This window comes from Microcaecilia unicolor, chromosome 3 (assembly GCF_901765095.1).
Source record: "Microcaecilia unicolor chromosome 3, aMicUni1.1, whole genome shotgun sequence".
Classification (NCBI taxonomy): Eukaryota; Metazoa; Chordata; class Amphibia; order Gymnophiona; family Siphonopidae; genus Microcaecilia; species Microcaecilia unicolor.
This window is the reverse complement of record NC_044033.1, coordinates 207,421,124-207,493,212: the sequence shown is the minus strand read 5'-3', so window position 1 is coordinate 207,493,212 and position 72,089 is coordinate 207,421,124. Positions and strand designations below refer to the sequence as shown.

Sequence of the window (72,089 nt, the reverse complement as noted above, 5' to 3'; positions counted from 1 at the left end):
GCATGGATAAAATGTAAACCCTTCCTCATTCTAAATGGATAAGGTTTGGACACAGAGTAAACCCCCTAGAAGCTTTTGCTGTTTTCTCAGCAACTGTTTGGAATTGCAACATGAAATTTTACAGCGTTATTTCTGGTTGCTATTTACATTTATGTACCAAGTACAATCAGATTATCTTTAAACGTAGCTAAGTCATAGACTCTTTAGTGTGACCACGCAGTGATTTTTGCATGTTCGCTCTGTAAAGCTACCTGTTAATGACATCATGACATCACTGTTGGATTATTTGTAGTAAATAACTAGCAGATTTTAGTACACACAGCTTCAGCTTTAGAAATGTTAATTTCTTTCTTCATCTCTCTCTCATTCACCCCTGAATAATTCACTGCTGAGTCACTTTAAAGTTGAAGTAACAAAACATCTGTTTACTCACAGTTTGTAGTTAGATTATAATCAGACAGGCTTATATATACATATTACTATACATTTGTATTATCAGCTCCTTCCATGTGCTTAGATGGTAATGGATGCTCACACCATAGTAGATCCTCTCAGGTTAGGAGAGAACATGAGCTCCATGTGCTCCATGTGCTGCATCTGCTGCATCTACCCCCACAGGAAGTTGCATAGCAGTGTGACCTCTCTAAGTAATTCACATCAGAGGTCACAGAGTAATCACAGAGAAATAATAGGTGACAGGCAATGCATGTAAAATACAATTACATTCCAACAAACCCCTTCTCATGCATAACTGTCATGCAATTATTTATTCATACAAAGTCCAAGCTTTATACGCAGATTCACAAAATGTTCTCTGGGTAACGGTTTGGTCATGATGTCAGCTGTCATCTCACTGGTGTGACAATAGTGTAGACTGATGACCCCTTCTTTCACCAACTCTCGCACGTTGTGGTATTTCGTTGCGATGTGCTTGGTGCGTGACTGAACCTTGTCATTCTGTGACAGTCGGATGCAGCTCTGATTATCTTCCATTATCTGGATTGGTCTCTTTTCAGCTATTCCAAAATCCAGCAAAAGTTTTTCAATCCACATCAGTTCTCTGCACGCTTCCGATACGGCCACATATTCAGCTTCTGTAGAAGACAAACTCACAATACTTTGTTTATGACTGGCCCATGAAATGTGTACATTTCCATACATAAACACATATCCACTTGTGGATTTATAATCAGAATGATCCCCTGCCCAATCTGAATCACAGTAACATATTAGTTTTGGATTACTATTGGCTGAAATCTTTAATTTACAATCAATGGTACCCTTTAAATACCTTACCATCCTTTTAACTGCAGTCCAATCTGATTTGGTAGGTGAGCTGACTCTTCTGCTCAAAATTCCTACTGCATTTGCTATATCAGCCCTGTATGTGGTAGCTAGATATAAAAGCTTACCTATGGCTGATCTATATTGGATGTTATCTGGTAAAGGTTCTCTTACTGTTTCATCCTTCAGAAAATCAGTGATCATGGGAGTGCTTACAACTTGGGCATCTTGCATACCTAAACTTTCAATAAGCTCATTTATTTTCTGCTTCTGGCTTAGAAGATAAGAACCATCATTTTGTTTCTCAATTTCTATACCAAGATAGTATGACACATTTCCAAGTTCTTTTATCTCAACATTGAGGTTTAAACACTTTACAATGTCCTTGTACTCTTGCTCACTTTTGCTTGCAATGAGCAGATCATCAACAAAAGCTAAAATGTATGCATATTGTCCATTTGTGCACCTAGTGTACAAACATTTATCTGCTTCACCTTGCTTAAATCCTAAATTTGTCAATATTTCATGCAATTTATCATTCCAACATTTTGCACTTTGCTTTAATCCATAAAGACCTTTGTTTAATTTACACACTAGCTGTCTTTGTTTTGTATTTATGAAACCTGTTGGCTGTTCCATGTACAAGTCTTCAGTTATATCTCCGTGAAGAAACGCTGTTTTCACATCAATGTGTTTGACTTGCATGCCTTTTGAGACTGCAATGCTCAGAAGTGTTCTGATTGTCGTGTGTTTCACTACAGGTGCAAACACTTCATCAAAATCTTCTCCATATTTTTGAAGATATCCCTTTGCCACTAATCTGGCTTTATACCTTTCCACTTTTCCTTGTGCATTCCTTTTTAACTTGAATACCCATTTGCATCCTATAGCTTTCTTGCCAGGAGGTAATTTTGTAAGAATCCAAGTATTATTTTTATCCAATGCATCAATTTCTTCCTGTGCAGCTTTATGCCATTCAGCAGCTTCTTCTGCTGGCATTTTCTCAATCTCATCCCATGTTAAGGGCTCTTGAGCTTCTGCTGACTTTGTTAGGTAAGACAGTCTTAGGGGTGGAACACCTTTGTTTTCCCTGGATGAGCGTCTGACAACAGGTTGGTCCGACCTTTCTGCATCCTCTAAATCTGAGAGTCCTTCTCCAATTGATTCCCCTTCTCCAACTGTACTGTCTTCTTCAATGATCCTTTCTGTGTCTGCTTCCTCTGCCTGTTCCTCGTTAGATACAGGTGAGTTGCTTTCAGACATCTGCCTTGGTATGGCATTTATATACACTGGCATGTCTATTATGGTTCTAGTTTCATATTCTGGATGATAAGGCTCATCTGGGATAATCCAGCCTTTATCAACCCTTTTGTTTTCATCAAAATATGTAACATGTCTTATGCCAACAATGCCAGTTTTCAGATTCAAAATTCTATATCCTTTGTGTCCTGGAGTATAGCCAACTAAAATGCCCCTTTCTGTTGTGGAATCCAGCTTATGCCTTCTTTGCTTTGGTACATGAGCATATGCTGTACTTCCAAATGTTCTTATGTGTGACAGGTTTGGCTTCCTACCATGCCATGTCTCATGTGGTGTGCGCTCAGCGCCTTTAGTTGGCATTCTGTTTTGTAGGTACACTGCTGTGAGAATGGCTTCCCCCCATAGTTTTTTAGGGAGATTGCTATCTGACAGCATACATCTGGTCATTTCCACAATTGACCTAAATTTTCTCTCTGCAACAGAATTTTGCTCTGGTGTATAAGCTACTGTTGTGATATGTTGAATGCCTTCTTGTTCTAGAAATGTGTGCATGCTTTGTGAAGTGAACTCACCACCATTGTCGGTCTGAAGAACCTTTGGTTTTCTTTCAAATTTATTGCTCACCATGGCTACGTATTTCTTCAGCATGTCTGTGACTTGACTTTTCTCTTTCAGCAAATAGGCCACACAATATCTAGAGAAATCATCCAAGAATATTAGCACAAATCTGTTATTTCCCAATGATGGGATATTAAACGGTCCACATAAGTCACTGTGTATTAAGTCCAGCACTTTATTACTCCTATTTCCTGTGTATGCAGGAAATGAGGGTCTCACACCTTTTTGAGTAACACAGTCTATGCATTTCTCCATTTTACCAGCATCTTCACTTATCTGAATGCCGGTGGCCAGTTGCTTACTGTAAAGATCCTGGATCACCTTAGAATCACGATGTCCCAGGCGGCGATGCCAGATTTCCAGACTACATTTACCATCATTCTTCCTTACTTGCGCCATATGTGAGGCTTCACCTGAAATGCTCAGTTTATAAACATCATTATGCATAAAAGCTTCAGCATACACTTCATCATTTTTAGAGATTGTGCACTTACTGTTTTCAAAATGAATCACAAATCCCTTCTTATCTAATGTAGATACACTAAGCATATTGCAAACTGCTTGGGGAATATACAAGACATCACTTACAGGAATTTCTTTAACTTCATTAGACACTTTGCATTTTAAGAATCCAATACCTTTTGCTTGGATCTTAGCAGTCCCTGCGTTTGCAGTTTTAAGAATACCTTCCTCTGGACACATTTCCTGAAAGAAATCCTTACAATTGGTTAAATGGCATGTGCTCCCCGAATCCAAAATCCAAGTACTTTCATTTGAATTATTATTTACCATAGTCAAAGATTTTTCTGCCATTAGAAAGCCCTTGTGTTTATCTTTGTCCTTCATACATTTCCTGGTTTGAAAATTCTTTAGTTCCATTGGCTTAGGTGAGCTAGAGGGAGTGTTTTGTGTTTCCTTACACCATTTAGATACATGTCCCTCCTTTCCACATGAGTAGCAAATCAGCTTGCCCTTGGGTGGAGTTTTCCCATAGCTCCGCCTTCCTCTGTTCTTTGCCAAGAAATTTGTTTCATTTCTCTCTGACTGACTTTGAGAACACATCTCCTCAGAATCATTTATTATGCATTCCTGCCTTAGTTTTGATGTTGCCTGTTCAAAAGATTGCCCTTCAATGGCCTCATTTACAGACCTAAAAACATCAAACTTCTTTGATAGTGAGGTAAAAAGAAATGCTCTTTTCAATGCATCACACATGGGAATTCCAGAAAGTTCTAGCTTTTGAAATGAAGACATAAGATGCATAATGTGATCATTACATTTACTTTTATCCCTTAATTTGGTTTCATTCAACTCTGCCAGCCAAATTGGTTGCTGCTTTGCATATGTAGTTGCATATATAGTTCTCAGTTTATATAAAATGTCCTTTGGTGTATCTTTTCCCTCCACTAATATGGCTTGTTTCTCTGAGAGAGCTTCCAAAAGCATGCACTTCACATAATAGTTTGCATTGTCCCATTCAGCCATATTTTCAGCTGTTCTGTCTTGGTCTAAGCATATATCTAATCTTTTTGCTCGAAGGAAACATATGAATCTTAATTCCCACTGCTGATAATTAAACTCAGTTAATTTAGGCACCTTGAGAGAATAGAACAATGGTGAATTTCTTCCCTCAGCCATTTTCTTAGCCTTCTGTCTGCTGTGTGGGGGGAGAGAGAGACAGACTGAATCTTTCCTTTAAAACTTAAGAGAAAAATGTGGCCTTTTTTTCTGCCTGGTAATATTTCTCTTCTTTTTCAATTCCTGGACCCTGGGCCCATAACCCTTTTGTTGGATTATTTGTAGTAAATAACTAGCAGATTTTAGTACACACAGCTTCAGCTTTAGAAATGTTAATTTCTTTCTTCATCTCTCTCTCATTCACCCCTGAATAATTCACTGCTGAGTCACTTTAAAGTTGAAGTAACAAAACATCTGTTTACTCACAGTTTGTAGTTAGATTATAATCAGACAGGCTTATATATACATATTACTATACATTTGTATTATCAGCTCCTTCCATGTGCTTAGATGGTAATGGATGCTCACACCATAGTAGATCCTCTCAGGTTAGGAGAGAACATGAGCTCCATGTGCTCCATGTGCTGCATCTGCTGCATCTACCCCCACAGGAAGTTGCATAGCAGTGTGACCTCTCTAAGTAATTCACATCAGAGGTCACAGAGTAATCACAGAGAAATAATAGGTGACAGGCAATGCATGTAAAATACAATTACATTCCAACAATCACAAGCTGTTCCTGAAATCACAAGTTATCGCCAAACTCAAGGAAGGGCTGCAGATGATCTGGGACAGCCTGCCACAGGCACCGGATCGACAAGGCTGTTAAGAATGTCCCAAAGTGACTGAAGCCCTGTGTTAAAGCTGGGGATGGATACTTTGAGCCTTCTCAGTGACTGTGAAATTCTGACACTTTGTTAATTGTTTCATTTTGAATTATATTATTTTACTGTGTTTTTAACACACAAAAATTGCAGGTAGTAACACCAACATAGCTTATGATAATTAAATGTTGTTTAATAGTATGATGACTACTTAAGTACATAAAGTTTCTTGTTGAAAAAATGGCAAAAAATTCTAGGGGTTACTTTTTTTTTTTTTTGCCTCTAGAGATGGACAGGGATTTTTAAGGGATCTTTTACTAAGCAGCTGTAGCATTTTCAGTGTGTGCTGATTATATTTATTTATTATTTACTGCCTTTCTGAAGGAATTCACTCAAGGCGGTATACAGTAAGAATAGATCAAACATGAGCAATAGACAATCACAGCAGTAAAAATATTCAAATAGTACAAAGTATGGCATGGTATACTACTTACAATATCAACACAATACATAATAGAATGTTTTAAGAGACAGTGTAGGGTGTAAGCAAAGATGGAACAAATAGATAGGTAAGAGATTAAGAGAAAGTAAGAATATTACCTCAGCTAGGGTAGGAATGGATATTCCTATGGGCGTCTCTAGCATTTAGCATGCACCAATCAGTGTATGCTAAAAACAGTATCACAGCTTAGTGAAAGACCCCGTTAGCTACCATCAGGTTTCTGTACCACAACCCATTCTTGGCACAAGGTGTAGTTATTTCGATGTCTGCCACAGGATGCCACTTTCAGCATGGGAAAGTCACGTCGATTCAGACTCTTTTGGGTCATTGGTCTGTGCTTTTGAAGTCCTGCCAGATGTGATAAATGCATCTTTGTGCCCTTCATAGTTCATCTACACCTTTTCTTTCTTGTTTTCTGGGATATCACTTCGCTTTTACCCTTGTTTCTCTTCCCCACTTGCCTCTGTTTACCTCCCCAATCCATCCTATGCACACTCTCATTCCACACCCCGACCCCACCCTCTGCCTGCCCATCTTGGCCCTACTTCATGTTTCACATTTCAGACACACTGCAGAGGGAAAAGTTCAGCTAAAGAAGGGACGTCCATCTTATATAAAAAATAAGTCTATTATCTTTGATTTCTTACAATGAGTTAAGGATAGGGCAGAGTAGCCTAGAGGTGAAAGCAGCAAGTCAGAAGCAGGAAATCTAGGCTTCAACTCCCACTTATCTTGCTGACATTCCCTATGACCTTGGGAAGTTACTTAAACCCTCAATTACTTGAGATACCAACTCTCTGCCAAGTACTTTGTAGTGAACCAGATTGGCCAATACTGCTCTTGGTCAGCATGGCACAGGTTTTGTTCATACATACTGTACCTGAATTGTGACTTGTCTTGGGGCTGCATTTGGAAAGGCAAATAGTTCCAAATCTATATGTGTGAGAACCCTAAATTCTGATGGGTGCAGGAGCCCACGAGAGATTTTCAGATGTGGTCTTGGAGTGCTGGTCCCTAATGTCTTCATGACAGTGAACGATGACAGGCCATAGTAACATAATAAATGACAGCAGATAAAGACCTGAACAGTCCACCTGGTCTGCCCAACAAGATAAACTCATTTTACATGGTATGTGATACTTTATACCCGAGTTTGGTTTGATTTGTCTTTGCCATTCTCAGGGCACAGACTGTAGAAGTCTGCCCAGTACTGTTCTTGTACTAAAAGTTCTGATGATTCTGGAATCCTAAAGAGTTACAAGATTCCGGAATCCCAATTAGTAGCAACATTCCATGTAGAATCCCAAAGTGTAATATAGTAAATGACGGCAGATAAAGACCTTACGGTCCCTTCCTTGTCATCAGCAGCAGATGAATCCATTACGAATGGGTTGTGTCCACCTACCAGGAGGGGGAGATAGAGATGGATTCATCTGCTGTGACTAAAGGAAAGAAAATTACCAAGGTGAGAACCTAATTTTCCCATTCAGTCTGCCCAACAAGATAAACTCATTTTACATGGTATGTGATACTTTATACCAAAGTTTGATTTGTCTTTGCCATTCTCAGGGCACAGACCATTGTTCTTGAACTAAGAGTTCTGAAGATTCTAGAATCCTAAAGAGTTACAAGATTTCAGAATCCCAATTAGTAGCAACATTCCATATAGAACCCCAAAGAGTAACATAGTAAATCCAGTCTGCCCAACAAAATAAACTCATTTTACTTGCTATGCAATATATATATATATATATATACACACACACACACACACACCTGAGTTTGATTTGTCCTTGTCATTCTCAGGGCACAGACCGTAGAAGTCTGCCCAGCACGGTTCCTGTACTAAAAGTTCTGAAGCGAACGTCGAACTGGCTTTGCTTCTCAATTACCGATGTCGCCACCCAATCTCCACTAAGATTCGGTGGATCCATTCCTTCTAAATAGGATTCCTTTGTGTTTCTCCCATGCATGCTTGTTGTACTAAAAGTTCTCAAGCTAACATCGAAGCCCCTTACAATTTACACTCCAGCCCATCTATATCTATTCAGGTCATGATCAGGGCATAGGCCGTAGAAGTCTGCCCAGCACTGGTTTTGCTTTCCAATTTCCGGTGTTGTCACCCAATCTCCGCTAAGATTCCGTGGATCCATTCCTTCTAAATAGGATTCCTTTATGTTTATCCCACACATTTTTGAATTCCGTTACCGTTTTCATCTCCACCACCTCCCATGAGGTGCAGATCTGCCCTGCACCCTATTCTATAAAATGCTTGCATGGGTGGATGAGGGGCATTCCCAGAAACTAGGCATGATGTCATAGAAGTTTTGGGTATCATTTACTGAATTCTGCCCATATGTACAGTGCTGTGTACATCTAGTAGCACTATAGAAATAAGCAGTAGTGGTTTACTTATGCACACCTCAGAGAAGAGCGTTACTACATTTTAAACAGTCCCCTGTGCTGTGTTCAAATTCAACAGTACTAATTGTTACCGTGAAGGTGAGAGGAACAGCGCAATAAATACTATTCAAATCACAACAGTAATATACTCGTATCAGGAAAAGAATGAAGAGTAAAATCTTATATTTAAAAGAATAGAGAAGAATAAAGTCTTGTTTATTTTCTTCCAGATATGTAGCAACGAAGACAGTAGAATATTAAAGCCTGCAAGAAATCAGATAAGCATTTGTTTCCTTTAGCCTTGCTACTTTGTAGTGAAGATCCAAGAACTTGACACTTTGTAATCATTTTTTTTTTTTTACTCTGTAACAACTGGCAGCAGTTATGCTTACAGATGGACCAACTTTCAACTAAGGTATCATTTTTCTTTCTTTTTTGGGGGTCACAGATGTTAAGTAATAAAACAATATTCTGGATGTGGCAGACACTTTTTGTAATGAAGCACACGTTAATATTTTATATCTTGTACTTTTCTGTAACATTCAATAAAGTTTTAATAATTGTAAAAAATGTTCTCTTTGTATTAGTCAGAAAATATTACAGCATGAGCTCAGCTTAAAACAAAATTATGCTGCTTTGTCACCTGTTCACCCATCCACCTCTCCCTGTTTCCCCCTCCCCCCCCCTTTCCCTGTGAGACTTTCACTGGAACGCTGTTATGTTTCATATTCAATTTTGACCATATTTTCTGGAGCTGTGGAAAATTGTTCTGATCTTCAAAACTAGTGAAAAAAAGTTAGTCCCATAAAAAAGGTTCTTATTTTCATTTTGTATTTTATCTTATTTCTATGTATTATCTTATGTTTAATGGTGGTATAATTAATCACTATCATTTGCAAAGCATCAAAATGGTTCACAACAATAATTAAAATGAAAACAATGTAAACCAGGCAAGGTCTGTCAGAGACAAGCCCTTCAAATCTTTGAGCAGGGAAAGTGTATTTCCTTTGGAACATGAGAACATATGTAACACATTAGCCCCCACCCGACCCACACCCCCTCAATGGTGTGGACTGACCTGAAAATATCAGCTTTCTGAAATTAGTATTTGCACATATATGCAGTACATAGGACCTGAACTTCCAGGTTCATGGCCTATTACCAAAACGCAACAACGCCTTGACCTACCCCATTTCCAAACAGCAATGCCCCCCCCCACACACACACACACACAATTGGGCCTATTACATCGCTGCTCAATAGCATTTTTACTGCTACGTTTGTGGCTGGCTAGAGCCTTAGCTTGGGGATCCCAGCAGCGCACTATCACCACCAGAGAGCGTCTAGTTATATAATAAATCTTGAACCCCTGCACGTAGTCTAAATCCATAAATTAACAGTACTTGTTATGTTTTAGTTTTCTGTTCTTATTATTATGTATATTCCTTTCTAACCTGCCTCATTTTAGGTGGGTTAAACATTTTAAAATACATAAATAAATTTTCCTCATTAAAACTTTCCCTCCCCAATCAATGTTTCAATACTAGAGCTTAAGAAGTATTTTTAACCAAGAATTGAAAGGCAGACAACAGACTGGAGTAAAAACACTTTATTCTCTGTGTCCCGAGTAATACAGAGCTGAATCAAAACATAGAAAATGTCCCAAATAAGAGATTTACTTCAGACGCTGCAAGATGTTTAACAGTGTCGGTTTAGGACCAAGCCCTGACCCAGCATAGCGATACATGTCACATGTCATGTTGGCATGGGTCTGAGACAGTGAAATATCTATATACCTGATTAAGATAAATGGATTTCTTAAAATCACTTAAGGATATTCATTAAAGATTGTTGATTGAGAAATAATTTTCTGCAACATGTGCGACCAATATCAGCGAGTTGTCGGGCAGTGAGCATGGAATGAAATGAGTCACTGCCAAGGTCTATTCACTTTATTGCTATTGCGTTTGGATTTTTTTTCCCTTTTTTCTAATACAGAACTGAGCCAGGCCAGTAAAACAAATAGGAAATCCAAGTCATCCGCAGCCCTCATTTATATTAGAGTCACCCCAAGAAGACCAAACAGACTGGTCCTGCCCTGGTTTTGCACGCAGAGTGATGCTGGAAATCAACGGGGCAATCAGAATGACAACTCCAAGCAGCCAATGGAGGAAAAGAAGGACTGGATCAACCCGTTTGAATGATTTGGGATGATGCGCTAACTGTAGTTTACAACCCTAGCCAGAAATCACCCAGCATGGCAGCTCGACCAGCACCTTGTGACATCACAATGCAGCTGTGACATCACAATGGCAGAGACAATGAATCTTAACATTTGTTCTTATTGAAAACATCACATCCTCATGCTGGAAGTGGGGAACAGAGACCCATCATTACCAATTCTTTCACCAGGTTCTAACCCCCTTGATTCTCCCTTACCATTGACTCTTTCCCCCATCACAATAAGCTGAACTGCATACTGGGAGATGTCTTCCACTTTCACTAGGCAACATGGCTTCAGTAGACCTAGTGAAAGCATGAATAGGATTCCTGGACAGCATCTGATGGTCACCAAATCCATCCTCTGGGTTATATGTAAACTGTTCTATACTGAGCTCATACACAATCCCAGCCCACACTGTATCATTGACTACATTCAACCAGAACACAATTGAGCAATTAAAACATGGTTACAATTGCCATCTGTATTCTATACAGTACAACTCACAGCTAAAGGAAAGTTTCTTTACTATGAACAGTCACAATGCAGAGCTGCTGAAAAATTAGTTTAGGGCTATACTCAGAAAAGGAAAACAAACAGTGCAGAGAGCATAGAACCATAAGAACTGCAGACCCAGATTCCAATCCCACTGCTGCCACCAACTGTCACTGTATTACAAAAGAAGTCACCTAGTTCAAAGCTGTCACACAGTAAATAAACGGCAGAGGTAGGATTAGTTGCCAAACATGCACTGCTAGGTCTGCAAATGAAGAACCAGCTATAATATGTACTCCTCAGAAATAGATATAGTAAGATCACCAGGCTTCACCTCCTCTTTCATATATCCCCCTCCCCAGATGGCTACCCAAGAGATACAGAGACTCTAGTTGGGAAGAGGACTGGAGGGGAGATCTGCTCTAAGCAACCCTTCAGTTCCTTTCTATGGGCCAGAGGAGAACCTTCCTTCCCTCCCTCTGGGTTTCAGTGAATCAGCATCAGGTGTTTCTGAAGAAATGGAATCTTTTATTGGCAAAAGAAGCAGGTCTAAAAAATTCACACTTCAATGAAAAAAAAAAAATCACAAAATGTCTAGGCTGAAAAAAAGTTTAAGAGGCTGCAATTGTAGGCCAAGACTAGACTAAAGCACATACCCCTTACACCAGAAAATATTAATGCAGATAACGCCTAACTCTTCAAAAAAAAGATCAGCAAAAACACAATCAAATCAGATTTCTTTTTCCAGGCACTGAATAATTAAGTAGTAGAATCTATTGTCAGAGGAAACATTACATTAATTAGTACACTATAATACAAGCAACAGCGAAAGCAACAAACAGAGTTCAAAAGAAATTTGAAAAGTTCCTAACACATTATTAGACTTGAGAATGTCATTGCTTATTCCTGGAAATGAGCTAAGAGAAACTAATCAGATTGGCAGATACTGGACTCAATAGATCTTAGTCTGACTCAGCATGATTTTTTTAATATAGTTTTTTATATAGTCTCAAAATAAAAAAAAATAAAAAAAGCTTGGCACTTGTCTGCTCCAGAACTTAAAATTTTATCTTTGTCTGACATTTCTGATATTTATAAACACACTGCTGTTAAAAAAAACAAGAGCATAAGAACTTAAGCATAGCTTACTGGGTCAGACTGGGTCCATGTAGCACAGTATCCTGTTTCCAACAGTGGCCAATCCAGGTCACAAGTACCTGGCAGAAACCCAAATAGTAGCAACATTCCATGCTACCAATCCCGGGGCAAGGAGTGGCTTCCCTAGGTCCTTGTCAAAATACCAGACTATGGACTTTTCCTCCAGGAACTTGTCCAAACCTTTTTTTAAACCCAGATATGCTAACCACTGTTGCCACAAATTATTATGAAAAGTCCATGGAAGAGTCAGAATCTTCAGCCAGGAACAGCAAAAGAGGAGATGCTGGAACAGAATTTGGCTTTCCCTCCTCTGAAAGAGCAAAATATCTTCTTAAATGATAGCTGAAATGAGAGAGGCAGAGGGAGAAAAATTGGTGTCAGTAAAAAGGTATTGGGCAAAATCAGAACATTTCTTTTTCTGTGATTTGAGTATGGGTTAAATGCCACAGTATTCTGAGTATAGCAAAGTATTATACAGAAGAAGTGCATCAGACACAACCAGCTCACATTACCTGCACCCTGGAAACAGGGGCAGTGGCCTGAACTATAAGGGGATTTCTTTATTCCTTCCCCAGGGAGAAATACATCCAGCTGACTGGGCTGGCCACGGCATCTACCAGAATCTGGTGGGGCACGTGGTGTCAGTTTTGTAGGTCAAGCCTGTCATCACACCTTGAATATAACATATGCTACTGCTTTCTACATGGCAGTATTTGCATACACACACCTCATGCTGTACATACAATATATTTTAGGATGAAGCGTCATTTTGCATAAGAACAGTAGACATACTGGGTCAGACCAATGGTCCATCTAGCCCAGTATCCTGTTTCCAGCAGTGGCCAAGCCAGGTCACAAGAACCTGGCAGAAACACAAATCATGGCAAAATTCCATGTAGAACCCCAAGGAATAGCAAGATTCCAGAATCCTAAAGAGTAACAAAGTGTAGCAACATTCCATGCTACAAACTCCTGGGCAAGCAGTTGTTTCCCATGTCTGTCTCAATAGCAGACTGTGGACTTTTCCTCCAGGAACTTGTCCAAACTTTTTTATAACCCAGATACACTAACTGCTGTTACCACATCCTCTGGCATGTTTCTGTGTATAACTACGTACAGCATGAGGCTGTTTTTCCCCAACCTGCCACTGCTGTGTAGAAAGCGTCAGACCCCACACTTTCATTGCAGATGACAGTACAAGTGAATGCTTCATCTGCATAGTTTTCTCTCCCTGTATATAGATGTATATTAGGACATCGAACTGTACACACACATACACCCCTCAGTACCTGGATTGGGGCCAACTCCAGCTCCGGATGAGGTTGAAGATCCGTCATCTTTCGCTGAAAATAGAAAAGAACAGACTGGGGTAAATGTTTAATAAGCCACATTTAATTCCCACTGGAGACTGTGCTAATTTTTCAGTCTTTATGAACCTGAGCTTCAGACAGAAAGTATCTGCGCAGTCTGTGTGAGTTTTGCAGATAAAACGTTCACCTGTCCCGAAAGTCACCTCCAAAGGGAGTATAAAACCCACCCCTCATGATGTGAAGCTGTAATTGAGATATTTGTCTCGCAATGTTTGCCCTCATGTTCACATATTTCTGAGTACAAGCCCACTCGGTGTATGGGAAATGGTTAGAAAGGAAGAGAAACTTTTTAGATTTAGAGTGAAATTTGAAGTCTTGAAGGTTATGGATTTATAACGACTGCATTTCGCAGGCGCAAATCTCTACCAGTCACAAGCACTGGAAGGATTTAAAGAAAAAGCAACAAAGAGGGAGGATAGGACACATCAGGTCATCTCAGAGAAACCCTAACATGACTGCAAAGATTTTGTTTCATAGAAATGTTGAACACATTTATATAGGGAAACACCCCAGGGTCTGTCCAGTCTACCCAATTTGTTTCCTGTTCTGATACAACAGAGCCTCCCCCATCTCAGGTTTTACCCTCATTCTCATATCCAGGACCTCTCTGGACCTTTTCCAGGATTCCCTGAATTCCGCTGCTCTTTCAGTGGCATTGGTAAATGTGTGTTTTTTTTTTTTTTTTTTTAACATTACATGAAAAATGCAGTCATCTGCCTCCCTATACCCAGTCTCTCAAGTTTATTCCCTCCCTACAACTTCAATGCATTTCAGCTGAAACTCAATGCAGAGAAAACACAATGTCTCGTACTCACCTCACAACACAACAAAAGCAACTACTCCACAATAACCACACCATACTGTTCTCTCCCCGTCGCAGAAAATCTAAAAATTCTTGGAGTTACCATCGACCGAAACCTCACACTCAATACTCAAGTGAAGAACACAACGAAAAAGATGTTCCACGCCATGTGGAAACTCAAAAGAATAAAACCTTTCTTCCCAAGATATATCTTCCGTATCTTGGTACAGTCATTGGTAATAAGTCATCTGGACTACTGTAATGCACTGGCTGCAAAGAACAGACTATCAAAAAACTCCAAACAGCCCAGAATACCACCGCCAGACTCATATTTGGAAAAACCAAATATGAAAGTGCAAAACCCCTAAGAGAGAAACTTCACTGGCTCCCACTCAAGGAATGAGTTGCGTTCAAGATCTGCACGATTGTACACAAAATCATTCACGCAGATGCCCCAATCTACATGCTAAACCTTGTGGACTTGCTTCCCAGAAACGCCACAAGATCATCCTGCAAATTTCTCAATCTGCACTTCCCCAGCTGTAAAGGATTAAAATACAAGCTGATACACGCCACCACCTTCTCTTACATGAGCACGCAATTGTGGAATGCACTACCTACAGCCCTGAAAGCTATTGATGAAATAACTTCTGCAAATCTCTGAAGACACATCTGTTCAACAAGGACTACAAAGAGAACCCATAGCCTTACAAAACTACCTCACCAACTCACCCAATTATTAAAGTCTACCTTATATCTTGCCTAACACCTTCCTTCTCTCTTCCCTCACCTAATCTTTGTACATTACTAATTGTATGATATCATGGAATGATTATGTCATAACCAAACTCTGTAAGCCACATTGAGCCTGCAAATAGGTGGGAAAATTTGGGATACAAATGCAATAAATAAATAAATGCAGTGTCATCTTCAGTGAAAAAAATTATCCCCCCACCCCCCATGCCCAGATCTGCTGCAAGGGAATGTTTCTACATGAGACATAGGGCTAGATGCACTAAAGTTAACGAACCAGCAACGTGGGTTTTAAACTAGTTCTAGCCAGTTTAACGTGCAAGTAGTAAACAGGGACATGCACAAAAGGGCATTTTCCTGTCATGGTAGCAGCTAACGAAAACGGAATGCAGATGAGCAAATCCTATATAATAATTTGCACCATGAACATTCCATGAAGCTGCCTGGGCCCGTGTCTCCATTCTGATTGGCTGTACCTGGGACTGAAGCCTCGGATGACGTCATCCATAGAGCCTAAGCATTGCAATAGCAGCGCGAGTCGACCTGCAGCCCGCCACCCCGCACGCCAACGCCAGCCTGACCGCACAGAAGCACGTCGACCTGCATCCTGCCCCCCCCCAAAAAAAAGCAGATAAACCGGCAGATTGCCCGCTCGCCCGCTGCCAGTCACAAACGGCACCCACGGCAACAGGAAAGGAAAATAAAGGACTGACAGTCCAACCGCCCAGCAGTGCAAATCCACCTGCAGCCCGGAGGAGCGCAGCGACGTGAGAGGCAAGAGGAGGAGTGGCTGCAGAGACTGCATTTTAAGACTCGGGTATTTGCGAACTATTTTGCCTGGGTTTAAAAACATTTATCGCTTTTTTCCTTTTTGTAGTGGCTGCTGCTGCTGCTGCTCAACAGGAGAAGCAGCAGCAGCAGCAGCCGGACAGCGTTACCACTGGCAGCTGTGGGTGGCGGGGGGGTTTGATGCGCCGGGGTGGGGGGAAGGGTCGCTGGACATGGGTGGCTGCAGGGGGGGCAGGGGGAGAGGAGGGTCACTGGGCATGATTGGCTGGAGGGGGGCAGGGGAGAGGGAGGTGGGGAGAGGGTCCTGAGACCAGAGAGGGTGGGGGGCTCACACTCACTCACTGTCTCTCACAAACACTCTCTCTGACACACTCCCTGTCTATCACACTCTATTTCTCTGTCACACACACACAGTCTCTCACACGCTCTCTCTCTCTCTCTCACACACACACACACACACACACACACACACTGTCTCTACCTCATTCTCTCTCTGACACACACACTCTCTCTCTCTCTCTCTCTCAAACATACACACTCCGAGGAAAACCTTGCTAGCGTCCGTTTCATTTGTGTCAGAAACGGGCCTTTTTTTACTAGTTAGTATTACAATGTGTATAAATCGTATTGTAATAAGATGCACTACAGTTTTCTGATTGCCTAACCGTGGAAAACCTAATGGGTGGTCTGCACCTCTCGTTGGGGCTGCTGCGAGGGAATTGGAAGGGAAAAAAAAACATCCAAGTGCTCGTCAGGGACGTCCAAGCTTGCCCCCCCCGCCACAGGATCGGGACATGCAAGGACGTCCAAATCAAAATGTTTTGGTCTCTCTCAGCCAATCACAGCGTGTTTAGCTGTTACCAGTATTAGCTAAACATGCTGTGATTGGCTGAGAGACCTGGAGGGAGGGAAGTCCAAAATGTTTTGAATTGGACGTCGTTGCATGTCCCGATTCTGGGGGGGGGGGGGCCAAGCTGAAAACAACCTTGGAGGGGACTGTTGAGAGAACTGTGGTTGTGGTCAGTTCAGGCAGGTAGGAAAAACACATCCAAGAAGGACGCCCATCACAAAAGCTGCAGGAAGACATCCAGCTGGTGTTAGGTACTTGGACATCCCTAACTAGCACTTGGATGCTTTTTTTTTTTCTTCAGAGAGTCCTTCCTAGCCTGATGTAAGCCTGTCTTTAACATGCAAAGCAGTAAACAATGGAAATGTTACACAAGTGAAGAGCAGCAGCACTTAAATTAATTGGGGCTCTTTTCAGCACTCTTTCTCTTCTGAGGTTTCAGGCTGCTGACAAGCTTCCTGCTGTTAGGGAAGTCCTTTTTTTTTTTTTTTTGGAGTGAAAGATGTCCTTGGCATGTGAAAGACTGCAACGATGGGGACGACTTTTTTTTTTTTTTTTTTTGAATGAAGGACGCCCATAAAGGATATCCTTGGCATGCGCAGAGCAGCCAGCATAACGCTTGGCTGCTCTGCGCATGCTAAGCTGGCCGACTGGCTTGGAAGGAAAACACATGCAAATGAGCTAACAGCGACCAGCTCATTTGCATGCGATTTCCTTGATGCATTCCTGTTGCTTACCGATTCGCTAAGGAATCGGTAAGGGAAGGGCTTTAACGATGTTTTCAGTGCTTTTTCACAGAGAGAGTAGTGGATGCTTGGAATGCCCTCCCACGGGAGGTGGTGGAAATGAAAACGGTAACGGAATTCAAACATGCGTGGGATAAACTACTACTATTTAGCATTTCTATAGCGCTACAAGGCGTACGCAGCGCTGCACAAACATAGAAGACAGTCCCTGCTCAAAGAGCTTACAATCTACATAAAGGAATCCTGTTCAGAAGGAATGGATCCTAAGGAGCTTAGCCGAGATTGGGTGCCAGATCCGGTGGTGGGAGGCGGGGATAGTGCTGGGCAGACTTATATGGTGTGTGCCAGAACCGGTGGTGGGAGGCGGGGCTGGTGGTTGGGAGGCAGGGATAGTGCTGGGCAGACTTACACGGTCTGTGCCCTGAAAAGGACAGGTACAAATCAAGGTAAGGTATACAAAAATAGTAGCACATACGAGTTTATCTTGTTGGGCAGACTGGATGGACCGTGCAGGTCTTTTTCTGCCGTCATCTACTATGTAACTATGTTACATTTACCCCATAATAAGGTATTTTACAGAGGTAGCACTGATTGATATATTCCATCATTTCGGGGTTGTGCCGAGAATATTCCTTTTACCCTGTGTCCGTTACTAGCTCATAACACACACCATACACATATACACAGACGTCAGAAGAAGGCGGAACACAGCGAAGGGAAGGCTAGCGACGTCGGGAGCGCCGCCTCCTTCACTGATGCTGCGCTGCCGGAACAGCTACGGAGGTACATTTAAAAAGGAAAAAAAAGAAAAGGGATGTTGGGGGAGGGCGAGCGAGGTGAGCATGGTGCGGCGGCGCCCCCTAGAGGGAAGCACCCCCCTGCCATGCTTACCTCGCTTACCGTGTTGGCACGGCCCTGTCTGCAGTGAAAAAGACTGCTGTGGTTTTTAGAAGCAGTCTTGCAAAATTGCCACTGGAGGTCATGGAAGCCATTTTGGGATTGGAGCCGGAAGAGCAGCTCTTCTGATTTTTTTTTTTTTGGTGGTGGAAGTCTCGAATATAAACAAAAACAAACAGATGGAATTTTCAATGCCTTTCTTTGGTCAAAAAAATCTGTTTATATTCAAGTATATAGGGTAACCTGAAATATTTACTGGTTAAAATTGCAGGATGAAAGTGAAAGCATTTATGGGTCACTTTCAAAACTAACCACATTGGCATAAAGCATGTGAGTAATTTTTACCAACAGACCTTACATTAATTTTCAAAGTGAAATTTCAAAATGAAATTGTGGAAGTTACCCCAAGAAAACCAGCTGCACACGTTTACATGTGTTAAGTATTGCACACAGTTTTTCTGAGGAAAACTACACATATACTTTCGAAAAACCTGTAGTAACTTCAAATCCTACCCTCAGGCGCATCTTTACACTGTGGGTAAATATACCCATGTAGTGCTACTATATCTGTAAGTTTACCTGCTCCATGCATCTTGTTGGGCAGACTGGATGGATCGTACAGGTCTTTATCTGCCGCCATTTACTGTGTTACTATGTGTGAGAGGTTTTCAAACAGCCCAAGAAAAAGACTTTTTTATATAACCCAGGACCCATTGTATCAATTATCCAAATCTACAAACAGCAGTGAAACCCCAGGGAGACAGGATCTGAGGCTCTGGACACTTACCAGGGGCTGCATTGTATCCACCTGAAAAATGAGAACCACAGATTAATCAATATCCTGATCATATAAACATAGAATTCTCATGATATGCAAGGACTATATGAACCATTTTCTCTCTGCCCAATTTCTTTCTTGGTGTGACAATTCCTCCAAAACCTGATATGCTCAGAATGAGAAAAACCAGCATGATATTTGATCTGCTAGTGGTACACCCGGATGGACAGTCACCTGAACATGCAATCCCATTCATTCAGGGAATGTCAACCCAGTCCTCGGAACATACCCAGCCAGTCAGTCTGTAACACCATTTGTGTTACACCATCAGTAGGGAAGGAGTAACTGGGGACTGGCTCCTCTCCTGAGGAATTTACCAGCCCACAAATGAGGTAAGAGGCTCAGGGGACAGGGGGAATGTGCCAAGGATCAGCGAGATGCTCCTTTTTTCTTTTATGGCAACAGTGGGAGATTTCTGGGACCTGACATTTTTTTAAATTATTTTGTCTTTTTACTTTTTATTATTTTTTGTTGTCTGAGAAATAAAACCCCTGAAACAAAGTGTTTAATATGGCTGAAAGGGATAAATATTCAGACACTGAAGTCAGCTTTCTTTAGAAAAAACAACAAAAACACCACCACACTGGCCACAATGTTAAAAATATGCTTTGTAGATTCTGTGCTGCCATCTTCAGCAGCTCCCTGTCTAGTTATACAGATAGCTTCGGGGCAGCCTGAACTATCCAGCACTCCTCTGCATTGCAAGAGAACCTACCACATCACTTTACTCAAGAGAACCAAGAAATGTCAACCTGCCCATATCTGTCTTTCTAAATATCTCACTGTGTGGGACAGCAGGAATGGGGGAAGGGGGAAGGATTAGTCTCAATGATGGACTGCAGTGCTACGAACCAGAGTTCGGCAATCCTTACTGTAAAACAAAGGGACTGAGGGGGCACGGAGCTCAGCCAGGTTTCCCTCAATACAAAGCTGGAGGGAAAGGGAAGAGGCCACATAGCTAAGACAGATTATAACATGAGTGGGGTGGGGGAAGATGATGCAGACATGAACCATATACTCCTTAGTACAATACCGGGAGAAGGTGTTTAGTGTTCAGCCAGTCACTGTTCAATATGAAAGGGGGGGGGGGGGGGGTACAGGTGCCAACACTGTGTTTTGGATGCCAAACAATACAAATTACTCCTCCCTGGACATGACAGATCATTAGGGGTGCAGAAGTTCATCATGCAGCTCTGGAAACAAGTCATTTATACAAGGTCTTCCACACCCTGCAGAGATCCATGACCTCCTCTCTTACCCTTCTGTTTCTTCTTATAGACGATGACTCCAGCCACCACAGCAATGATCAGAAGCAGCACCCCAGCGATCACCCCAATAATGATTCCAATCGATAATGAAGATTTTGGCTCTAATGGAAACAAGAAACAAATTAAATTATGATACAAGGTCCATAGTACTAGCAATCCCTCCCCCCTCCCCAGATCTCTGCATTGTTACAGGGCGAGACATTGTTTGCACCCAGGATCTGCCCCAGAGCCCCATCCTGCTTAAAAGAAGAATCTGAAACAGAGGAAAAACACAGAATGAGAGGAGGGGATCTGGATTAAAAGCTTTTGTTCTCTACTGGTCCAGCTGCGCTGTGTACAGAGCATCTGCTGCTGAGAAACCCACACATACTGAGGGAACATTTATAACAACGTACCACTTACTAAACAATACTTTTATACCGCAACAACCTTGAGGGATCTGTGTAGTTTATATATGAAAGAAAACCAAGTGTACCTGGGAATTACAATAAAAATAAGTACTAGTAAAAAAATATCACTCGTTACAGCTCTCAACACAGAAACTTCTCAAACCAACATGTCTTCAAGGACTTCCTGAATCGTGAAAGACCATCAGAAAATCTAATAATAGCGGGAAGATCATTCCAAAACTAGACTCCAGTAAAGGAGAACAGAGATTGGAGCAACCTTTTCTAAAAGCTTTAAAGGAAGGAAGACAGCGACAAGCTATTTCTCAGCCGTATTATAACATCCTTAACATAGAAAAGTTAATGTAATGTCCTAAATATAAAAACTTTGAAGTACACCCTAGCTCGAATTGAAAGCCAATGCGCTGTGATCAGTAATGGTATAACCCTATTGATTTTTTTCTTTTTGCAGAGAAAACTAAGCAAACTGCTACATTCTATAAAGTCTGCAATTTCTTCAAAAGCAACTGTGAGCAGCCTACAAAGAGAACATTACAGTAGTCTAGTTGACTCAAAACTAGAGTCTGAACAACCACAATGTCTAATCCTTCTTAAGTTTCTTAAAGTACAGAAATTTTCTTGGCGAGTTGAGCCACTTGATTTTCGAAGAAAAAGGCATGGATGTAACACTATACCCAGTATCTTTAATTCAGTTTCAACTGAGAAAGAAGCCTGGATCGATACTTATAGCCCGACACTGGACAGTCTGTTGCGCTCTGTAGAATGCCCGCTCTGTCTGTAACAAACTTTCCTACATCCATGACCTCTTTATCTCTCGTACTCTCCATCTGCTTGCCCTAACTGAAACTTGGCTTTACCCTGAAGACTCTGCTTCAGTTGCAGCCCTATGCCATGGAGGTTATCTTTTCTCTCATACTCCTGGCCCGGTTGGCCGTGGAGGTGGTGTGGGGCTACTACTTCATAGTAGTACTTCATGAAATCTTGAAGATTTCAACCTCTTCTACCTCAGTCTCACTGCTTTTCTTCCTTCGAAGACCACTCCATCCATTTATTTGCTCCTCTGCCTCTCCGAGTAGCAGTCATTTATTGACCCCCTGATAAGTCCCTTTCTCACTGACTGATGCTTGGCTTTCCTTCTTTTTTGAACCTTCATCTCCTTCCCTGACTCTTATGCTTCGCAGTTTCTTGATTTAACATCCTCTGTCAATCTTCAACTGTGCTCCACTGCCCCCACTCACCAGAACGGCCACTGTCTTGATCTTATCCTCTTCTCAAACTGCTCATTCTCCAGTTTCTGTGCCTCAACTCTACCCCTCTCTGACCATCATCTGATAACTTTCACACTTAAACACCCTCCTCCCCAGTCCCATCCAATCTTAACCAATACATTTAGGAATCTTCAGGCTATTGACCCTTCTACTCTGTCCTCCAGTGTTTCAAATCTCTTCTCTACCACAATGTTATCCAAGTCTGTCAATGAGGCTGTCTCTTCCTATAATACTATTCTCTCCTCTGCTCTGGATACTCTTGCTCCTCCCATTTCCCGTTCTGTAAAATGTACCAAACCCCAACCTTGGCTGACCTCTAGAATCCACTATCTACATTCCTGTGCCCGCTCTGCCGAACACCTTTGGCTAAAATCCCGTGCCCATGCTGACTTCATACATTTCAAATTCTTGCTGACCTCCTTCCAGTCTGCTCTTTTACTTGCCAAACAGGACTATTACATCCAGTTGACAAATTCTCTTGGCTCAAACCCTCGACGTCTTTGCTACACTGAACTCTCTACTACTACTACTACTAATAGCTCCTCAAAGTGCCTTCACCTCCAACTCCCCTTTCACTTTCCCCCCAGACTCTGGCTTTCATGATAAGGTTCACAAGATTAAACTTGAATTCTCAACCAGGTCACCTCCACCTCTCCTTCCCTTAGACCATTCTCTCAACCCTCCAACCCCTGCCTCCTTTTCTTCCTTCACTGAAGAGGAAACTACACATCTTCTTTCCTCCTTGAAACTAACTACCTGTTCCTCCGATCCTATTCCCACCCATCTACTTAACAATATCTCTCCTACTGTCATCCCTTTTATCTGTCATATCCTCAATCTTTCACTTTCCACTGTGACTGTTCCTGATGCCTTCAAACATGCCGTAGTCACACCACTCCTTAAAAAAAACCTTCATTGGACCCTACCTGTCCTTCCAACTATCGCCCCCATCTCCCTCCTCCCTTTCCTATCCAAGATACTTGAACGTGCTGTTCACCACCGTTGCCTTGACTTTCTTTCATCTCAAGCTATTCTTGATCCACTTCAATCTGGCTTTCGCCCCCTTCATTCAACTGAAACAGCGCTCGCTAAAGTCTCCAATGATCTGCTCCTGGCCAGATCCAAAGGTCTCTATTCTATCCTGACCCTTCTCAATCTATCTGCTGCTTTTGACACTGTTGATCACAGCCTACTCCTTGATACACTGTCCTCACTTGGATTTCAGGGCTCTGTTCTTTCCTGGTTTTCTTCTTATCTCTCCCAGCGTACCTTTAATGTATACTCTAGTGGATCCTCCTCTACTTCTATCCCACTGTCAGTTGGTGTACCTCAGGGATCTGTCCTAGGACCTCTCCTTTTCTCCATCTATACTTCTTCCCTTGGTACTCTGATCTCATCCCATGGTTTTCAGTATCATCTTTATGCTGATGACTCCCAGATCTACCTCTCCACACCAGAAATCTCAGCCGAAATCCAGGCCAAAGTATCAGCCTACCTGTCTGACATTGCTGCCTGGATGTCTCAGCGCCATCTGAAACTAAACATGATCAAGACTGAGCTTCTTATCTTTCCCCCTAAACCAACCTCTCCTCCTCCCCCATTCTCTATTTCTGTGGATAACACTCTCATCCTTCCTGTCTCATCAGCTCCTAACCTTGGGGTCATCTTCGACTCCTCCCTCTCCTTCTCTTCACATATTCAGCAGACTGCTAAAACCTGTTGTTTCTTTCTCTATAATATCACCAAAATTTCCTTTCTGAGCATTCTACCAGAACCCTCATCCACACTCTTATCACCTCTCGCTTAGACTATTGCAACTTGCTTCTCTCAGGTCTCCCACTTAGCCATCTCTCTCCTCTTCAGTCTGTTCAAAATTCTGCTGCACGACTTATATTCCGCCAGTGTCGTTATGCTCATATTAGCCCTCTCCTCAAGTCAATTCACTGGCTTCCTATCCGTTTCCGCATACAGTTCAAACTCCTCTTATTGACCTATAATTGCATTCACTCTTCAGCTCCTCTACCTCTCCACTCTCTCTCTCCCTACATTCCTCCCCGGGAACTCCGTTCACTGGGTAAATCTCTCTTATCTGCACCCTTCTCCTCCACCGCTAACTCCAGACTCCTTCCTTTTATCTTGCTGCACCATATGCCTGGAATAGACTTCCTGAGCGTCAAGCTCCATCTCTGGCCGTCTTCAAATCTAAGCTAAAAGTCCACCTTTTTGATCCTGCTTTTAACTCCTAACCCTTATTCACTTGTTCATAACACTTATTTTATCATCCTCACTTTAATATTCCCTTGTCTCGTTTGTCCTAATTAGATTGTAAGCTCTGTCGAGCAGGGACTGTCTCTTCATGTTCAAGTGTACAGCGCTGCATGCATCTAGTAGCGCTATAGAAATGATGAGTAGTAGAATTTGCGGTGATAAAATTTGTTTTTATCTAAATTTAGTTTCAGCTTATAAGCATTAATCCAATTTTCAACTAATTTAACATATAAGACTTCACTTTAACATCCCAATCAGCAAGCAAGTCTTCCCAGGGGATAAGTAGAGTAATGTCGTCAGCACAGATATATATATATTTTTTTTTACTGCAGCACCATCTAAGATCTTACCTAAAGAATTCATTACTATATTGAATACAATAGACAACAAGGGAGACCCTTCGGGAACACCACAGTCTAAGCTTCAAGGTGCAGAAAGCTCATTCCTCATCCTAACCTGGTATGTCTTCGATGTCAAGAGCCCCTTAACCCACTTCCAAACTGGGTCAGTAAGACCAATTTCAGCCAAAATCCACAAAAGTATCTCATAATAACATCAAAGGCTGCGGATAGGTCAAACTGGATTAGTAATACTTGGCATCCTTTACTGCTAGTTGCTGTTTAATGGTTGCCTCCCAAATGTTTGCATAGGGGTAGATGGCACTGGTCTGTAATGACTAACTAGAGATCTGGACCTAGATTGATTTTTTTTAAATTGGTGCGAGAATACGACTTAAATAACCAGACTACTACTACTACTACTTAACATTTCTAAAGCGCTACTAGGGTTACGCAGTGCTGTACAGTTTAACAAAAAGGACAGTCCCTGCTCAAAGGAGCTTACAATCTAATGGACAAAATGTGAAGCCAAACAAATTGGGGCAGTCTAGATTGCCTGAAAGAGGTCCAATGGTTAGGTGCCGAAGGCGACATTGAAGAGGTGGGCTTTAAGCAAGGATTTGAAGATGGGCAGGGAGGGGGCTTGGCATATGGGCTCAGGAAGTTTATTCCACGCATAGGGAGAGGCGAGGCAGAAAGGGAGTTGGCGGTGGTGGAGAAAGGTACAGAGGAGGGATTTGTCCTGTGTGCGGAGGGTTCGGGTAGGAGCGTAAGGGGAGATAAGGGTAGAGAGGTAATGAGGGGCTGCAGATTGAGTGCATTTGTAGGTTAGTAGGAGAAGCTTGAACTGTATGTGGTACCTGATCGGAAGCCAGTGAAGTGACTTGAGGAGAAGGGTGATATGAGCATATCGGTCTAGGCGGAAGATAAGACGTGCAGCAGAGTTCTGAACGGATTGAAGGGGGGATAGATGGCTAAGTGGGAGGCCAGTGAGGAGTAGGTTGCAGTAGTCAAGGTGAGAGGTAATGAGAGAGTGGACGAGAGTTCGGGTGGTGTGGTCAGAGAGGAAAGGGCGAATTTTGCTGATGTTATAGAGAAACCAGACACAAATTTAACCATCCTAAGAAGACTACCGATAGCAATTTCAATAGGTAAGTTGGACATTGGTTCAAGCTACAATGAGAAGAGTATCTTGAGAACAGCTGTCTCGTCTCCTCAAGATTAACTAGTAGGTACTGGTGGTGTGCACTAAAATGGTTATTTGCTCTTATATGCGACACAGCTCCACCTCGGTTATGTAGATGTTTGTGTGTGAAAAGTTTAAAAGTGTAACCAGGGAACTGTAACAAGGTCCGAGAAGAGGCAGTTGCATATACACAAGTGTTACCTGAAGAATGTTTTTAAAGACACAAATACATCAACAGGAAAAAACAAAAACATCCTGAGCTTTGTGCTCGTCACTCTGCAGTAACTGAATGGCAGTGACTATGAAGTCTGGGCTGGGAGTCTCATAACCAGTTGCATATTGTGTTATATACCAGGAAAGGCAGTACAGAAAATTCAAATAAAATTTTAGCCTGTCCTTCCGACAGCACTCAGTGTGGGTTATAAGACACACAATCCATAAATGCATCAAAATGCAGTTAAATAAAACAGAAAATCACTTAATAAATGAACCTAAAAACAATTCTTCCAGCTCAACATCCCTCTAGTCAAGCAACACTCAAAGAGAATTTATACCAGGGGTCCCCACACTTTACATCAAATTTCTGAAAGGAGCAGATGTAATTTCTAATATGATAGTTTTAAAGAATTTTAAATTTTCTTTTCTGTCTCTTCTCCTGTTTCCATCAGTCGCTGATATGCCTCAAGGATTCTCATACAATACTGCACTCTGCCCGACGTACTGCTCCTTTGATTGCCTCAAGGTGATGTCAATCTCCCACGCTTATTTAGCTTTGTCCAGTGCAAGGCTATTGTGCTAGAGGCGTGCACTGAAGGAGCTTGACCAAGGAGCAGGTCGTGCTCCTTGGGTGCTACTTGGGGCACCTCCTTGGGTGTTTTAGACCCCCTTGCACTTTTCATCTCCTTCCTTGCCCCTCTGTTTCACACTGCCCTTTTTGGCTCCTTGCCCCCTCAAGACCTCTCCTCTTTAGACTTGTCCCCTTCACCGTTAGGTCAGATCCCCATGCTTCTCTGACCCCATTTGCCTTGTCATGCCCGACCCCTGCCTTCAACCTCCACTGATTTCTGGTTCCCATATGCCCCAGCTGTCCCTTGACTTCTTAAACATCTGCTCTATTTGCTGCAAAACTCCCCTCATGGCGGATCTTATTTCAACCTACTCCCTAGACTGCCTCTGTTATGGAGACCTGGTCCTGCCCAGGTGAAACCGCGATCTTGCTTGACTCTTGCTCCCCAGGCTTTCAATCTTTTCACACCCCGTCCTTCACATCAGGGTAGTAAGGTTGCTTGTTTTTTTCACTCCTCGCTGCAGGTTACCCCTTCCCTTTCCAAAGCACTTTCCACCTCAGGGGTCCTCGTTATCCATCTGGCCACCACCTCCACTCATGTCTATGCTGCCTTAGTCTACCACCCGCCTTCTCTACCTCTTCTTCATTTGACGAGTTGGCTGCTTTTCTCTCGAATTGCTTGACCCTTTGCCACCCTTTTCTTCTTGGCAACTTCAAATCACCCCTCCCCTCAGACCACCGCACCTAGCCTCAATCTATCGCACCATTTTTACGTCCCTATCCACAGCACTGGTCACACTCTTGACCTCACTTTTACCTCCCACTCATTCTCAGTCTTACCTGATTTTCTCAGCGCATTTCCTGTCCCTTGGTCTGGCTATGTTCTTCTTGTCTTCTCATTTTCTCTGCCCGCCCTCAATCTACTCCAGTTCCCTTTCGGCATCTCCATGATTCCGCTGCATTCTCCATCTCCAATTTTCTTAGCCAACTTCCCCCCTCCTCTCTGTCCCTCCGCCTAGCACAATGCACTAACGAACTGAATCAGACTCTCGTCCATACTAGACTAACACACCCCACTGGTAACTAAACCCTTCTCTAAACTGCAATCAGCCACATGGTTTTCTACACACTTTCATCTGTTACACTCCCATCTTCAAGCTGCGAGCCAGAAGTGGCACAAGTCTGGACAGCTGTCCATTCTCTTTTTGATGTACATTACAAGGATTACTGTCATGCTCTATGGAAGGCCCAAATCTTTTAATTGTCCTCAAATGGCCTTTCATGTTTTGAATAGCATCACGCCATCCTCTACCAATCTTGCCTGTCTACCCTTGTATGCCATCTACCTGGTCATCTTTCCGCTTTCCAACCATGTTTCCACTTACCAAGGCTCTTGCATCTCTTCATCCTTCTGTTGATCCATTGCCCACTTGGTGCCTCTCGGTTGTCCTAGTTCCCTACATCTCATCTCTTATCAGTTCCTCTTTCTTGTTCTATACCCTTCCTTAGAAACACGCTGTGGTTTGCCCCTTGCTTAAACAGTCCCATCTCAACCCAGCCTCACCCTCTAGCTTTCGTCCCATTTCGAATTTTCCCTTCCTATCCAAGATCTTAGAGAAACTAGTCCACCCCCAACTTGTTCAGCATATTGAGTCCTGTCACACCCTTCACCTGTTTCAATCCAGCTTCTGCTCACATGACAGTACCAAGACCATCCAGTTAGCTTACTTTATTTATTTTTTGTCTATTAGATTGTAAGCTCTTTGAGTAGGGACTGTCTTTCTTCTATGTTTGCGCAGCGCTGCGTACGCCTTGTAGCGCTATAGAAATGCTAAATAGTAGTAGTAGTAGTAATTAGCTCTGCACAATTTCATCCGCACTTACTCGACCAACGCTGTTCAGTTATTCTCCTCTCCCAGGACCTTTCTTCAGCTTTCAATTTGGTGAATCACTTCTCCTTGGCCGCCTTCGCTCTGTTGGGGTCACTGGCACTGTCTTCACTTGGTTCTGTAATTACCTCACTAACCGTTCTTATCAGCTTTCCTTCCATGGGTCTTCCACATCCTCTGCCTGTTCTCTCTGGCATCCCTCAGGAGGACATCCTGTCCCCCGTGCTCTGCTCTTTAATATCTTTCTTGCTCCTCTGTTATTCAAGAGTAAGCATGCAACCCGTTCTGTTACGCAGATGACATACTGATTATTTGCAAAATGTCTGATCCCTCTGCTTTTACACGTGTTAACAACTCTCTCACAAATCTCTGTCTGGCTGAAATCCAATCAGCTATTTCTAAATAAATGTCGCTAAATGTGAGGATATCCTTTTTTCATCCAGTCAGTCTTTCCTACCTACCCCTCCTCTGATGGATGGGCATCAGCTCCCCTTCAGCGACACTGTAAAAATCCTCAGGGCCATTTTCAACCCCTCCCTTTTGTTCCAGATTGATGCCGTCCTTTGGTTGGCTTTTTTTGCTCTTCACTGCATCCGCTCAATCCACTCTACCCTCTTCTCCGCTTCCCTTCATCCCATCATTCTAGATCTCATTTCCCATTTAGACTACTGTAATTCCTTTTATGCAGGTCTGCCTCTTACCTCTCTGAAGCATATTCAACTCATACAAATCAACTGCTGTTCCTTCACAATGCATGCAAATATGACCGTCATCTCCTTTCTCCGTGCTGCTGACAAAACCCTGCTCTGTCCCCCCCCCCCCCCCCCCATCACTATATGCCTCTCCTCTACCTGCAATTCTGCATTCTGTTACCTCGGTCCCAAGCTGTGGAAAGGATTTTCCATCCTATCGCCAAACACCACTCTCAAAGTTCAACCCAGCCATCAAAACACTAAGGTAAATCTGAAAACTGGGCTTTTTAGACAAGCTTCTGAAGATCAGCATTAGCCGGAAATTGCTGCCAGTTGATTAAGTGAACCAACCCTTGTTCTTAGCTGTGCAAAGTATAATTTCCTTTATTATCTGTCTTCTTTGCTGTGTGCTTTATACTTTCCTCAGCATGAATGCATTAAATTTGTGTGTGACTGGATTTTTCCTGTCTTCTTCTGGGTGATTATATATGTTTTCTGTGAAAAATTGGAGTTCCTTTCCTTTAAGTTTTAGTCATGTACCTCTGTCCAGGCAGCTAGAGCAAATCTAATAAAGTATACAATCCACCTTTTTTCCAGATCTTTCCCTGATACTACAAGTTGATTACTGGTCTGCTACCCTCCCCCCACCCCCCGATGTGGTGCTTTGTGTTAGGATTTAATCCGTTTTATGCCAATGCTCTGGCCTTGGTGGTATATAAAGTCTGTGAAATACATAAATAAACAAATATTTCATGGCACTTCTCTTTTCTGCCTCTCTCACTATTCCACATCACCACTTTTCTTCTCTCTAGCCCTCCCCTCTTACGCCTTCAGTATTCTCTTCTTCCAGTGCTCTCCTCCACAATCCTTTTCCCTCCCCAGCAGCATCTCTCCTTTCCTTATCCCTTCTCTAATGCTACACTGCTAAAGGAGTCAGTCCTATTGGTGCTGCCCCGTCAGTGCAGTAATTTGGCCACTGCTGTTGTGAAACACAACAGCAGGCAAGGAGTGACTGGTGATCATCCCATCCTATTTGCACCCTGGCTATGAGGTAAGATGCAGGGGAGGGAGCAAGGACATCTTTTTCAGCCTCTTTAGTCAGCAAGAAGGTGGGGACAGGATGGGGGGCCTGTAGCCTGGTGTAGGGATTTGTTTATGGAAGGAAGATCAGGATAGTTAAGGACTAGGGATTACGCAGACATTCCTCCTCACAGATCAACTCTCCCTGCCTAATTTCAAGAAAGCATTTGGAAATTTACATATTCATTGTGGCATACCTTTTCAATCCTACTCTTTCTTTTCTACACCGAGGAAACTTCATGTTTCTCAAAAAACATTTGGCTGGTAATTCAGTTTTCAAAACATGTTCCTACCGTGCTGGCAGTATTTGCAGAGAGTTTCTAGGCAGAAGTCCACCCTCCCTGGACTCAGAATGATCCCCAACTTACCCCAGAGCACACTGAGCGACTCTGGCAGGCTGCTGTGATCCACGTGGCAGGAATAAGTGGATTCCTCCTTGGGGTTGATCTCCACAGACTCCTGGATCTGGTAGGTGCCATCGTGATTGGGGAGAATGTCTTTGGCTGCCGTTCCGTGCAAGATCACCTCTCCATTCTTCACCCATTTCACCTCAATATCACGTGGGTAAAACCCAGTCACTTGGCAATGCAGGGTAGTTGAACGCCCCTCAGGCTTTCTATCCCAGACTTTCACACTGGGACGGACTGTGGAGAAGGAAGAGAAGAGGGGAGGGGGACATTTCAGTCTGCAATCAGGACATGGAGCTGACCCTGCCATTTCTCCTTGAAACAGGACCCCAGGGGCCCTACCAATTCTAGTGCCTTTGGGGGAGGGGAGGTGAGGAGGAAGGGCTGAAACACAAGATCAATGAAGAGAAAACAACTGTGGTAAAATGCTAAACTAAAAGTAACAAATAAAAACAAAATTATGATAACTACAAAATTATAACTGTAAAACCACAAAGACCCATATGTCCATATTTAAGACTAAGGTCTGTATCAGGGGTATGTACTCTGCATAATCAAATAACTAGCTGTGATTATTTATCCAGCTGTAAAGATCAAACTAGATGATTTGACAAAGACCTATAGGAATCAAAGCATAAAACACAAACATTTAAATATTTCAAACATTTTCTGGACACTTTGTTAACTACCATTTATCTATTGGGTAGGAAAAGGAGTTATGGTTGTTACACTTTAGTAATTAATAAGTTATTGGTTTTAGTTTCTGTCTCTTTAGCTGCTGACCTCTGATCTGCAACTCCTGTCTATAGGACACAATTCCCTTCCATTTCTACAAGCTCTTGGGTCAGCAAAAAGGGGGGTGCAGTGGGGTGTGTTTTTTTCACTGGTTTCCCTGGTCTCTGCTTTCTTCCTCCTCCTGGAAGCTGAGAGGGGCGAGATTTCAGCTTCCTGCTGACCCAGAGCTTTTAGCTACAGCTCAGGATGGGTGGAGAGCAGTGGAGGGGAAGGGGGTCTAGAGGAAATCCCTGTCTAGTTTGGTACTATGTGCTGGGAGTAGGCATTCTTACCTTTACTGTCCAGCTCCTTGGTGCCGTACTGAATGTATTTCTGTAACCACTCGATGCACGTCTGCTCCAAGTAACCCTTTAACCTCTCAGCAAAACTTCTGTCCGCATTCCACTTCTGCTCTGTGATCTCTGCTCCCACCATCGCTGGCACCCAGATCAGTCTGTCCTTATCCAGGCTGATGAAGTCCTGTCCATCATAAGCATACTGAAAAAAGCCCCGAGTGCTGCCGTCCCGGTCCCGCTCACAGCCGTACATCAACTGAAATGAGTGCACACCTGAGAGAGAAAGAGAGAGAGAGAGAGAAAGAGAAAGAAAGAGAAAAGAGAAAGAGAGTTACTGATCTTTTTGCCATAGCTGTGTAGTGCAGAAGGACTAAGGGGATTGAAGGCATTGCAGGATCTGGATTAGGAGACTGGAGGGATTGGGATGCAAGTGATCAGGCTGTGAGTGAGGCCATTGGAGAGGAATGGAAAGGGAGAGTACAGTACTCCACCCTCTATGCCCTCCACAAAAGAAAGCAGCACATATTTTTGAATTCCAGGACTCCCTGTTCTGCCCCCCCCCCCCAAGTCTTATGCTAATTTTACAGTGTACCTCTAAAATGTGTTTAATGCCTTTAATGTTGTTCTCACTTAAGAAGTTTTACTACTGCAGTCACTTTCTGCAATGATATATGAGCAATGCATAGTGTGTAATGTAGCCTCACATGTACTGCAGACACCCCCTGCTTGTTTGTATAAAGTTTGTTACTAGTGGTCTGTTCTCCTGCAAAGGCCTCCTCCCTTTCTCAACCAAGCTTGATTCTCTGGTCTACCTGCTGTCATTTCCTGATTATTTCTACTATCTTTGCCCCGATGGGTCGGCAGGGTATAACCTCTCTCTCCAATCAAGGCCTGCCCTCTTTGACCACCTCGGTTACCTGGTCTCAAGGGAACTCTTCTTGATGTCTCCATGAGCCACACATTCTCCATCTTGTCTCAGATCCAAATCTCCCTGCTCCCCTGCAGTGAACTTTTTACCACTTTCTCACAATATTGCATGACTTGGCATCCCATCCCTGAACTGCCTTCATCTACCTGACAACTCTCTCACCCTCTGCCATAAAGCTTCTTTCTCTTCAAATTTTCACCTCCAACTACCGATACAGCTTTCAGAACTACAAAAGTGAGGTGATTAAATTTGCAGATGAAACAAAACTATTCAAGGTTGTTAAAACACAAGTGAACAAATGCAAAGTGATGCACACTGGGAAGAATAATCCAAATCATAGTTACCTGATGCTAGAGTCCACCTTGGGGGTCAGTACCCAAGAAAAAATATCTAGGTGTCAATGCAGACAATACGCTGAAATCTTCTGCCCTGTGTGCAGCGGTGGCCAAAAAAGCAAACAGGATGCTAGGAATTATTAGGAAAGAGATGGAAAATAAGACCGAGAATACTATAATACCTCTGTATTGCTCCATGGTGCGACCTCATCTTGAGTATTATATTCTGGTCACCTTATCTCAAAAAAGATATAGCAGAATTAGAAAAGGTTCAAAGAAGAGCGACCAACATGATAAAGGGGATGAAATTCCTCTCATACAAGGAAAGAGATTAGAGCTCTTCAGCTTTCAAAAGAGACAGACGAGGGGAGATACGACTGAGGTCCACAAAATCCTGAGTGGTGTAGAATGAGTAGAAGTGAATCAATTTTTTTACTCTTTCAAAAAGTACAAAGACTAGGGGACACTCAATGAAGTTATATGGAAATACTTTTAAAACAAATAGGAGGAAATATTTTTTCACTTGACCAATAGTTAAGCTCTGAAACTCTTTACCAGAGGAGACAGTAACAATGGTTAGCGTACCTGGGTTTAAAAAAGGATTGGACAAGATCCTGGAGGAAAAGTCCATAGTCTGCTATTGACACAGACATGGGGAAGCCACTGCTTACCCAGGGATTGGTGGCACAGAATGTTGCTACTATTTGGGTTCTTGCCAGGTTACTTGTGACCTGGACTGGCCACTGTTGGAAAAAGGATTCTGGGCTAGATGGACCATTGGTCTGATCTAGTATGGCTATTCTTAAATCTCTTGCCTTGGGGCAATAACTTCAGGTAATCTACTAATTCAGTAAATTAGCTATATGTATTCAATAAAGTAATTTTCAAAAAAGAAAGACCAGGTGTGGGATGTGCAGATTTTATACTGCTTGGATATTAAAGCTTTAAGGATACTATACTTTAAGAGGCTTTGACACTCCCCACCCATCAGAGAAGGCTGGGGAAAAGAGGCAGGGCAGCCAGTCTGCCCAATCCCCCACAGCAGAGAACCAGAAGATTCCAGCTCAAGGGGAGGAGGGTGCTGTGTATTAGTGGCCAAGGGAAAGGAAGAGTTGCTGGGAGAGGAATTAATGAGCACTATGGGGTCTCATGGGCCACCATGAACTGACAGTTGAGACTGGGGCTCTAACAGTACTGGAGCAATTACTGGAGGCGGGTGGGCTTTGAAGGAGCAGACCACAAGGATTCTATACAGTGCACCTAGAGATCTGCGTCAAAATCCAGGCGTATATAACCATGAATGTAACTTAAATTGGTTTAACAAGCTAATTAGCATTGATAACAGCACTTAAGCAATATTGAGCACTAATTGTCAATAATTAGAATTTACGCGCACAACTCGCTAAGTCTATTCTATACTGAACTACACTTAAATTCTAATGTGCACAGTTCAAAAGGGGCAGGGAAATGTGCGTTTCATGTGCATTCCAAAGTTTATGCAAGAGTTATAGAATATGACCCAGTGCACGTAAATCTACACGAGGGGATATACGCCACGTTTTCATTGGTAGAAATGGAGGCATGTAGTTTCAGGCACTGGGATGTCATCTAAAGGTTTACCATATATTGCGTCTCAATCTAGGCAGCGCTTATAGAATACACTTAGGCAGAAATGTTTACCGCATGGATTTTTTTTAGCTGCCATAAATAGAATCTGGCCCCTAATGTGTTAAGAGAATTACTCACGAAAGTCAGCCATTAGGTGCCACCATTTACTCCTGCTCTACAGCTAGTGTGACGTCAGTACCTAACCAACAGTAGTCATAAATGAATGCTTAAATAGGCAGAGCGCTCATGCCCCGCCCCCTTTGCCATTATGCACTGGAACACTAGACACCCAGTTACAGAATAGTGTCTCAGTCCATTTAGGTACCTGACTGACTTTTCGCTCTGTTTTGCTGCTTAACTACCATTAACTTCCGTTTCAACCATGGCTGGCATTAGGGGTTGGCAAAGAAGACAAACAGCCTCAAGCTGAAGGTATAGGCTGAAGACCAGCTTTGGGGCCCCCTCCCCAGTTTCTGCCCTGGTCCCAAAAGTTTGACATATAATGTCTGGTGCACAATACAGAGTTACTCCATAAAAGGTTATCAGCAAATAAAGCCAGTTTATGTTTTTTTCCACTATTGGTATCTCTTTGATATCCCTGTTCCTTCTAAGTTTTGTTGCCAGGGGCTTCACTAAAATTACAAATAAATGAGATAAAAGACACACCTGGCAAGTTCCCCTCTCCAACTGAATTAAATTGGAATAACCTCCCTTTACCTTTATTCAGGCCTCTGGTCTTTCATATGTCGGGGCCCCCTGTACCTATATCCTTCATCACCCCCAGAAAAAAAAGTCTCAGCTCACCCTGTCTATGAACCGTGGCCAGCTTGGGGCTGCAATTAAGGAACGACCTGCTGGTGCTACAAGGTGCTGCAGCGGTGGAGGCTGGCAGGGCAGCGGGCAACTCTCAGCAATGTGGAGATGCCGCCACCACCGTTCTACTCATGTTCTGTACCACTGACCTCGCTGCTCTCAATAGAAACCCTGCTAGAAAGAGCCGTGAAGGACGAAGAGCTGCAAATCGGCAAGGAGGGCTGAGAAAGCGAGATCCCAGGCAGCTGAGAAGGATCCAGGGAGGCAGCGGCACTGCGCAGGTGAAGTAGGGAGGGAACTCAGCTGGGGCATAGGAGACAAAGTAAGAGAATTGGGCTTAAATGTCATGCAGCTCCCATACCATATTAATTTCCACCTCCCCTGTATCATTTCTTTGTAGGTATTCCCCTACGCCTTCTTTAATCTCTATCCCGTGGCAATGCCTCATTTAATCTGCAAAATTTACCTCCCACCTGCTCTTTGCACCCTGCAGGGCCCACAAAAGTGATGTAGTAAACTTAAATGATAAATGAACCCAAGCAGGTGTGATCTGACATGCGGACCCCCATCCCAGTATCCTGCACCCATGAGTACAGGTTTCTATTGAAAGAAATAATCAATTTTATGCTGGTTTGACTGGGTGAGCAGTTAGACTGCTGACAGATAATTGGATATGTTCTTGCTTGCTCGTCGTCCACTTTCCTATCTTAACAATGGTGTTCCTTTCATCCTATTTATGTTGTTTTACATTATACACCAGACCTGCCTGACAGTATATGCGGTAGAAAATTATATATATATATATATATAATGAACATAATGAAAAGACAGCATTTAGCATCAAGGTGTACTTGAGAGGGTGTGTGGAAACTTTTTGGAGATGCTGGAGACATACACTAAAGGCTAATTCCTTCCTCCCAATGAACGGCACCTGTGGATGGAGTTTGGTAATGCTGTGGGGTACATTGTTTAGGATCAGTTCTGAAAACACGCTCACTGCCCAATTAAGTACTTCAAAGCTCACAAACTTAAAATTCAGGGGGACTCAGCCAAACTTATGGAGATGTTTACTAAGCTGTGTTAAGCAAATAGCGCAGGTTTTAGCCCAAACCTGCACTAATGGCTGATACACTTTAAAACAACCAGTGCAGTAAAAATCCCATACTAGCTGCTCAGACCTGGAAGGGCTGGACAGTAGGCTTGACAGGGGCAGAGTAGAAAAGTGGCCATCAAGGACCTCTAGCGCATGGATCATCACTGCACACAGCGTTACTGCCTGCACCTGCTCCTCAGCTCAGCCTCTTCTCACCACTTCAGCTCCCTGACGAAAACAATGCCACCACTCAAGTCACCCCAAATACCATATTTCCAACTCTCAACACCTCCTGACATCAAGACCCCCCCCCCCCCCGTCCTGCCAGCAATTAAGACATCCCTACCCCTGATAAGAAACCTCCCACCCAATCCATAAATTCAGCTTGGAAATGGTGCCGTTATGGGGGTCATCCTTCCATGTAAGGATATTTCTCCATATGTGGAAGGACGACCCCTAGCAGCAGTACCATAAAGCTAACACTAGGGATCAGAGGCCGCCCTGTGGAGCCGGAGCCAGACTGGGTGGGAGTGGAAGGGGCTGCTCCTGCTTCAACCCACCATGAATGGCTCTGGGTACATCCCAGGGGTTCTCAGAGGAGAAGTGCTGCGTCATCTTTGTTTGAGGGAGGGATTGGCCGTGTTTCACCATGGCAGAGGCTTGGCAACTTACTGGTGCTGCACTGCATGCTACATCTGATAGTGTGGCTGCAGCTGCCCTGCGCTATCAGGCAGAGCATGCAACGCAGTGCTTTCCCACTCATGGCAGGCTCAATGCGGCTTACATGGGGCAATGGAGGGTTAAGTGACTTGCCCAGAGTCACAAGGAGCTGCCTGTGCCTGAAGTGGGAATTGAACTCAGTTCCTCAGGACCAAAGTCCACCACCCTAACCACTAGGCCACTCTTCCACTATTGCTACTATTTGAGATTCTACACAGAATGTTGCTATTCCACTAACAACATTCCATGTAGAAGTCGGCCCTTGCAGATCACCAATGTGGCCGCGCAGGCTTCTGCTTCTGTGAGTCTGACGTCCTGCACATACGTGCAGGACGTCAGACTCACAGAAACAGACGCCTGCACAGCCTTCTACATGGAATGTTGCTAGTGGAATAGCAACATTCCATGTAGAATCTCCAATAGTAGCAACATTCCATGTAGAATCTCCAATAGTATCTATTTTATTTTTGTTACATTTGTACCCTGCGCTTTCCCACTCATGGCAGGCTCAATGCGGCTTACATGGGGCAATGGAGGGTTAAGTGACTTGCCCAGAGTCACAAGGAGCTACCTGTGCCTGAAGTGGGAATCCAACTCAGTTCCCCAGGACCAAAGTCCACCACCCTAACCACTAGGCCACTCCTCCACTCCATTTCCCACACTGGCTTTGCGTAGCCCTTAAGCAGTTAGGAAATCAGGTCCTCAAGCAACTAGAGCAGATGTAAATAAATCAATTCTACCTTACAATTCAGGAGAATTCTCAGCTGAATACTTAAGGCCTTTCTCCCATTCAGGAGATAATTCTGCAGGTACGACAGCATTTTATTTTCATAAATAGGAGTTTTAAAAATTGCCTGGGCTACAGATCAATAAAATATGCACTAAAAGCCTCTTAGCCTGTAGTTTTGCCTGAAATGAGCAGAGGCAGTCCTGGGGAAGAAATGTGATTATGCGAGACTAAAGTTACCAGAAGCTCAAAATGAGGTTTTAAAGAATTATGTTAAGAGCAAAACAGTCTAAACCCCATCCTTTTACGTGAAAAAATAATAATAATAAAAAGTTAGAGGTTCAATCATGTAACTTTTTCAGACTGCTTATGGATCCGTGACATGAAAAATTGGCCACTCTCAACATTTTGGATCCGAGACTTTGGTCACCTTTTCTCGGAGACGGTCAGGAAGACGATTGGCTATGCTCTCTGGACTTAAAGGATGCTTACACACACATCTCAGTACTTCCAGCTCACAGGAAGTATCTTCGATTTCGGCTGGAAACACAGCACTTTCAGTACCGTGTACTGCCTTTTGGCCTGGAATCTGCACCCAGAGTGTTTACCAAATGCCTAGCTGTAGTCGCAGCGTCGCTACGCAGACTGGGAGTGCATGTGTTTCCTTATCTCGACAACTGGGTGCTGCTCTGGAGTCCATGCAAATGACTATTCGGGTGCTGAAGCTAAGGGGGTTCGTCATCAATTATCCCAAGTCCCATCTCACCCCAGTTCAAAAACTGGAGGGGCGTTATCAGTTCTGTGCACTACCTTTTGGCCTGGCTACTACACCGACAACCTCTCCAAGGTAATGACTGCGGTGGCAGTGTATACAGGAGGGAGTTGTGGTCCACCCATACCATGATTTGCGTGAAGTCCCTTGAGGAGAGTCTGGCTGCTCCAGCATCCTGGCTTGGATAGTGAACGTGGACAAAAGTTCCCTGGTGCTGACTCAGTCCTTGTAGTACCCTGGTGGGTTGGTATAACAGGAACGTGTTCCTTCCAGAGGCAAGGATTCAGAAGATCCAGGTGTAGATTCACCGCCCTCTAGGCTTCAGCTGTCCATCTGCCAGGGAGATTCTACAAGTACTGGGGTCTATAGTGGCCACCATAGAGGTGGTTCCATGAGTGAGGGCCCACACGCTTCGGTCTACAAGATTGTGTATTCTGGAGCTTGTCTTGTACAGGCTCTAATGGCATTCAGTACTTAACATGTATTGGTGCTTCTCTGTCTTCCATGAGATTTTTGGGGATTTCTGTTGTCCGTCAGTTTGCTGTTGCTCTGTTCTTTATGTTCTAACTGGTTTGCTTTGTTGTAGAAATACTAAAAGGAGTCATAAGAACATAAGCATTGCCATACTGGGACAGGCCAAAGGTCCATCAAACCCAGTTTCCAACAGTGGCCAATCCAGGTCACATGTACCTGGCAAGATCCTAAAACAGCAAAACAGATTTTATGCTGCTTATCCTAGAATATGCAATGGATTTTCCCAAGTCCATCTTAATAATGGCTTATGGACTTTTCTGTTAGGAAGCTATACAAACTTTTTTTAAAACTCTGCTAAATTGCTTTCACCACATTCTCTGGCAACAAATTCCAGAGTTCACTCGTTGAGTGAAGAAATATTTTCTCCGATTTGTTTTACTACTTTGTAGCTTCATTGCGTGTTCCCTAGTCCTAGTATTTTTGAAAGAACAAACAAGGTATTCACATCTACCTGTTCACGCCACTCAGTATTTTATAAACCTCTATCATATCTCCCCTCAGCTACCTCTTCCAAACTGAAGAGCCGTAGCTGCTTTAGCCTTTCCTCATAGGGAAACTGTCCCATCCCCTTTATTATTTTCGTGCCCTTCTGTAAACCTTTTTCTTTTTTTTTTAACTTATAAATTTTATTAAAACAGCATCTCAAACGCAGCATACAGCCTTGGCTCAGAACATTTTACAACTTATCATTTATCTTAACAGTTCCCTTAAGACCCTTTTACCCCTCTTCCCCCCTTCTCTCCCCCTCCAATCCCCTCTTTACCTCCTCCCCCAACAGTCCGATCCCCCCCCCCCCCAATCATTGGTTCCCCCACCCTTTGTCCCCTTTATAACCTCTAGGTGTGACCATTCTGGCGCTGTAGGATTATATCTACCCCTGCGTTTGTCTGTCAATTTTTCCAGTTCTATGATAGTGCTAAATTTATCCACCCAATTATGAATTGTTGGTCCTGTATTCTTCTTCCAATGCATTGCTATGGTGGTTTTTGCTGCTAATCCCATTCTTTTGAATCTCTGTTACCAGCTCCGTCCTCTCTGGTTCCCCCACCCCAGGAGACACCATTTAGGATCACATGGAAATGCACCTTCTAAAGCCTCTGACAACCTATCCGTTACATCCTTCCAATATAAATGAATCAACACACATTCCCACCAGATATGAAAAAATGTTCCCAACTCCCTTCCACATCTCCAGCATTCACCAGAAGCCCTGGGAAACATTTTTTTTATTCTATCAGGTGTATAATACCATCTGCTCAGGACTTTATATGCATTTTCTTTAATTAGCACACGCAGTGAGGCCTTTTTAACTTCCTGACATACCCTCCTCCATTCTGCCTCCGTTATCCCAGGGGTGTGCTGGTAAATTTTTAACAACAGGCTCTCTCTCCGGGCATAGCCGGCCCTGAAATTTTTTTTTGGGGGGGGAATACATGCCTCTCTCTCCCCTCCCTTGTGCGGTCACGCTAGGCATACCTTTGCCGAGCCCCACCAGCCAATAAATGGACTGCCACCATTCTCTGCTGCTTGTTTCTGGCTCTGAGCAGTATGATGGAACCTTCTTGCACTTGCATGAAAAGTCCCAGCCTGATGCTCAGAGTCAGAAACAAGGAGCAGGGAGCAGCAGCAGTCTATTTACTTGGCTGGTGGGGCCAGCATCACTGCCAGCAAAGTAAAAGAGAATTCAGAAGGGGGACCAAGCCTACATTTTGGGAGTCAGTTGTTAGAATAGCCATGGGGAGGCCTACTTTAACAACCGGCTCCCAAAATTCTTAAAAACTTAAACTACTCTCACGAGCCCGTGAGAGCCCGCTCCAGCACACCACTGCGTTATCCCCTGATTCAAGTCCTTTGCCCATGCATCCATATAGGCCAGTTTCACAAATCTCTGACTCCTCAGGTGGCCATAAATCCTTGAGATTCCTTTCCCCCACTTATCTATGTCTCCCCACACTTTTTCAACTGCCTCCTGCTCCTTGGTATCCTCTCCAACCTATTTTTCTGATGTAATGAAATGTTTAACCTGCATGTAAGCATACGAGTCAGACTCTGATATCTCATACATTTTCTGTAATTCCCTGAAAGTTCTAAGTCTTCCCTCATCTAAAAACTCGTGGAATCGTATTAACCCTTTTTGAAACCATGTTTGAGACACTTTACTCTCCCTCCGCCCCCCCCCCCCCCGGGAACCCTGGTTCCTGGATGAGCCATGCATATGCGGACCTATTTCCCGTCCCCCTCACCTTCCTTTTTAGCTTTCCCCACACAGTTAAAAGATATGATACAAATAGATTCAAGCCCTTGTATGTCTGCTCTGGAAGTGAGGCCCACAGCAAACCTTCTAACTGTCCTTCCCGAACAAAAACTTGCTCTAGCCTAGTTATTGGGGATAAGTCTACCTTACTCCACTCTGCTATCTGCTTTAATTGTGCCGCCCAGTAATACCATTGAACATTTGGCGTCCCTCTACCCCCCTCTTCAGTTTTCCCCCACATAATTTTTCGTGACAGCCTAGCTGGTCTACCTGCCCACGCAAAGATCCCTATGTCCGATTGCAACTTTAATATTTCCCTTCTGGGGACTAATATTGGTAGTGTCTGAAATAAGAAAAGTAATCTGGGCAGAATATTCATTTTTACTACTGCTATTCTCCCCCACCATGATAACCAACGAGTCTTCCATTTACTCAAATCCCTTCTCGCTTCTCTGAGAAGGGGAGTATAATTGAAGGAATAAAGATTATTCAGATCTTTTGGTATTATGATACCCAAATAACGGAAGCTGTGGTCTGTCATTTTAAAAGGGAAGGCTTGTTTCAACTGTTCCAGATCTGCCTCCGTGTTGGTGATCCCCTTCATCTCAGATTTATCATACTTTACTGAGAAGCCCGTCACTTTTCCATATAGGTCTAATTCTCTTATTATAATAGGCAGCATCAATATAGGTTGGGAGACATAAAAAAGGATGTCATCAGCGAATAAGGCTATTTTGTGTTCATGGCCCCCCAATCTGACTCCTCTAACATCTCCAAGAGTTCTTATTCTCAATGCCAGAGGCTCAATGGAAATAGCAAATAACAGGGGGGGACAGCGGGCACCCCTTTCTCGTTTCCCTTTCTATTGGGAAGTACTCTGAATAACCTCCATTAACTTTTATTCTGGCCTTTGAAAGTGACCCTCCTGTAAGCTAAATGTATATTTTCATAAATGTTGCCAATACTCATGATGTATTGTAAGCCACATTGAGTCTGCAAAGAGGTGGGAAAATGTGGGATACAAATGCAATAAATAAATATACAAACCCTTTACCCATTCTAGGAATGCTCCACCCATTCCCATAGCCCTCATCACTTCCCACAAGTATTCCCACTCCACCCTGTCAAATGATTTCTCCGCATCCACCGCCAGTAGTGTCAGTGAGTCTCCCCTTCTCTGTGCCCCCCCCCCCAAGTTATATTCAAAGTGCGGCGAATATTGTCTGCCACATGCCTATGAGCTATGAATCCTGATTGATCTTCGTGAATAAGGTGAGGCGTAACTCTCCCCAAAACGATCTGCCATAACCTCAGCTAAAATTTTTACATCAATGTTCAGCAGAGATATCGGTCTGTATGATCCACATACTTCTGGATCTCTCCCTGGTTTTAATAGGAGCGAAATTCCTGCCTCGCGCATGCTTGGCGGTATTCCATTCCCCCCAAAATTTGCATTGCCCACCCTTACTAACAAGGGCGCCAGTTCTTTCCCAAATACTTTATAATATTTGCCTGTGTATCCATCAAGGCCCAGAGCCTTCCCCATTTTTGACCCTTAAGACCTCCTGTGCCGTTATTTCTGCCTCCAACTCTGCCTTATGAGCACTCGTAATTTTCCTAATATCTAACTCCTGTATCACTCCTAGAGAGGCCACTTCCCCTTTGGAATATAATTTTGTATAAAACTGCACAAATTGCTTCCGTATATCACTATCCTGGTGTAATATCTCATCCCGCGTACTTTTAATTTTTGTGATCGTGTTCTGTATCTGTCTGTCTCAAGCTTCTCGCTAGCATTGTGCCCGCTTTGTTGCTACATTCAAAAAATTTTGTTTCATCAATCTCCTATTGTATTCCATCTTTCTCAATTGTATTTTTTGTAGTTTTGTTCTACAATCTAGCAATTCTCTAAGTGTCTGTGGGTCCCCTTTTTCCTGATGCTTTGCTTCTAACTGTGCTAATGCCTGTCTTGTAAGCAGCTCATGTGCCTCTCTCGTTCCCTCTTTTTTTGGGCTCCCATTCGGATGAGATGCCCCCTGGACTACCGCCTTGAGGGCATCCCACAGAATCCCCTCTGTCACATCTCCATTATCGTTGACTTGTAAATAATCTTTTATTATATTCCGCACCTCCTGACAGTCTTTCTCCTCTGCTAACAAAGTTTCATTTAACCTCCAAACTGTACCCCTTCTTTCTTTTCCCAATCTACCCACTACGACCCAAACAGGGGCATGATCAGAAGCATGTATACTTTCAATCTCAGATTCCTTTATTGACCCCCACCAAGACCTACTGCACCATATTGCGTCAATCCTGGTGTATGTCCGCTGCACATGCAAATAAAAAGAATATGTCTTCTGTCTAGGGTGCTGCAGTCTCCAGACATCCACCAGGTCCAACTCAGTCATTAGCTTAAGAAATTTACCCCTGTGCTGTCTGGATCCCTCAGCCCATCCCATAGAATGATCTAAGTTTGAAGCATTAAAATTGAAGTCTCCCCCCAATATTGTCTGTCCCCTCTCAAATAAACCCAGCTCCGACCTTATGCTTTCAAAAAAGGCACCTTGTCCACTATTGGGGGCATACACATTAACGAGTGTAATATATTGATCCCCAATTTTCCCCTTAACCGCCAAGCATCTTCCCTCTGTCCCTTGGTATATTTCTTCCTGGACAAATCTTAAGCTCGCTTTTACATAGATGGCTAATCCCCCCTATTTCCCCCCCCCTTGAGATCTGCCAGACAGAAGCAGTCCCCCATCTGATTATACCTGATCAAAAATTCATCTTGTTTCCTAATATGGGTTTCCTGCAGCATGATCACATCCCACTGCAACCGCTTTAACTCTAAATATAATGCTCAGTTTCCCAGGGTTATTCAGACCATTGACATTACAAGTTCCTATCCACAGCTCCCCCCCCTTCCCCTGCCCCCTCTCTCCCCCCGCTCCCCCCTTGCGTCTGGCTCTGTTCCCTCTTGGCCAGATCTATCCCTGAGGAATTGAGCCCACGCCAGAGAGTTGGCCCCCATATTCTACTCCCCTTTTTGCTGCCCCCCTGCATCATCGTTTTCTGTTGTAGTCTCTTACCCAACCAACGCCCCCCTTACAGTTATCAATATTCAGTCTGTAAATGACGTCAACATCTATGTAACCCTGTTACTTCCAGGGACTCCATTTTCAGTCCACTCCATTCTCTTCCTGACCATGACCATCCGCCTTCAGAGACCTTTGCCCTTTCGCTCCACGTGCTCTGTTCCATCCCTCTTGACTGGTCTTGGGGCTTGGTGTCTGCTCTCTATATGTTTCCTCCGCTGTGCTCGGCAGGTCCGTGCAGCCCAAATCCTTCAGTACCTTCCATGTCTCTTCCGCTGTCAGGAGCCTCCTGTTCTTACTCCCCACTGTAACTTGCATTCCTAAGGGATACAACCACCTACATCTCAGTCCCGCTTTTTGCAGATATCTTGTTATCTCCTTGAATTCTCTCCTTCTCTGCGATGTCTTTCTGGCCAAATCCTGCAACACTTGCGGTTTGCAATTTTTCCAAGCAAACTCCCACAGGCTCCGGGCTTTTCTCCAGACCGCCTCCTTAACATCAAACTCATGGAAGCAAACTACAATGTCTCTGGGCTGTCCTCCCCTTTGGGGACCTAGGCTTCTGTGAGCCCTATCAATTGTAAAACATCTGGGATTTTGCTGATCATCTCCCATATTGCCCGCATCCATAATAAAGGCACAAAGTCTACTTTCACCGCGTCTTTAAATTCTTCCTCCTCTGGAATACCTTTAAAATGCAGATTACATCTGTGAGACTGATTTTCTAGATCCTCCAGCTGTAATTCAAGATCTCCTCTCATTCAAGATCTCCTCTCATTTGTCGTTCTTTTTTTGTAGGTCCCGCACCTCCTCTGCCATATTTTCCACCCTCTCCTCCGTTTCATGCTACGCGGTTCCCAAGCTCTTTCAATTCCTCATGCATTGCCTCCACTGCCATCTGGATACTTGTCCGTGTCACTATCATTTCGGCTTTTAATTCTTTAAACCAACGAATGAAATCTGATTTACCAAAGTCAGTTTCCTTCTCTTTTGGTTCCTCGAGTTCTGGGTCTGATTCCGAGTCGCCGGCGGCCATCTTGGCTCTTCACGATGCCACTCGTGTTTCAGCACTCTTCCCTGTACCCGGTGTTTCAGGCAGAAATTTGAACTTTGCCAGCCTTTTTCTCGCAGCCATGCTCTGGGATCGCTTCGCAGACCGCACCTCACGTGCAAGCACTGTAATTTTCGGGGGTTGCAGCGCTTATTTTCTCTGGTATCAGCAGAGCTCCGTTTTCAGGCAGCTATCTCCTAGTGATGATGTCACTTCCTCCTGAACCTTTTTCTAATTCCACTATATCTTTTTTTTTAGATGCGGTGACTGCACGCGTTGCTCGAAGTGTGGTCCACACCATGGAGTTCTACAAAGTCATTATAACATTCTCAGTTTTGTTTTCCATTCCTTTCCTAATAATTCCTAACATTCTATTTGCTTTCTTAGCCGCCGCTGTACACTGAGCAGAGGGTTTCAACATATCAATGACGCCTAGATCTTTTTCCTGGACCATGACGCCTAATGTGGAACTTTGCATCACGTAACTATGGTTTGGGTTCCTGTTTCCCACATGCATCACTTTGCACTTGCTCACATTGTCATCTGCCATTTCGATGCCCAGTTTCTTAAGGTCCTCTTGCAATTTTTCGCAATCCTCTTGCGATTTAACAACCTCGAGTAACTTTGTCTCATCAGCAGATTTAATTATCTCACTAGTTATTCCCATCTTAAGCAGCAGTCCCAGTACAGACCCCTGGGGAACCCCACTATGTACCCTTTTCCATTGAGAATACTGACTGTTTAACCCTACTCCGTTTTCTGTCGAGTCGGGGTTGCACAGCTCCTTATACAATGACTTTAGTCAGTAGTTCTCAGTCTCCCTCTGCTGGTAGGACTGCATAAACCCACTTGTCGGGAATGGTTTGGAGAGATCCGAGGAAAGTAAAGTAATAGTTTAATCATCTTGATAGACTACTTGAAGGTCATATCTTGCTAAAAATGTAAGAAGACTTGAAACAGTTCAGAAGGCAGCGACAAAAATGATATGGGGATTGCGCCAAAAGACATATGAGAAGAGACTGGAAGACCTAAATATAGAGGAAAGGAGCGACATGGGAGATATAATATAGACATTTAAATACTTGGAAGGTATGAATATAGAAACAGATCTTTTCCAGAGAAGGGAAAAGGGTAAATCTAGAGGACATAAAAGTGAGGTTCTGGAGTGTAGACTTAAGAGTAATGTCTGAAAATGATTTTTCACGGAGAGGGTGGTTGATGCCTGGAATGTCCTCCTGAGGGAGGTGATGGAGAAAAACAAAACTGTGGTGGAATTCAACATGGTGTGGGAGGAGGTATGAATGGTATATATATATATATATATTAAAAAAAAAAAAACTTAAGAGTTGCATATCAAGTTATGCTTAGATGGCAACTCCGGCTGTATCAACTAAGGCCGGTTCTGGGCTGGCTTGTATGGTCTCAGTTCCGCATATAGCAATCCAATTTAGGATGGGCTGGAGAGAGCTTTGACAGAAACTTCAGTAATTTGGAACATGAGGACACTGCCAGGAAGACTTTCACGGTCTCCGCAAACAACAAAACAGATTTGGATAAGCTTTGACAGCAACTCCAGTAGTTGGAACGTAAGGACAGAGCCAGGTGGACGTCTGTGTCCAAGAAACCACAAAGAAAGGCCATGATCAAGTATATATCATCACATTCATTGTTGTTTTAATCTAGAATTGAGAATGAATGTGACTTTTGGGCAGACTGGATGGACCAATCAGGCCTTTATGTACTGTCACTTGCTATGTTACTTTTCTAACATACTCAAAGTGATTTACAATTAAACTTTACAATATATATTGAAAAAGCCACAAAATGGTCCTGTTGTGGGTTCTGTCCTATCAACTCACTGAGATTGAAGGGGGGCAGACTCAAGAAAAATGTTAAGAAGTATTTTTTCACGGAGAGAGTGGTGGATGCTTGGCATGCCCTTCCTCAGGAGGTGGTGGAGATGAAAACGGTAACGGAATTCAAACATGCATGGGATAAACATAAAGGAATCCTGTTTGGAAGAAATGGATCCTCAGAAGCTTAGTCGGGTTTGGGTGGCAGAGTCGGTGGGGGGAGGTGGGGCAGACTTCTTCGGTCTGTGCCCTGAAAATGACAGATACAAATCAAGGTAAGGTATACACAAAAAGTAGCACATATGGGTTTATCTTGTTGGGCAGACTGGATGGACCGTGCAGGTCTTTTTCTGCCGTCATCTACTATGTTACTATGTATATGCACACGTTATAACACAGGCACAGCAAATGGGAAGAAACCTCTACGAGAAGGTAGAATCCACGGGAAGGAGTAGAAACTGGCCAAAAGACGAACCACCACAGGAAATGTTGCTTAATCACACTTTTATTCAAAGCAGCAATCGAAGGATTCAACACTGGCCATGTTTCGGTGGTAAAAACTGCCTGCCTCAGGGGTCACAGTCAAACTCTCTGTAGATAAAAGAGGTGTATGGTAAGTGGTGCAGAAATACTTGTAATCGCAAAGGAAGGTACTAGACAAAGGTAAAAGCCGAAGCTGCCTTCACATCTCCTGAGGTGGTTCGTGTCTCTACTCCTCCCTGTGTGTGTTATAAAACACACACAAACATGCAAAAACGCCAAGGACATGTGCACAAGCCTCAGAAAGTGTAAGTGCATGATGGAAGGGGGGGGGGACACTATCAAGGCAGATAAGTGCATCCTTTCCCTTTATAGAAATGGGTTTATTAATATTGGCTAGGCCACCAGGCTTATACAGGTCGCTGGGGATCGCTCCCGCTGACTAGGCCACTAGACCACCAGGGCCTCAAAGGTAGACATATGGCTGGTGGTTGGGGGGAAGAGGCAGGAGAGAGTTTCAACACTTGTGGTCGGAGTTTCCATTTCAGCCAAACATGCTCTGGCATTTTTGGTCAAAAATCGAACAATATCCAAATCTGCATTTCGTACCATTTTTGGTGCCGAAGCCGAAATAGAAATTCAGGCAGTCTCTAATTTCTTGTATTTTATTCAGTACAGAAGAAATGCATTTCTGTTTCTCTTTCTTCAGTGTTGCACTGCTCAAAGGATCTGCTTTGGGTGGGTGGGGTTTAATTTCATTTTGATCGTTTCTAATTTTATGGTCTCATTCTTTACTTGGTCATGGTCTGTGTTTTCCATGTGTAGCTGAGGTGAGGGATTCTGTTAAATTCTGAGTATGAATCTGTAGCAATCTGTTGATAGTGGTGGTGTGAAATATTTGCAGCGCTAAGAAAAAAAGTTTATGTTCTTTATTGATTGTTAATGTCAAATATATAACAATAGTTTTAAAGAACTAAGGTGAGTAATCTTTCAAAACTACTTGTACTTATTACTAAGAACACATTTTTCAATCATGAATACAATTTGTACTCAGAAATAAACTTGTGCAATGTAACATCTAAACAGACAGGCAGAACTCTATTTCCACCATAGCACAATCTCTGTGATTCTGGGAATATGTCCATAATCTTATCAAATCTTATATTCCTTCGACTTATAGACCGTCGGATTCACTCATAGAAAGATAAGTTTTGATAAGGTTTTCGGATGTGTTTGTGATTCTGTGAATATGTCCATGTTAGATTATGCTATGATGGAAATTGAGTGCTGCCCCTCTTTTTAGACATTATGAACCCGATTCTACATATTGCGCCTGAAAAAATTTCCGCCAAGGCATAATCTATACACCCCACCTAAATCTAGGTGCAGTTTATAGAACACGCCTAGGGAGTTTATAGAATACACCCAATGGTCATGACAGTGCCTAACTCTAGCTGTGCCAATACCGGCACCTCAGTTAGGCACGGAGCAGCTTTATTCTGTAACCCTGCGCATAGATTTTTGGAACGCCCACAACCTTTTCACTAGCGCACATTAGAATTTACATGCACCGCTTTGCAGAATATGCTTAGCAAGTAGTGTGCACAAGTTCTAATTAATGCCAATTGCTTAACATCCAATTATCAGTGCCAATTAGCTTAAGTAATTAGGTTATGCGCATTGTTGTAGAATATGCTTCGATTTCCACGCAGAAATCTCAGCATGATATATAGAATCCGGGGGTATATTGCACAAGTTTATTTCTGAGCATAAATCATACATTTATTCATGATTGAAAAATAATTGTGTAATTAGAAAGATGTTCTTAGTAACAAGTATAGGTATTTCGAAAGATTAGTCACCTTAGTTCTTTAAGTAAGTTAGGGTAATTAGTGTTCCGGGGATTTATTTAATGTTGAGCTACCTCTATTTTTGATTTTTGTATTACACAGAATCTAGCCCTAAGGGAGTAATTCCATAAGCATCAACTGAAGTCTGGTAAGGAGGAAACTCAGATGGCCAAAGAGTGAGGCATCAATGAATCTACTCTAAAGAGTGTGTTGGAAAGAAAAAGTTGAGAGGTTTGCCCTGTATTCTGGAAGAGGAAGCAGGATTACGTAGGAAGTGGCTGCTGATGAAAACTGATTCAGTGCTACAATCAGTCCAAGCTCAGTCACACAGAGGCCCCCTATTTCTCACCCCATCATGAAAGTGCAGGTGGAAAAATTTGACCAACAGCTAAATGGCCAAGAGTCAATGTTCAAAGCCAGTAATAGGTGCTTTGAGAGACTTAAGAAAAGCCAAGCCATCAGTCAAGTCCTTGTCTCAGGAGAGATCTGATCAGCTGACAAGGATGTAGCACATTCTTATCCAAGAGAACTTTAAAAAAAAAAACTGCTGGAAGAAGGAGGTACTGTGAGGATCAAGTGTACAATTGAGCTGAAACAGGACTGAATTTCAAAATGTTACCAGATCGTACAGTAGCAGCCAAAGATGATGCACACAAATGGGAAGGCTTTAAACCAAGAAAGGACAAATGAGGAAGATGATGCTGTTCCTCCTGCTCCTCCATCAAAAGTCAGAGGCTATAGAAACATCTAGAGACAAGTTTGAGATGACCAGAAACTCAGGATGTGGACAGCATCAACAGCCACACTACAGAAGTTCCTGTACTAGTACTGTACACTACTACTATTACTACTAATCATTTCTATAGCGCTACTAGACGTACACAGCACTGTACACATTATATGCAGGTACAAATCTTATCTTTTTCTGTCGCTGAAGGGCTCACAATCTAAGTTTTGGTACCTGAGGTAATGGAGGGTTAAGTGACTTACCCAAGGTCACAATGAGCTGCAGTGGGAATCGAACCCAGTTCCCTAGGATCAAAGTCCGCTGCACCAACCACAGTATTGTATGTTTCAATAATGCTGTAAGTTATTTGAATTTCAGTGCTGTTAAATGTCTATTTTTTTTATCCTGTTTCATATCAGTCCCATTATTACGTTTTAAATTTGCTGTTCTCAAGTTTACCTCATTGAAGGGCCCTTTTTCTAAGTCACATAGGCGCCTACACGAGCCCAAAGTGTGTCAATTCAGAGTTACCGTCTGGCTACTGCAGTAATTTCATTTTTGATGCGCATCTGCTACGTATGCCAGAAAATATATTTTATTTTCTGGCGCATGATGAAAAACAGACAGTAACTCCGACTCGACGCATGTAGGCGATTACCACACGGTTAATGCAGGAGACCTTACTGCTAAGTCAATGGCTGTCAGTAAGGTATCAGACCCCAAATGGAGGCATGCCAATTTTTATTTTGCCACACGTATATTTTCGGCAAAACTTTTAAAAGGCCTTGTTTTACAGGTGCGCTGAAAAATGGATCTGCGTGCATCCATAACATGCGCCTACGCTACCACAGCCCATTTTTCAGCGCACCTTAGTAAAAGGACCCCTGATTGTATTTATGTTTATTTGACCATTTTTACTATTGCTACACTGTTAACAAAATTGTAAGTTTGACGTTAAACTGTACCTACCGTACACCGCCTTTATAAAGAGATTCACCCAAGGCGGTGTACGGTAGGTACAGTTTAACATAAATCCCAAGAAATAAAATAAATATATCACACAAGAAGTATAAATCTCCTCCTAACTCTTCCACACCCAACCGAGTCCCATTCTCCCACACCCTTGATACTCCCATCAAGCAGTTCTCCCATTTGGAGTTGTTTTTGTTGGCAGAAACTCCACTGAAATGGCCAAGAAAGACCCCTGCTGAATTTCTCTCTCCAAATGAGTTATAATTGGAATATCCTCCTGTTACCTTTATTTGAGCCTTTGGTCTTTCATATACTTGTCTGAACCCTTGTGCAAAATTGCCTCCATCAACCGCACAAAGAGTCCCAGCTCACTCTGTCAAACCCTTTTAGCCAATATTAAGATGCCCTTTTCCTTCATCTGCTGTATGGACCAGATTAAATGTCAATGCTATATTCCCCTCAACACCTATTATTGATTCAAGAGTGAATCACAATTCAGCTTTAACCAGTTGATAGGACTGGGAGGCTCACAATTATAGAATAAAACAGAATCAACATAATATTAATATCTAACTGAAGGACACAAACTTTCAGAATAAATGTAAAGTCCTTTTGACACTGTCAACCACCTGCCTCCCTGGGATAAAGCCCACTAGATCCATATGAATTAAGGGCAATATCTTTACCGGTGTGGCCAGAATCTTTGCATAAAGCTTGACATCCGTGTTCAGGAGGGAAGTGTGGTGGTAAAATCTACTCCAGGTGTGATTCTTATCTGGCTTCAGTAATACAGATATGCCCATCCCGTCATTGAAGGAGCTAATTCAAGGCCTTGTGTGAAGCCATTGAACAGATGGACCAGAATCACTATGAGCTCAGCTGTAAATTTCTTTAAAATCCCTCCAGGAACCCATCCAAACTCGGTGTCTTGTTCCCCTTTATTTAATGGCGTTCTTCTCTTTCCCCAGTCTCATCTTTTGAGCATCTCCAGCCTGCTTCTTATCCCCAGCCTTTGGTCATTAGAGTCATGTCCAAACTGTCTGCATCATGCTTCTGTTACTGTGGTTGTGTCTGAAAAGATCAGGAATACTGATTGACTTGTGAAATATGAAATGTTACAGTACCTGCACTGACCACAAGGTGGTAGTATTAACACACAAGTAGCATTTTGTTCACTTGGAAGAACAGAAACAAAGATGAACAAAAACGAAATGGAAAAGGTTCTATTTCTTTATAAGCTTAACGTAAAGAAATGTATTAAGAGCTTTCAGAGACCAGAAACTCCCTCAGATCTGAACAGAACCAGAATAGGAGGAAAATTAGAAAAGCAGAGGGACCTGGAGATGAGAGACAGGGCAGGGTAACAGGGGGGACACAGGCAGAGATGCCAAGGGGGGCTCATCCTAAAAGCTACGCTTGAGATTGAAGGCCAAGGAGACATTTTTCTCATGGGCCCCAGCCATGTCACATAGTAGTTCTAGCAGATGTACGTTCTAAAAACCTAACATATTCTAATCACTAAATAGGAAAAAGTTTTTTTCTACCTTTGAGGTCTGGTCATTTTGTTTTTCTAATTATATTGGCTTGAGGCTCTGGCACCTGCTTTCCTTTGTCTTCCGTTACCTCTGTCTCCTCATCCATTTGGCATTTCTTGTCCACCATCCATCTTCCCTCTGCATCCCTATCCTCCTTTCATGAACTATAGGGGTGTAAACCCCTCTCACATTTAAGCAGTACATTACTGGCTCTGGCTGAGTCTACACCTGTATTACAGGCTACCAATTTGCACTGCCAAGGGTACAAGGTAAGATTTCTGCTTAAAGGTCCCGGCCTGAACTGTGTAAAACAAAGGAATCCTGTTCAGAAGAAATGGATCCTCAGAAGCTTAGGCAAGAGTGGGTGGCAGAGCCGGTGGGGGGAGGTGGGGATGGTGGTTGGGAGGCGGGGCTAGTGCTGGGCAACACTTCTACAGTCTGTGCCCTGAAAATGGTAGATACAAATCAAGGTAAGGTATATACAAAAAGTAGCACATATGAGTTTATCTTTTTGGGCAGACTGGATGGACCGTGCAGGTCTTTTTCTGCCGTCATCTACTATGTTACTATGAGGGGCATAATCGAACGCGAATGCCCATCTCCATGGGCGTCTATGTCCGAGAATGGGTACGTGAAGGGGTGGGACAGACCGTATTCTCGAAAAAAAATGGGCGTCCATCTTTCGTTTCGAAAATACGGTTTGTACAGACCAAAATGCCATGGATTTAGTCGTTTGTGAGCTGGGCGTTTGTTTTTTTAGCGATAATGGAAAATAAAAACGCACAGCTCAGAAACGTCCCAATCCAAGCCATTTGGTCGTGGGAGGGGCCAGGATTCGTAGTACACTCGCCCCCCTGACATGCCAAAACACCAACTGGACACCCTAGAGGTCAGTGCAGTGGACTTCAGAAAATGCTCCCACATGCATAGCTCCCTTACCATGGGTGCTGGGCACCCAACCCCCCTCCCCAAAACCCACTACCCACAAATGTACAACACTACCATAGCTCTTGGGGGTGAATGGGGCACCTACATGTGGGTACAGTGGGTTTTGGAGGCCTCCCATTTACCAGCACAAATGTTACAGGTGGGGGGGGGGGGATGGGCCTGGGTCCCGCCTGCCTGAAGTGCAGTGTGGTAACCACTAAAAGTGCTCCAGGGACCTGCATACACGCAGGCCTCTAGAACTTGTTGCTGCTGTATAACCTTGGCACACCAGTTGACACCTGAAGACTAATCTCTTTGAAAAAGTCATTTGAATAAGCACGTCTCACGGTTAACTGCAGATCAGAGGTTGTGCCCCACTGGCAACGAGTCTCCCTGGTACTGAGATTAGCAGTAGGTCAGAGCTGGCAGAATTCTGTACAATGCCCTCTTTCAGCCACATTCAAGGTAAGAACTAAGTTCTGTAACGTGGCTAACACATGAAAGGGATCTAAAACTGGCTTACAAAAATGGCCACTACCTCATGGACTACCGGAAACAAAACAGGGCACACACTGACCCAGTAAGCAGGGGGAAAAGCACCATGGGAGTAGAGCCTACCGACTACCAACATCGTGAGCATTTAACAGAAGCTAGTGGAATCACGGAGCCCAATACCCTACACCCACCACAATGCATTGCTCATGTGACTCTGCAATGCCCTTAACAGAAAAGGTGTCACACTCACCCGAGACCCACATCAGAATCAGGGAAAGGCTGTCAGAGGATAGAACACATTCTGCTGTCATGGAGGTGGGTACGGCGTTTGAGGCTGGCATACAGGCTGGGGAAAAAAAAGCTTTTAAAGGGGTTTAGTGACCACTGGGTGAGTCAGGGGAGGTGATCCCCGCTTCCCTCCAGTGGTCATCTGGTCAGTTGGGGCACTTTTTTGGGACTTGGACCTGAAAAAAAAAAAAGGGTCCAAATAAAGCAGACCAAATTCTTGTCCAAAACGCCCTTCTCGTTTCGATTATCAGCTAAAGACGCCCATCTCTCCTCGGCCGATAACCATGCCCCAGTCCCGCCTTCGCCACGCCTCCAACATGCCCCCGTCAACTTTGTTTGTTCCTGCGACGGAGTGCAGTTGAAGACGACCAAAATTGCCTTTCGATTATACCGATTTGGTCGCACATGGGAGAAAGACGCTCAATTCCCGATTTGGGTCAAAATATGGGCATCTTTCTCTTTCGAAAATAAGCTGGTATGTGTACAGACTGTCATTCTTCCTTGCTGATGTTTCCCAGGTTTCTTTCTGCAGTGCGACAGCTACAGTTGCTGAGATGGCACATCAAGAGATAAAAAGACAAAGAAATGTGGCAAATCAGGAGAAACTGAAGGTCAGGTTGTTCCTCAGTTTCCTCAAGAGCATTCCTGGAAACTCTCTATAATTAGTGCCACAAGACATTCCTGTGGTCACTGACATGATAACGGAGTGGCATAGCCAATTGCCTGCCAGTCTGCAACCATCTTATCCAAGAGTTTAGAACAGAATATAAAATGGACACTGCTGATGAACAGAGACCCTCTACCTTGTTCCCTATCTCAGCTCATCACATCAGTTTATTCTGATCAGCATTGGAACAGGAGTTCAGACACTACAGCCCTCCCTGCCACACTGAACCTAAACTCTGTTTGGGGTAATACGGGATACAAATGTCATTATAAATAAATAAATCCTGCATTTAAAAGCAGTCCTGTTCAATAAACTGCACATGTGTTTTATAAGTCTCTGCTAGCTTCAGAGAACACACTGGCTGCTCCTCCCAGCTTCAGGATATATAACAAGTCTCATTACCTCTCCCCCAAGGGGTGGGACAGATTCCTCTGAGCATCCCTGATCTCCTCTGCACAGGTAATAGGATTTAGCACCCTAATGCTTTAAAGCAGTGGTAGTCACTTCCAGACCGTAAAGCCCAAAAAGATTCTGGTTATCCCTAATGAGTGTGTATGATATACATATTTTCCAAAGAAAACCAATACAAAGCTTGTTTTCTACATAAGTGTCAAAACTTGACCAATTTCAATAAAATTTGGGATATATCACTCTGATTATGTTTACAATAAACCTGCAGCAAGTGTTCGAAATGGCCCCTGTTGGCCACATGCTTGGAGGCGTTTTTTCCACTGATCAAGGACACCCTGACGCAAGTTTACCCACACCTTAGCCAAATGCTGCTTGAGGTCGTCAATGTCACAAATTGACTTTTCATAAACACGCTGCTGCATAAGATCCCAAATCCTGTCATCAACAGTGTTCACATCTAGACTTTAGGGGGCCACAAGTCCAGCCAAATGAAATCTGTAGTCCTTCTCTGCAGCACCTGGATGGTTTCAGGGGCACAAGAGCAGGTGCAGTGTTTTGTGAAACACGTAAACGTTGCCAGCTATATTCCAAATGGCTGGTAGAAGTTGTTGTGATAGAAAGATTAATGGCGAGTACTATCATGGAGTTTTACTACCTGGATCAATGAAGAAAAGCTCAGGGAATCTCATTTTGGACACTCCATGGCTGATTTGCTAAATAGCAAATGAGTACGCAGAAATAGATAGGCAGCAATATCGCGTTTCTTCACTGCAGTCTGTGCGTAAAGTCTGTCATTTTGGGTGTTGATAAGTGGCTCAACTATAAAAATGATCTCATCTGTAAACCAAACGAAATTGACAGCATGTAGGAGGAACTTGTGAAAGAGTTGCTTAGTCCGTGTTATACGAACAAAGTGGTTGTTCTCAGCCACTGGGCTTGCCTCCGCTTAAAACACTATAGGTCAAGATCACTGGACGATTCGAAACACCATGGACTGAGAAATGCCAGTTGCTTGACTAATTTGACGAATGGACTTGTTAGTTTTAAGTGCATCCTCTTGACTCAGCACATGTTCAACTGTTGCAATGTTTTCTTCACTGCGAACTGATCAGGACATGCTGTTTCCTGACTGTTGATCAGTTGAGCCCCTTTCTTGCAATTTCTTCAAAGCATATCCTACCCTTACTCTCTTCCACCAGCCTGTGGGAACCAAAGCCTTTCTCCAGATACAAATATTTAACAAAGGATCAGATCCTCCAGACTAAAAACCATGGTGACTGTTTATGTTTAAAGCGAAATGACATCTGTGCATATCATGACAATAACCACTAGATGGTGGTGATGTCATTTAGGTGAGATAGCCAACGTGAGTGTAGGCTTATTGCAAATTTATTCAGGATCATTGATCCCACATTTTTATTGAAATTGGTCAAGTTTTGACAGCGTTATACAGAAAACAAGCTTTGTATAGTTTTTAAACAGTGTCTATTCACGTACAATGGAGGAAGTACAGGCAAACCTGTCTCATGCATATCCTGAAAGCACATCCCATTTGTAGCCTTCGAGGACTGAATACCATTTAAAGCAGTGGTTCCCAAATCCGTAGACTGGGATGCCACAGTGAATGGGGTGGGGGAAGGGTCACAGAAAGAAGTAGAAGTACCAACAAATATGTATGGAACAAATAGAGACCTTATAGTCTTTATATAATAAGAGAAAAGGACCTCATACTACGCACTGTGTTTACATTGTAAGTAGTATACTATGCCATACTTTATTTGAATATTTTTACTGCTGTAATTGTGTATTGCTCATGTTTGATTTCTTCTTACTGTACGCTGCCTTCAGTGAATTCCTTCTTAAAGGCAGTAAATAAATCCTAATAAATACGGCCAAGTGCGTGGATTTCAACAGCCAGACCAGCTTTAATAATCTGCATATTTATTTATTGGGATTTATTAATTGCCTTTATGAAAAGATTCACCCAAGGCGGTGTACAGCAGGTACAGTTTATCAAACTTACAATTTTGTTAACAGGATAACAATAGTAAAATAACCAAGAATAAAGATAAATTCAATAAATTAGGTAAACTTGAAAACAGTAAATTGAAAGCTAATAATAGAACTACCGTGAAACCAGTGGCGTAGCTACATGGGGCCTGAGGGGGCCGGGGCCCCCGCAGATTCACCCCAGGACCCCCCTCCCGGCGAACCCGCCCCCGCCGCCCTTTACTTTTGCTGGCGGGGGATCCCACTCCCCACCAGCCGACGTCTTCGCAGTCCTTCCTGCACTTCAATTTGTTTGCTGACGTCCTGCACGTAATTGTACGTGCAGGACGTCAGACTCAGAGAACAGTTCTGTTCTCTGAGTCTGACGTCCTGCACGTACAACGTGCAGGACGTCAGCAAACAAATTGAAGCGCGGGAAGCGAGTCAAGCGACTAAGAAGAAGACGTCGGCTGGCGGGGAGTGGGATCCCCCGCCAGCAAAAGTAAAGGTAGGCGGCGGCGGGTTCGCGGCGGCAATGTCGGCGGTGGGGGGGCGGCGCCGGGGGGAGGGCTAAAATGTGCCCCCTCCCCCCGGGCTCTGGACCCCTCTCCCACGGAAGGCTGGCTACGCCCCTGCGTGAAACAGTATCAAAATTGAACTGCACTGGAATTCAAATAACAGAGATAAAATACAATGTTAGCATAATACTAGTGATACACCTAATAAGCACTGGGATATTATGAAAAAGCATCCAACATTTAAAGATCAGCAAATTCAAGTAGCTTTTTCAAGGACTTGTAATCTTAAGGAGCTCGAGTCCAGTTGTGTTACCTGCTGACCAGACGGTTGGTTTATGCAAGCAGCCAGGACACAGATGTTGTCCGGTTCGTAATTGCAAAACCTGTTCTGTGACATTGGAATTGACAGAGTTTAAAAATCCATTGAATGGCAAGAAGTATTTTCTTAAGTTGGACACTAAGTGTGAGTCTGATTTTGCAGTATATATTTTAATTTGCCTATGCCCAAAATTATATGTGGACAAGATATTACGCAGTTTGCATGTTAGGATCAATGAGCACAGATCTAGTGGATGGCACAGAAAAATTGTTGGAATAATGTATTGTGTTTTACATGCATTGTCTGTCAGCAATGTTTGTTTTTTTTTCTCTGTGATTACTCTGTGACCTCTGATGTGAATTGCTTAGAGAGGTCACACCTATGCAACTTCCTGTGGGGGTTAGGAACAGCAAGCACATGGAGCTCTAATGGTCTCTCCTAAGCTGAGGATCTATGATGTGAGCAATCCATTACCATCTAAGCACATGGAAAGAGCTGATAATCCAAATGTATTATATTATGTTATATAAGACTGCTGAATATATATCTGACTAAAACTGTGAGTAAACAGATGTTTTGTTACTTCAACTTTAAAGTGACTCAGCAGTGAATTATTCTGGGGTGTATGTGAGAGAGATGAAGAATAGAAATTAACATTTCTAAAGCTGAAGCTGTGTGTATAACAATCTGCTAATTATTTACTACAAATAATCCAACAAAAGGGTTATGGGCCCAGCCCAGGAATTGAAAAAGGAAGAAGAGAAATATTACCAGGCAGTGAAAAAGCCAAATTTTTTCTCTTAAGTTTTAAAAGAAAGATTCAGTCTGTCTCTCTCTCCCCCCCACACACCAAACAGGCTAAGCAATGGCTGAGGGAGGAAATTCACCATTTTTCCACTCTCTCAAGGTGCCTAAATTAACTGAATATAATTATCAGAAATGGGAGCTAAGATTTAAATGTCTCCTTCAAGCAAAGAAATTAAGTATATGTTTAGACCAAAACAGAACAGCTGAAAATATGGCTGAATGGGACAATGCAAACTATTATGTGAAGTGCATGTTTTTTGAAGCTCTCTCAGAGAAACAAGCCATATTGGTGGAGGGAAAAGATACAGCAAAGGAAATTTTAGAAAAACTGAGAACTATGTATGCAACTACATATGCAAAACAGCAACCAATTTGGTTGGCAGAGTTGAATGAAACCAAATTAAGGGATAAAAGTAAGTGTAATGATCACATTATGCATCTTATGTCTTCATTTCAAAAGTTAGAACTTTCTGGAATTCCCATGTGTGATGCATTGAAAAGAGCATTTCTTTTTACCTCACTATCAAAGAAGTTTGATGTTTTTAGGTCTGTAAATGAAGCCATTGAAGGGCAATCTTTTGAACAGGCAGCATCAAAACTGAGGCAGGAATGCATAATTAATGATTCTGAGGAGATGTGTTCTCAAAGACAGTCAGAGAGAAATGAAACAAATTTCTTGGCAAAGAATAGAGGAAGGCGGAGCTATGGGAAAACTCCACCCAAGGGCAAGCTGATTTGCTATTCATGTGGAAAGGAGGGACATGTATCTAAATGGTGTAAGGAAACACAAAACACCCCCTCTAGCTCACCTAAGCCAATGGAACAAAAGAATTTTCCAAGCAGGAAATGTACAAAGGACAATGATAAACATAAGTGCTTTCTAATGGCAGAAAAATCTTTGACTATGGTAAATAATAATTCAAATGAAAGTACTTGGATTTTGGATTCGGGGAGCACATGCCATTTAACCAATTGTAAGGATTTCTTTCAGGAAATGTGTCCAGAAAAAGGTGTTCTTCAAACTGCAAACGCAGGGACTGCTCAGATCCAAGCGAAAGGCATTGGATTCTTAAAATGCAAAGTGTCTAATGAAGTTAAAGAAATTCCTGTAATTGATGTCTTGTATATTCCCCAAGCAGTTTGCAATATGCTTAGTGTATCTACATTAGATAAGAAGGGATTTGTGATTCATTTTGAAAACAGTAAGTGCACAATCTCTAAAAATGATGAAGTGTATGCTGAGGCTTTTATGCATAATGATATTTATAAACTGAGCATTTCAGGTGAAGCCTCACATATGGCGCAAGTAAGGAAGAATGATGGTAAATGTAGTCTGGAAATCTGGCACCGCCGCCTGGGACATCGTGATTTTAAGGTGATCCAGGATCTTCACAGTAAGCAACTTGCCACAGGCATTGAAATAAGTGCAGATACTGGTAAAATGGAGAAATGCATAGACTGTGTTACTCAAAAAGGTGTGAGACCCTCATTTCCTGCATACACAGGAAATAGGAGTAATAAAGTACTGGACTTAATACACAGTGACTTATGTGGACCGTTTAATATCCCATCATTGGGAAATAACAGATTTGTGCTAATATTCTTGGATGATTTCTCTAGATACTGTGTGGCCTATTTGCTGAAAGAAAAAAAAGTCAAGTCACAGACATGCTGAAGAAATACGTAGCCATGGTGAGCAATAAATTTGAAAGAAAACCAAAGGTTCTTCAGACCGACAATGGTGGTGAGTTCACTTCACAAAGCATGCGCACATTTCTAAAACAAGAAGGCATTCAGCATATCACAACAGTAGCTTATACACCAGAGCAAAATTCTGTTGCAGAGAGAAAATTTAGGTCACTTGTGGAAATGACCAGATGTATGCTGTCAGATAGCAATCTCCCTAAAAGACTATGGGGGGAAGCCATTCTCACAGCAGTGTACCTACAAAACAGAATGCCAACTAAAGGCGCTAAGCGCACACCACATGAGACATGGCATGGTAGGAAGCCAAACCTGTCACACATAAGAACATTTGGAAGTACAGCATATGCTCATGTACCAAAGCAAAGAAGGCATAAGCTGGATTCCACAACAGAAAGGGGCATTTTAGTTGGCTATGCTCCAGGACACAAAGGATATAGAATTTTGAATCTGAAAACTGGCATTGTTGGCATAAGACATGTTACATATTTTGATGAAAACAAAAGGGTTGATAAAGGCTGGATTATCCCAGATGAGCCTTATCATCCAGAATATGAAACTAGAACCATAATAGACATGCCAGTGTATATAAATGCCATACCAAGGCAGATGTCTGAAAGCAACTCATCTGTATCTAACGAGGAACAGGCAGAGGAAGCAGACACAGAAAGGATCATTGCAGAAGACAGTACAGTTGGAGAAGGGGAATCAATTGGAGAAGGACTCTCAGATTTAGAGGATGCGGAAAGGTCGGACCAACCTGTTGTCAGACGCTCATCCAGGGAAAACAAAAGGTGTTCCACCCCCAAGACTGTCTTACCTAACAAAGTCAGCAGAAGCTCAAGAGCCCTTAACATGGGATGAGATTGAGAAAATGCTGGCAGAAGAAGCTGCTGAATGGCGTAAAGCTGCACAAGAAGAAATTGATTCATTAAATAAAAATAAAACTTGGATTCTTACAAAATTACCTCCTGGCAAGAAAGCTATAGGATGCAAATGGGTATTCAAGTTAAAAAGGAATGCACAAGGAAAAGTGGAAAGGTATAAAGCCAGATTAGTCGCAAAGAGATATCTTCAAAAATATGGAGAAGATTTTGATGAAGTGTTTGCACCTGTAGTGAAACACACGACAATTAGAACACTTCTGAGCATTGCAGTCTCAAAAGGCATGCAAGTCAACCACATTGATGTGAAAACAGCATTTCTTCATGGAGATATAACTGAAGATTTGTACATGGAACAACCAACAGGTTTCATAAATACAAAACAAAGACAGCTAGTGTGTAAATTAAACAAAGGTCTTTATGGATTAAAGCAAAGTGCAAAATGTTGGAATGACAAATTGCATGAAATATTGACAAATTTAGGATTTAAGCAAGGTGAAGCAGATAAATGCTTGTACACTAGGTGCAGAAATGGACAATATGCATACATTTTAGCTTTTGTTGATGATCTGCTCATTGCAAGCGAAAGTGAGCAAGAGTACAAGGACATTGTAAAATATTTAAACCTGAATGTTGAGATAAAAGAACTTGGTAATGTGTCATACTATCTTGGTATAGAAATTGAGAAACAAAATGATGGTTCTTATCTTCTAAGCCAGAAGCAGAAAATAAATGAGCTTATTGAAAGTTTAGGTATGCAAGATGCCCAAGTTGTAAGCACTCCCATGATCACTGATTTTCTGAAGGATGAAACAGTAAGAGAACCTTTACCAGATAACATCCAATATAGATCAGCCATAGGTAAGCTTTTATATCTAACTACCACATACAGGGCTGATATAGCAAATGCAGTAGGAATTTTGAGCAGAAGGGTCAGCTCACCTACCAAATCAGATTGGACTGCAGTTAAAAGGATGGTAAGGTATTTAAAAGGTACCATTGATTGTAAATTAAAGATTTCAGCCAATAGTAATCCAAAACTAATATGTTACTGTGATTCAGATTGGGCAGGGGATCATTCTGATTATAAATCCACAAGTGGATATGTGTTTATGTATGGAAATGTACAAATATCTTGGGCCAGTCATAAACAAAGTATTGTGAGTCTGTCTTCTACAGAAGCTGAATATGTGGCTGTATCAGAAGCATGCAGAGAACTGATGTGGATTGAAAAACTTTTGCTGGATTTTGGAATAGATGAACAGAGACCAATCCAGATAATGGAAGATAATCAGAGCTGCATCAGACTGTCACAGAATGACAAGGTTCAGTCACGCACCAAGCACATCGCAACGAAATATCACAACGTGCGAGAGCTGGCGAAAGAAGGGGTCATCAGTCTACACTATTGTCACACCAGTGAGATGACAGCTGACATCATGACCAAACCGTTACCCAGAGAACGTTTTGAGAATCTGCGAATAAAGCTTGGACTTTGTATGAATTAATAATTGCATGACAGTTATGCATGAGAAGGGGTTTGTTGGAATAATGTATTGTGTTTTACATGCATTGTCTGTCAGCAATGTTTGTTTTTTTTTCTCTGTGATTACTCTGTGACCTCTGATGTGAATTGCTTAGAGAGGTCACACCTATGCAACTTCCTGTGGGGGTTAGGAACAGCAAGCACATGGAGCTCTAATGGTCTCTCCTAAGCTGAGGATCTATGATGTGAGCAATCCATTACCATCTAAGCACATGGAAAGAGCTGATAATCCAAATGTATTATATTATGTTATATAAGACTGCTGAATATATATCTGACTAAAACTGTGAGTAAACAGATGTTTTGTTACTTCAACTTTAAAGTGACTCAGCAGTGAATTATTCTGGGGTGTATGTGAGAGAGATGAAGAATAGAAATTAACATTTCTAAAGCTGAAGCTGTGTGTATAACAATCTGCTAATTATTTACTACAAATAATCCAACAAAAATTAGGGACAACATTCCTTTGATCAATTTAGATGTCTTATAAATTGAACAGATTTGGTATTTGGGAAGGGGAATATTGTGAGTTGAAGCTGTTACAGAGAGAGCAATGGTGGATTCATCAGTTAAATTCAATTGAACCTAACGGTTTAAATACTAATAGAAGTTTGGGATGACGTTTAGCAATTTTGTTTTTAAGCTCTTCCTCCTGCTAATACATCAACGTGGGTAATAAAAGCAGGGTTGTTGGCGTCTCATGTTTAATCACCATTTTGAATGCTTACTGTGTCATGCTGCCTAGATTAAATCTAAGCTATGCACTGTTTTCTTAGCCTGGATAATAAGATTATTGACGAGACTTGATAATGCCCGATAATTTGTTTTATGTGTTTATAGATTACTAGCGAGTTCAGTGAAACACAGCCTTACATTCTATGTCCCCTGAAGAAGCCTTCGGCGAAATCACGATCCTTGTTGGGAGTTAAGATAAGTGCTGGGATTTCCTTGAAAGATGAACCGTTGAATATTAAATCACTGAACTGTATATATGAATTGACACAAGATAAAATCTTACAACAATTTTCTCAATTTAAGTGGGCAACGGTAGCACATGATTGAAATGAGTGTTATTACATGTACATACAATAGGAGTTTTTCAGGACCTTTGATTACAAAGGGACCTGATTTAAGCTGTTTTGGCTATTGAAATCCATGCAGTTGGCCATACGATGTCCTTTTCTCCTATCCTATATAATAATTCTCACCTCCAATATTCTGAGGCTGCCTGGAACCATGGATCATGTTGGAGTAAATAATAGTGATGTCACACAACCCACACCAGATTGGCCAGTAGAAGGGAGAGGGATGTCACACAACCCACACCAGATTGGCCAGTAGAAGGGAGAGGGGCGGAGCCACGATACAGGGCGCAGCAAATCAGCACAACACAGGGAATGCACAGCAGCAGGAACAGAAGCCTCTCTCACACAGTCACTCTCACATACACTCTCTCAAACATACACACTCAGAGGAAAACCTTGCTAGCGCCCGTTTCCTTTCAAACAGAAACGGGCCTTTTTTACTAGTTATATAAAAACTATAAGGTCTCTATTTGTTCCATACATATTTGTTAGTAGTTATAGGTATTAATTGTATTGGAACTGTTTTCCATCTTTGCATTGTCAAAAAAACAAAACAAGGCCACTCCCCCTCCATCGTGTTCCGGGTCCAGCAGTGGCAGTCAGCATGGGGTCTGAGTGCCAGTGGACATTCACAGACCCTGCCCCCTCCTCCTGTCAGACTGGAAATTCCTGCAAAATACTGAGGGATGTGAATACATACGTCCCCTAATGATGTCTGCCACTGTTACCATTACTACTGCTGCTGCTGGGGGGGAGGGGGGAGAATGAAGGAAAGAGGAAAGCAGATGGGGTCTGCTATTTAGTTTTCAGCATCACCTGAGGTCATGTGAATTTAAAATAGGATTTTATAGGGCGATCGATGAGGTGGAGTGGGAGCTGGAAATTTGAAGATAAATGTGAGCTGAATATACATACTCCTATATAGTTATGCTTGTTAAATTGTTTTAGTTGATTGAATTGTTCAAAACACACACTGTTTCTAGGGGAGGGAGGGAGGGTGGGGGGAGGGAGGAGAAGAGGAACGGGAATATTCGATGAATACAAAGAACAAGATGTTGTGGGGAGGGGTTAAAATGTTAATTTGGATGACAATCAGTATGGCTGTATACTAATGACGTTTGTGATACAATGCTTTTGTATGCGATATAGTGAAATTGTATACTTGTTTGGAATATGTCATCAATAAAAATTGTTGAAACATAAAATAGGATTTTATAATCGGGGCTTCCCAAACCTTTACCCTGACAAGATGAATCCAACGCACTTCCTATAATATAAATCCTTGCTGGGGAGGGACTGTTGCTACTGGGGGGGGGCTGGAGCTCTGAAGAGGGTCTGTGTATACAGAGTCCAGGCCAGATCCTTCTTATAGTGTAATGGCAGGATTAAGCACAGGGTGTAGCTATTTAATCATGGTTAAGTGTGGAAGAGAAGGGGGTAGAGGATGGGGTGGAGGGGTCTCTGTGTGAGAGGTACTTGGGGAAGTGGACTGGGCAGTGTATTGGCGTGTGGGAAGATGCTGCTGTGCCACTGCTGCCAGTCAGTCAGTCACTCACCCCTGCTCTGGTTGTAGCGATCCATCGCAATCTTCACATTCGCTTTGAAGGTTTGCTGCCAGCTTCTCTGATTCTGAGTGCTTCTCTCCCAGTACTCCGGACCCACGTTCTTCGCAATCCACTGGGCCCGGGGTTCAGACTGCTGACTCACACTGTCGTACCAACGGATTGGCTTATCATCCACGTAACCGACCGAATAATACTCTGGGAATCCAAGGCCGGGATCAGACACCCCCGTGTAAAAATACCGGAGAGAGTGAGACCCTGAAACAGACAGAAAAACACATTATCACCTCCAGCTCATTATTATTATTAAGCCCCATCTCAATGCTCCTCTTCAGGAAGCTAAAACCCAGCAGATCCTCACAAACTTCCACATTCACACCCCCTACCCCCAAGAGAAGACCCTAACTCTTCTCCCAACTGAGACCCATCCCAATCACTGCCACTGTACCAGAGAATCAATGTTTTGTTCACGAACAAAAAATTTCACAACAGCCAAACTTTGGAAGAGAAGGAAATTTCTTTATGGCTTTTTTTTTTTTTTTTTTATTAACTCTTGCTATTTGCGGGCATTTTCTCCATTTTCACTATTTTTGCCCCTACTCCCTGTCGATCTACTTTCAGGCTTATTTTCGAAAGAGGACACCCATCTTTCGACACAAATTGCAAGATGGGTGTCCTTCTCACAGGGTCACCCAAAATCGGTATAATCGAAAGCCGGTTTTGGGCGTCCCCAACTGCTTTCCGTCACGGGAACGACCAAAGTTCCAGGGGGTGTATTGGCAGCATAGCGAAGGCAGGACTTGTGCCTAACACATGGGCATCCTCGACCCATAATGGAAAAAGAAATGGAGTCCCTGACGAACACTTGGACAACTTTACCTGGTCCCTTTTTTCTTACGACCAAGCCACAAAAAGGTACCTGACCTGACCATATGACCACTGGAGGGAATCAGGGATGACCTCCCCTTACTCCCCCAGTGGTCACTAACCCCCTCTCACCCTAAATTTTTTTTTTTATATTTTGTGCCAGCCTCTAATGTCATACTCTGCTCCAGAGACCTGCATACTGCTGTCATGGAGCTGTTTTAGTGGGTGCAGTGCACTTCAGGCAGGCGGACCCAGGCCCACCCCCCCCCCCACCTGTTATGTTTGTGGTGGTAAATGTGAGCCCTCCAAAATCCACCACAAACCCATTGTACCCACATGGAGGTGCCCCCTTCAACCGTAAGGGCTATGGTAGTGGTGTACAGTTGTGGCGAGTGGGTTTTGGGGGGGGGGGTGCTCAGGACACAAGGTAAGGGAGCTATGTACTTGGGAGCAATTTATGAAGTCCACTGCAGTGCCCCCTAGGGTGCCCGGTTGGTGTCCTGGCATGTCAGAGGGCCCAGTGCACTACAAATGCTGGCTCCTCCCATGACCAAATGGCTTGGATTTGGGTCAGATTTTAGTCGCCTATGTTCGTACATGTTGTACGCACGTATACAACTATGCGCCTTAGCGAAAAGGGCCCCTAAGTATTCTTCCAGCACGATTGATGAGGTTAGTGTGAAAACAGACCAGCCTCTCAGCTTTCACCTTCTCCACCTCTTTTCCGCTTCACCATTCTGCCCCCAGTGCCTTCACTTGTTTTTAACCTCCCTCCAGTCCTAAAGGTCTGCACCAGCTTCTTCCCTGACTTCTCCTGTTGGATAGGAGAGGAGGGGGTGAGACTGGAAGAGAATACAATTGTTCTGCTTCCTTTTCCAGCCCCTTCCCCTCTTATTCGCTGCAGATGTCTGAAGGATTTTTCTTATTATTTTTATATGTCACTGCGGCTTGTATCTATCTGACTTTTATAAAAAAGTTATTCACAAATGTTATAAAAATAGATTGAAAAATTAAAATCAGGGAGCGCCTGGACCAATGAACAGCAAAGCCCCTGCTCGGGCCTTAGAAGCGTTTCTCCAGAAACCCAGTAATTGGTGCAAATTCTGAGAACCATCTGGAAAGATCCAGAGAAGTCCCAGGTATGGTAGTTAAATGCAGGAGGACTTTGTTCCCCACCCCTCACCTGTGGAAGCTGCAGAAATTGGTGGCCTATCAGTGACAAGCAGGAAATCTGGCACCTTGTCCTACCCCTCCCCCCCCCCCAAAAGCATTGTAGGGCCAAAAGAAACAGCCAGATGAGAAGAACAGAGTACTGGAGGGATAGAAGACCAGAAGAAGGGGAGCTCAAGGGCCGGCAGTGAGTATGGGAAGGCCTTCTACGCCTAGGTGTTCATAAACTGAAAATTTAGACTTATTATCCAGAAACTACTGGTTTTGGAGTGTACAAAAAAAATCTGCGATTATCAATGGTTTTATGTAGCAGGTACTTTTTCCAGTGGAATCTAAATGCACAGTGTCACTTAGGAATGGTTAGCACAGAAAAACACAAAAACTGAGCAGAGAATAGAAGACAAGCCAGGGAGGGGGTGAGAGGGCACTAAGAGAAGTGCTGTTTTTCCACCCTTTATCCAATTAAAACCTATTTACATTTTTTTGGCAATGATAATTTGTTTATTGGTAACTAAAATCAGAAGTACGAGTTATTGAAGGAAAAATTTGAAGTAACAGAAGGGAAAAGAGAAAGGGGTGCAGGTGATGGGAAGAGCAAACAACAAAAAAGGCACAAAAGTGCTTACTGAAAAATTACAACAAACAGAAAAGGAGCTGATTGTACACAGGGTTTAAATCATTGACCATATGATAGTAGAGAATTCCTTTGAATTTCTTTTAAATAAGACTAAGGAATTAGGATTTTACATAGTAGGATTGGAGAGTCGTGATTGATACTCATATGGCTATGTATCGCTTTGTTTTTCTTTTAGAACTATTTTTAGGAATAACCAAGGAGTGAAAATAATTTTTAGTTTCACTCCAACTAGGTATGTATAATAACTTATGTCTCCCCCTCTCTATATGGTTTGATTATATTTTGTTATCATATTTTAACCTTTGTATCATTTTATTTTAATATGCCAATATTATGAATATTTGGTTTTTATACATGTTGACTTGGAATTAGCTGTTATGTATTTTATATGTGATTTTAAATATTAATTATATTATATATATATTATATATGTGATTTGTCCTGCTATAAACAATTATGTATATGCATATGTATGGTTATATATGGTTTTATATTTGTTTTATTTTTTAGTTTTACCCCTGACGCAGCCTGAGGGCGAAACGTGGCCACGTCGGGTATTGTTCCAATAAATAGTTTTACCTTCTCTGCTTTTCTGTTTGTGGTGATGGGAAGAGGGAACAGACCCAAGGAGAAACTGGGGAGGAATGGGGAGAAAGAGTTTAACGGAGCTCCCAAACCAGGAGCATAGCTAGGTGGGGCCATGGGAGCCTGGGCCCCCGCAAATTTCGGCCAGGCCCCTGGTTTGGCTGGCGGGTGTCCCCAACCTCGGGCTCTGGACCCCCCCACTGTGAGATCTGGCTACGCCCCTACTAAACTGCACAGAAGATACATTTATGAGGTGATGTGATATGATTTCCAAAGCATATCTGCATTTATACAGCAATGCTGACCATAATACTGCACAGGCCAAGAAGGAGACAATATATTATTTTTATAGCACCAGTGTGTACCCGGAGGTAACTGGGCAGTGCCGTACGCTACCCGGTTAGCGCAGGAGCCCTTACTGCTGACAATCCTTCCGACTAACAATGCAAATCGATGATAATGTCACAAAAAGACTATTTTAAAATCTTTGCCAACTGTGCAGAACGCGCAGCAAGACTAATAACTCAAAAAGTCAAACTATAAAAGAGAACGCCACTGCTTATCAAGTCACACTGTTCTTTAAAGCTAGCAAGATTATTTTCAAAATCTTGTTCCGAATGGAGTCCGACTACATGATAGACTTGTCTGAACTGTCGCCTAGAAACGCAAGTCCAGAAACCAGAGGATACTTTCTACTCAGAAACAACTTACAAAGCCAGATATACAGCTGGATTCTAGGCTCCAAATGGGGCAACTCAATTCCTCAGGCCACAAGCTTTACTTATCTTCAGTTCAGAAAGGATCCAAAAACTTCTCTCTTCAAGCCAGTCTAGGGATAAACACAGGGGACTAACGACCCAGAACATTTGCTACTGAAACCACAACCACTGCAACATCTCATACAAAGAATTATAAACCATGGCACAAAATATCTGCTACTATAATTGCAACTGTGCAACAATAATGTAACAGCTCTTAAATTACCAATAACAATGTAACTGTTATTAACTAAAAGCCACATTGTAACAATAACGTAACAACTGTTAACAACCAATTGTAAACCACATTGAACCGAAACTTGTTTTGGATAATTGTGGGATAAAAGAACGCATAAATAAATAAATAAATCCCCTTCAGTCAAGGAAGGGAGGGGTCTCTGTTTCTACAATCCTCAAGCGAGAGAGTTAGGAGATTTCAAGCCCATTGCTATAAGTGGGAAGAGGCACTACCTACCTGCCCCCTTCCATTTACTCCCTGCTCCCCAGGCTGGACAAAGCAAGGCGAGGCTACACAGTAGGCCAGGAGGGTAAAGGCTTTTGGGGGGGGGGGGGGGGGGAAGAGAGGTGCTGGGATTGCCTGCAATACCTGCCCCCTCCCTCTTAACACAAGGCAAAAACACAAAACAGGTGTCGGCAGGTTAAGAACAGCCACCTCCTCAACCTGCCCCTTCCTCCTCCTCCACCTCCACTGAAGTCCCCTTTGTTTATCTGCCCAAGTTTCGGCTCCTATAATCTCCGATCTAGTCCAGGTGTTCACAAGCATTTCACTTCTTTTTCACCATGATCACAAATCGAGATCAGAAACCCGAAGCTCCCCCCGAGAGAGTTACGTTTGGAAGGTGACGCATCTCAGAAATTAAGGAAAGTGTCCCAATGATCCGATCCCGGGAAATAAGATAGGATTATATTACTAGGACGAGACTCACCCGTGGAGGCATCGGACAGGCACAAGAGCCCTAGAAAAAAGAGGAATACAGGAACAATTCTCATCTTCACCCCTGAGAACATGATCACTTTCTAAATTAAGTCCACAACTGCGTTTAACTCTCAGAATATGAGAAGGATCGGCCAGCCCTTCTTATTTATACCAGATTCCACCCACCGAATTATTCGGCCAACCACAATAAAGAGCTGCAGTGACGCCAACAGACGCCGGGCAGATCCCAGCAGCACAGGTTGCAGATGAGTGAAAAGGAAAGTGAAAGTGTTTCAAGCGCGATGTGACACGTGATTGGGGTTTGGCAACTCTTCAGCCCCTGGGGAATTCTGCGCAACAATAGCACTTTAACGATCTGCAGCCTCCACTGTTCACGTTACACGGTATAATACTTTTTAATCAGACGTTATAAGGTCAAACAGGTGCCGTAGGCTAGGGGAGCGATTCTGGGGACCAGTGCATCAATGACACGATACTGAAGGCAACTTTAAAATCCTTCAGGTCAGGAACATAAGGCAGCCTAGTACATTTTAATAAACTAAACTAACATTTTTTGAAGTTAAAATCATCAGATACTTTG

At 42.9% G+C, this 72,089-nt stretch overlaps 1 protein-coding gene and 1 long non-coding RNA gene across 2 annotated transcripts; both read right to left on the bottom strand.

Moving 5' to 3' along the window:
• Positions 1–12,137: 12,137 nt before the first annotated feature.
• Positions 12,138–13,622, bottom strand: LOC115466178. The gene is made up of 2 exons (XR_003941508.1): positions 13,573–13,622; positions 12,138–12,625 (listed from the first exon to the last, which is right to left on the bottom strand). It is a non-coding gene; the product is annotated as an uncharacterized LOC115466178 (long non-coding RNA).
• A 5,587-nt stretch (positions 13,623–19,209) lies between these two features.
• On the bottom strand, positions 19,210–71,642 carry LOC115464332 (major histocompatibility complex class I-related gene protein-like). The gene is made up of 7 exons (XM_030194720.1): positions 71,499–71,642; positions 66,529–66,792; positions 31,983–32,258; positions 30,877–31,152; positions 20,584–20,694; positions 19,555–19,629; positions 19,210–19,295 (listed from the first exon to the last, which is right to left on the bottom strand). The coding sequence occupies exons 1-7, from the start codon at positions 71,578–71,580 to the stop codon at positions 19,210–19,212; spliced, it is 1,170 nt and encodes a 389-aa protein (XP_030050580.1). The 5' UTR covers positions 71,581–71,642.
• Positions 71,643–72,089: the final 447 nt, after the last annotated feature.

Bases quoted from the DNA above. Each gene is read 5' to 3' on its own strand.
- LOC115464332 (XM_030194720.1), bottom strand. From the start codon at position 71,580: ATGTTCTCAGGGGTGAAGATGAGAATTGTTCCTGTATTCCTCTTTTTT. The intron at 20,695-30,876 runs GTAAGTTGGGGA...TGTTTCCATTAG, and splicing joins GTCGCTCAGTGTGCTCTGGG to AGCCAAAATCTTCATTATCG. The intron at 19,296-19,554 runs GTATGTTCCGAG...CTCATTTTTCAG, and splicing joins GTTACAGACTGACTGGCTGG to GTGGATACAATGCAGCCCCT.